Source organism: Sipha flava, unplaced genomic scaffold (assembly GCF_003268045.1).
Source record: "Sipha flava isolate LNK unplaced genomic scaffold, YSA_version1 49_pilon_pilon, whole genome shotgun sequence".
In the NCBI taxonomy this organism is placed as follows: domain Eukaryota; kingdom Metazoa; phylum Arthropoda; class Insecta; order Hemiptera; family Aphididae; genus Sipha; species Sipha flava.
The window spans coordinates 895,100-958,902 of record NW_020273360.1 but is presented as its reverse complement, the minus strand read 5'-3'; the positions used below and the strand labels follow the sequence as shown (position 1 = coordinate 958,902).

The 63,803-nt window shown below is 28.3% G+C and overlaps 2 protein-coding genes across 3 annotated transcripts; both read right to left on the bottom strand.

The window, feature by feature from the left end:
- Positions 1-14,195: 14,195 nt before the first annotated feature.
- On the bottom strand, positions 14,196-29,219 carry LOC112690341 (protein amnionless). Its single transcript, XM_025564341.1, has 8 exons — positions 29,007-29,219; positions 28,654-28,914; positions 24,961-25,160; positions 24,090-24,339; positions 22,179-22,409; positions 21,857-22,001; positions 14,688-14,856; positions 14,196-14,374 (listed from the first exon to the last, which is right to left on the bottom strand). The coding sequence occupies exons 1-8, from the start codon at positions 29,158-29,160 to the stop codon at positions 14,267-14,269; spliced, it is 1,518 nt and encodes a 505-aa protein (XP_025420126.1). The 5' UTR covers positions 29,161-29,219; the 3' UTR covers positions 14,196-14,266.
- Positions 29,220-31,791: 2,572 nt separating this feature from the next.
- On the bottom strand, positions 31,792-44,514 carry LOC112690340 (mucin-2). Of its 2 annotated transcripts, none has more exons than XM_025564339.1 (2): positions 44,290-44,514; positions 31,792-32,973 (listed from the first exon to the last, which is right to left on the bottom strand). In XM_025564339.1, exons 1-2 carry the CDS (start codon positions 44,390-44,392, stop codon positions 32,084-32,086), a joined length of 993 nt encoding a protein of 330 aa, XP_025420124.1. In that variant the 5' UTR covers positions 44,393-44,514; the 3' UTR covers positions 31,792-32,083. The 2 variants fall into 2 exon arrangements, with proteins under 2 accessions (XP_025420124.1, XP_025420125.1); XM_025564340.1 differs by having other exon boundaries at positions 31,792-32,967.
- Between the last annotated feature and the right edge of the window lie 19,289 nt (positions 44,515-63,803).

Genomic DNA, 63,803 nt, shown 5'->3' with positions numbered 1-63,803 from the left:
TAATATATATACTATACCATTATAATATAAGAAAACGGGTACCTGTTGTCGTAGCACGTATAAAAGTACAATCAGTCGGGCAAGGGCGTCCGTAAAGAGAGGCAGGGGGGACAACTCTCTTCCTAGCTTTCCAACTATTTAAAAAAATTATATCCAAATTAAATATTCCAAAATCCTAAAAATCATAATTGGTACCAAGGTGTATTAATATTTATAGCTGGTTACGTTAAAAAATGTAAGAGAATCTTTTATCCGGATTATGTATGTTAAGTTTACACAGAAAAAAAAAATCGAACAAATTCATTTAGCTGAAAAAGTTGTTGATGAAATCGGGAAAAATAAAATAAAATTGCAATTTGTGTTCAATTAGTTAGTAAAAGTGTTTAATTAATATAAAAGTGTTTGATTATTAATAAAAATTAATGCTGCCCCCCTGAATTTTCATCTGCGGGCCCCCTTGCTGTTGGGTACCTAATGAGTTATTGTAATTGCTATTATGTTATTAAATTATGCACATATTATATATTATACATATAATATACATAATATATACAAATATATGGTTGACATTGACACCGGTAGAGCTCGTTTTTATCACATCGATTTCTTAACTCGCACACATTTCACACCGTATGCATAATAATGGGAACCTATATATTATTCGAATGCCGTCAGTGACCGAGATATTTTTGGAAAATATCAGAGAAATAGAAAATGGTCGAACAAAAAATATCCACCGAGATAATAGCCGTTTGTAATACGATAACAAGTAACAATGTAATATTATTATTACAATAACCAATACACGATGCTGTCCTCCACGCTGATTACCATTTCTTCGTTGTCATTATATTATTAGTTAAACTGTTGTTTACGCGTTTACGGCATAACATTTTTATTTTAATTACTTCATTTACCATAAGATGGTAGTGTATTATATCACAATACATTCTTAGTGATGCGGCAGAAATAATGTTCAAACATTTTCATTAAATTCTGTATTAAGATCATAAAACTAACACAGGTGGTACCTACACTTTGAAATATTAAGTAAGATAAATTTCAATTTATTTCGTATCTTAAAATAAAAACCACAAAAATATACATCACACAACAATTCCTATACTAATGCCTTTTGGTAATTAAAGAAGTAAAAACTTTGTCTTCTTGAAAGTAAATACCATAATACAATTAAACATTAATTTGTCAATTGAATATTAACATAATTCCATAAGGCAAACAACGTGAATGAGATTTAACTAAACTTAACCTTATTTATTTAAAAAAAAAAAATCGTCTTTATATTGTCTTTCCTATTACTAGGGCTTTATAAATGGCTTAGAATGAAAACTGTAGCATTTACTTTATGCGAGACACAATGCTGTTCATTGAACTATATTACGTAGGTCCACAATCTAAGACTGATATTGTAATTTAATTTATAATAATCATATCATTCATAACCATCAGTAGTTTATTATTAATTAAAGCTTTATATTTTTTGTTTTGTCAAATTGAAAAACATTTTATAGTAGATGTTTTTCCAATAATATCTACTGGAAGTTTGCAGATTGAAGTTGACTCGCAATTCAAAATCAGGATTTTTTGTTATTACATCATGGTGTCTGTAAATAAATTTGAAGTTACTTACTTCTTGAAGTTTAAATTTTAAATTGTATATAAATTAAAAACAATAATGTTTTCATAAGTTTATTTTTGTAGCTGATAAATTTATATTTGATTAAAACGAATGTGCTCATAAGTCTAAACATTTAAATTATAAATCATTTTTAACCTTCATTGACTTTACATATCTCCAAATTCAAGGTATATTGATGTATAATATGTTTTCATAAGATCGAATAAAAACCGTTTATTTTTAAGAAGCATAAATAATTTTAATGTTACTATATAGCTATGTATAGACAACTCGCCACACCTTAATATGTATGTAAGAAATAATAAAAGAGCAAATAACCTGAACAAATTATGATTTCTAAGACAAAATTAAATTCCCACTTTACCTGTTTTGTTATAGGTCATATAGTATACTAGATATTTACAGGAATTATAATATATATATGTAATATTATTTTTTTGAATGTTTTTTATAATTTTATTTAGTTTATATAAGTTTTTCCACAATAAATATAATTTAAAATATCTCCCCGAAGACTTTAATTATTATAATACATTTAATTATATAAAATATAGCATAAATCATGCATATTGCATATACATTCCATTATTTATATAGCTAGTATGGTGTTAGTAAGATACTACATCTACCTAATTTAATATTTAATAAAACGTAATTTTATTTTTTATATCAACTCTCCATTATATAATGAATTTATCATCCCTGCAGAGTAAATGTATGTATGTGATATTGTGGAAATAGTACTACCATTTTCATAAATAGTATTTTTAGTATATAAGTATAACATTTCAAGGTGAATGATATAATTATAATATAATCAAATGATAATATTACTTTCAACCATTTATTTTTGCGTGAATAATAACAAACATTTCATAACATGTAAATTAGCTATTAATTATTATATATAAACAGGGGCGGATCTAGAACTCAAATTAGGAGAAGTCATTTTTTTCGAGAGAACAAAAAGATAATACACAATTACAAAATAATTAAAGTAAATTATTAATTAAAATTAGAACGTTCTAAATATATGAAATTGTTAATTTTTAAAATTAAGTAACAAAGTTTAATCTTCTTTGTTTTATTTTACCAAATTTAGAAATAATATTATCAATATTTATGGGTATATTCTTGTGAATATTGAGCAAAGCGAGACCAGTGAAGTGTTCTCCCAAGTTCAGGGACACAATTTCAATAAAAAACTGGGGGTGCTGAAGCCCTTCTAACTTTTTCATATCCCTTAAAGGTTATAGACATTGAGCTGCATGTCCCCAGCCCCCCCCCCACCTCGGACTTTTGACTTCAAATTTTTACAGTCGTTTGTGCTTCGTTTGTGCTTGTTTGTGCTTTTATTCCCGTTGTTTGTGCTCAACCCGTTTCCGAGTTATCGAAGTTTCAAGGTGGGGAGGCTGGGGACATGCTCAGCCCCCCCACTACCTTGGACTTTCGAGTTCAAATTTTTACAGTCGTTTATACTTGTTTTTGCTTTTATTCCCGCCGTTTGTGCTTAACCCATTTCCGAGATGTTAAACATTGAAGGAGGGAGGGGCCTAAGGACTTAGCCTCCCCACTAACCAATTATTCTTATTGATCTGTTCGTTTATTCCACGTTTGTGCAGATTTGTGATCAAACTTCAGCAGAAAATTCTGATTTACTTGGGATTTTTTTTATAATGACCCACTTTATTTTTTTTTAATTAATTTGCGTACAAAAATTTAAATATTTGATATTTTTACGTGTATTTTAAAACAATAAGAGCTCTTCTCACCAAAACCCCGAAGTGATATAATAATTATTGATGAATTTTCATTTTGAAGAAACTTCTATGATAATATCATAACACGTTTTTAAAATTGTATGAAACCTTTTTTATTTTGTCATTTTTAAATTTGGATTGACGTTTAAGCGACCATTTTATCCGGCCACGGAATTTTAGATCTGACAGGCTACTGCGAATTCGCACTAAAACTTATGCATACCTACGTGTCTAACCGTAAACACAGTTTGTAAACAATACTTTTGAAAAAGTATTAAGATACTAATAATAGTATTCGAATAAAAAAGTATTAAAAATACTTTTAAAATACTATTATAAAAATGTATTTTATGAATACTTACAAAGTATTTGAATACAAATCCAAGTATTTTTTTTAATTTTATGCTATATTATATGTATATGTATTGTACACCAGTATAGGTAACTATTATGTTACTACTTTCCATGAATCTTAACAATTATTATAACATGTCTGACTATTTAGAGATAAATACATGTTCACATATTTCATTCTGCATTCACATATATTTTAACTAATAATGATTGAATTTCAATGAAAAAAATATAATAAAAATTGGTAATATTACTATTAATATGGAACTATTTTAAATTTATTAGATTTTCAGTTTTCTTAAAAAATTCCAAAACAGAAACTATATAAAATGTAATGTGGGGTATTTAGTGTGGTAACATTGCTATTACCTATCTACTTTTACTATACAAAAACATAATATTAGTTTTCAACAAAATCGATTTTTTTTTTAAAATAATAAATTAAAATTAATAAAATACTTTATGATATTTTAATACAAGTATTTAAATTTTAGTAAAAATACAATTAAGAAATAATCAAAATACTTAAAAAATAAAAAAAAAAATTGTATTCAGAATAGCATATAAATACTTCAAAAAGTATTCGAATACTTTACAAGACTGGTGTCTATTTAGCAAAAAGTTAAAAAGTTATAATTTATAATAGTAAATAACACATGGTTGATGAAATTGCATAAGTACGCAAACCACCTTCGGTTTGCTTTTAGTAGATACAAAATATCAACAAAACGTTAATACAAGTTTATTAATTCTATAACAAAATCTGTTAATGTCGTGAGGATGAATGAATCAATAATAGCAATAGTTCCTTTACTATATTATCTCCACCATCCCGTGGTTAAAAATGGTTTTTGGCAAGTTGCGGACCATGTACAAAATTTAAAACAAATTTTACATTTGGAAAACATTTTTTCATTGAACCTGTTTTCCAAAGTCTTGAGTTGGGAAAAAAAATTAGACTTTGAATTAACTGTCGTTTTGAGTGACATTCCAACAACAATAAATGTGCTACATAACAAATTCACACTCAGAGGTATTATTAATTTCATAATACCAAAATCCAAAAACATTAATGCAATTGGGCATTATGTATCATACAATTGGAGGGAAACTAATATTACATGGGAACGATGTGATGACCAACTGCATTCCACACGATAAGTAAGAGCATCCACAAATGTTAACTGTCAATTCATACTGTACACTAAATAAAAAAGTATTAGGTTACTAATGTTAGTATATTTGTTTGATTTGAATAAGTCAAAAAGCATTTTAAATAATGTATTTTAAATAATTAATTTATGTTTTAATTTAAAATTTTATTCAAAAACTTAAAAACTGTAATGTGTCATTTATTTTTTAATTAAAATGTTCATACGTTTTAATTTTTACGTAAATAACTATTATAATATCTGTTTTTTTTTTTAAATGTTTGTAATTAATGTTAAAATGTTCTTATACCTATATCAAATTTGTTATTATTAGTAAAATATTTTTTGTAATTTTAATTTAAAACTTTTATAAAATGTTACATATATATACTTTCATATTTATTGTAGAATTACTTTATATTTCAAGAAATCAATAAATGATTACATTTTTATTAAATGTATACCTAAGAAAATTTGTCATATGAAAAATATTTTATTATATAAATATATGCTGTGTAAAAAGCTAATGATATAATAATAATTGTTTGAATGTTATTTAATTTAAAAAAGGTGATTGGCATTTATAAATTGGAAAATAGATATCCTTCAATAATGAACGTATTGTTTTGGTTTTCTCAAATATAAACAAAGAGAAAAGGTCTTATTATTTTGTATGTAAATTCATTTTTAAAAAAATTATGTTGGTCATTACTTAAAGTATGAAAAAAAAACCCAAGTAAATCAGAATTTTCTGTCGAAATTTGATCACAAATCTGCACAAACTTGGAATAAACGAACAGGTCGATAATAAATAAAAAATTGGTTATTTACATATACTAAGTTTACTTTATAAAATGTGTTGATAAAACAATATACACAAAAAGTGTGTTTAAATATATTTTGAATTTATTAAGCATGTCCTTAGGCCCCTCCCTCCTTCAATGTTTAACATCTCGGAAATGGGTTATGCACAAACGACGGGAATAAAAGCAAAAACAAGCATAAAGACTGTAAAAATTTGAACTCGGAAGTCCGAGGTAGTGGGGGGGCTGAGCATGTCCCCAGCCTCCCCACCTTGAAACTTCGATAACTCGGAAACGGGTTAGGCACGAACGATGGGAATAAAAGCACAAACAAGCACAAACGAAACTCAAACGACTGTAAAAATTTGAACTCGAAAGTCCGAGGTAGTGGGGGGCTGAGCATGTCCCCAGCCCCCCCTCCACCTTGAAAGTTCAATAGCTCGGAAACGGGTTAAGCACAAACGACGGGAATAAAAGCACAAACAAGCACAAACGAAGCACAAACGACTGTAAAAATTTGAAGTCGAAAGTCCGAGGTGGGGGGGCTGGGGACATGCAGCTTAGACATCGGCAACTCGTACAATTTAATGGTTACTAAAATATTTGGTAAATATTTGAATATTTCTAACTTTAAATTGTTCACTTTGATTCTATATTTATATTATGCGTACAATGAATTACCCGTCTGTAAACAAAAATGTTTCATCACATGATCACATTTAGATTCTGTGTGAAGCGATTCGGTGAGAATATTATGGTAATATAATGATGTTTGTATTTTATTTTTTTAACACTTTTTTGGATAGAAATACTGGTCCAAAAGTTTTTTCTAGGAACTTTTTAGATTTTAAATTGGTATGCGGTTAATAGTTTTTCCAGAAATTGTAAAAATACGCTATACATAAGACTTATACTTTTCAGATTTTAGTTATTTATTCATAATTCCAAAAGTAATGTGGCTAGAAATTTGAAACTCTTACCCTGAGCAAAGATATTTTTTTTCGTATTTGATAAAATTTTCAAAAAGCGCGTTTGATTTAAACAAAGAACTTTAAAAATACCTAATTTTTTGAAAGTCTTTAGGTAATAAAATTTTTGTTTTTGGATATTAAGTGAAAATGTAATATCATTTAATTCATATACGAGTACTTACTTATTTACCGATACTGAAAAAATTTTATAAAATTCGTTTGTCTGAAATTAATTTCATAAGCGTACATTTTTATACTTACGATTTTTACAGATTTTACTGTTTTTACATCATTTTTAAACATTAAATGTTTATTAAAAAATCTATCCAATCATAATGAAACTTTGAATAATAAATATTTGGTTAAAAAATTAATAATTTTCTTCGTCAGACAGTAAAATATTAAACAGGTTGATAAAAAAAGAACCTACCGATAATTAGACTAAAATTGATAAAATATACTTATAATTCGTTGATTTTTATACTGAACCTTTGCTCAGAACCGTTTTGATAAAGAAATGGCTTATAATTTCTTTAAAACTCAGTATATTTACTACTAGGTTTGCCACTCGTCCCAGTATCCCGGCCAATCATTCAATTATACTAGTTAATAGAAGCTGATAGAAAATAACATTTAATATACTTATTTTGTTTTCGTATCAAAATAAAAAAAAGAGTCATTCGGTAGGTGCGATAGGGATTTCAAAATCTGGCATCCCTACCTATTATTATTATCCAGTTCGAGGACCAAAAAGACGAAGGACAAACTTCCACCACCATTATTTAAATAATAAATTTATATATTTATACAATAAAAACTCTGTTTTTCTGTACATAATAATAAATCAGTATTTAAAGGTAAATTAACATGAATAAATTTGGGAGTGCCAATTTCAAAAATGGGGGTACTAAGAACACCAAAAGCCCTTTCAAATTGCGTCTATGCCCATGTTTGAACTAAGAATAGTGAATGATCGCATGTATAGTTTTTTTAACAAGGTGTTAGAATCTAAAATAACGATGAGCGGTGCCTTAGCAAGTATGTATGGTATAATATTATATAGACATAAGGGTAACGGATTGACAATAATCTTATCTAAGATAAGTTTCCGTCGAAGGTCGAACACTCAAACATTTCCGCAGATTTACTATTATATTTATATTTATCCGCCAACAATATTATAGTCTATTAGTAAGTTAATCACTATTATTTTTCTTAGAAATTGGATGGAAATTATGATTTTATGAACAAGTGGTGATGTTGTTAAATGTATATAAATATAATATGTCGTATAAAATTTTTATTGAAAGAAAAAATCTAATTGGAAAAAAATTAAAAACGCAATTTATGCATATTTTAAGTATTAAATAAGCACGAAGGACCTAATCTTGATGTTTTTCTTGGGGGTCATGACCCCATAACCCCTCTGGATCCACACAGGGCGTATCAAGAGGGGTTCAGGGGGTCAGCTGACCCACAGTTAATATTTGTTGACAAAATTGGTCTTTTGGAAATTTTTTTCTCTTTTTAGACCTTGATTTGGACTCTCGGACAGTTGGCCTATTTGAGTTACTTGAAAAATGAATGCCATACATATTCCAAATTTAAAATTTTTCAATTCATAATTTAAATTTTAAATTATATCGTTTTAGTAGAAAGTTAAGTGAATCATATTTTATTTTGTACGTTTCTGTACGTTCTGTACGTTTAATCGTAAATAAGTCATTATCGGTGGTATCATTAATTCTAAAATGTAATATAAATATACTTTTAAACTTTTAAGAGCATATTGTGTTTTTTTTTTAACGAGGTATTAATTTCTAATTCAGTTTCATCCCTAATAAATGGCCTCTTGAAATGGCTTGACCCACAGTTCCCCGGCTCTGGATCCGCCCCTGGATCCGCACCTTTATATAAATATATTTTGAAAAGTTTTCATTGTTTATTGTAAGTAATGGCACAATTATAAAAACGTATGGAAACCAGTGTATAAAATTGGCTCATTCGTAACTTGTAAGTATAAAAATATTTATAATATTTTTCATCATAAGTAATAGATAAAAGTAATAAAATATATTTAAATTAGTGTTCACTAACGATATCGATAATTTAATAAGATATCGATTTCGTCGATATTTTCTAAATATTATGGTTATTAATATTAATTTTTTTATTTATTTAGCTTTCAACACAAAGTTATTACAACTCAACATTTAAATCATATATGTAAGATAATTAAATATACTAATATACTTAAGTATAACGGTATTTAATGATAGTTATTGAAAATATCACGAGATCGGGACTTAGAATAATATAGTTGAATATATTTAGTAACATTAAAAATATAACTGTTGGTAGTGTATCAAAATAGAAAAATCACATTAATAATAAATGTAAAAAAAAAAATATTGATACATCGTTTATAATTTATGGTGAGTTAAAAAAAGATAGAATTATTAAAATTATTAGAACCATTGAAATATGTCATAGAAACATTTGATAAAGAAAAGTACGCAACTGTGTCATTAACTCACAGGTTAATTAAAAACTTTTTAAAGGCGTTGAAAATTAGTGGACAAGATTCATATATTTTTTAGTTACAGTTAAAAACTATATTTGAAATCGAATTAATATTGACAAAAGCATTTGCTTTAGGTCCTAGATTTTGAGCGTTGAAATTTTTATCCGATGAATTAAAAAACTGTTCGGAAACATTTTGAAATTTTATTGTGTTTTATTCTCCTAATATTATAAACTATATAGATATATAACTATATATATTTTCTATTTCGTCATACAATATTGGAAAAATAAAAACGATATCGATAGTTAAAATGATTTCGTAGCTAACACTAATTTACACTGCATTATTAATCGATTAAAAATTTACCTTGGAATTTCGTATTTGTCCTTCTACCCCCTACAAAAAAAAATTAGACCTTAATTGGGAATAACCAATTGGTTGTAAAATATATTTAAACTATAATCATTAGAATATATTGAAGTATTTAACTTTATATAATACTAAAGCAATATACTTTAAACTAGGCGATTAAAAATATTTTAAATAAATATATTTCTTGTACAATAAATTTGAAAAATGTTAAGGATTACCTTTTTATGGCCTTAAATATTATTTCGATTTTTCTGTGAATGAACGGCGATTTTAATCAGCGATAAATAATATCCAACTTGAACCATTGTTAGTTCGGCATAAAGCTGCATGATTTGATGATTTGTTGATTTTCCTTATTTCTCATAATTTATTGGATTTTTTTTTTTTTTTAGAGCTTCTAGTATAAACTATGATAGCTTAAAATTTATCATACATAGTGATGCAATTTGTGAAATAAAATATATGGGTAAATATAACTAATAACAAGACCGGCATAAGGGGTGTGCAGAAGGCTGGAACCCAATTCAGCACGATTGATCCTTTTCGTAACCCGATTGAGCACGGTTGCAATCAAACAATAGGAACCAAAAAAGAACCCAAAAACCACACGATTGAGCACAAAAATGGGTGCGACGTTGACGCTTTGTACCATAGAATATTATTCGGTGCACCGTATTACTGCGCATTCAAGATTTTTTTATAACTATTATGTAATTCAATTTTATATTTGTAACGATTATTTCATAATTTAAAATTTTTACCGCTCAGGTTTCCTAAAAGAAATAACTCTCTAGTAGAAAAACGACAAGACACCTTTTTTTTCGCATTTTTTATATTGTTGGTGTATAGAGCTCGGTACGTCAATATTATTACTATAAAATAAAATACATTTGAATATAATTATAAATAAAATTTTTTTTTTGGATTTTCATCACATGTTATAATTACATTTTTTTTTTTTGCTAAAAAATAACACTCATACAATTGTTATGAAAAAGGTAAAAATTTAAATTTTTTTCCCTAAATACTTATTTCCATTTTTTAATAAGTATTTAAGTAGGTTGTCAGCATTTTTAAATTCAGAGTTCTCACGATAAGCTTTTATAGCGGTATTTTTAACACACGGTAAAGTCAAGGTACACGCGACAGTTTTCGAAATATCGCGGCATAATTTTACTACGTGACACTCGTGTGTTGTGCTCTATTCATCTTAATGTACTTTAACAAAACGCGCAGTACAATTATGGCGTGGTAAAATAACGCTAGTGTGTTGCCAGCCTAATAGTTAGTTTTCAATCTGACAACGTTATATACAATATTTTTTTTTACCGTGCTCAAACGGGTCGTCAAAAAGGTCGGCCGATAACGACCGTGCTCAATCGGTTATCACCGGTGCAGAAGTACTTTCTTCGTACTAATCGTACGGGGCCTCGCATTTTTGGATCGACTCTTGGGCCTCGTGCTTCTATTTTGTAGTATATTCAGCTTCGGGGCCTTGCGTTTATATTTGCACAGGGCCTTGCAAATCATAGCACTGACTAATAACCAGTGAAGGTCGTAAAAAAAAAGTATAACGAGAAAATCATAATGCTGTGTAATTATAAACTAGATTATAATACGTAATAATATAAATTATATACGTTTTTTATAAATGTAATATATATATATAAGATAATAGAAAGTGAGATTTGAACAAAAAAAATATTAATTTTAGTATTTTTGACGATGAGTATATTTATAACAGAGAAAAGGAGTGTAATTAGTGGACTGATTAAGGCATTCAGATTAGAGATTAATTGGGGAAAAATACTTTAAGATATATTCCGTAGATGTATTTTAATTAATTGTAGCTTCCGAATAAGTTTTAGTCTTAGATTAGTTATGGTAGTCAGTGGCCTTGGTTGATGGAATCTTTATACAACATTTCTGTGAAAGACGTGCATTCTCTTTAATTTTATATGGGGTTCAATGAACAAAGGGCACATTTAGTAGGAATATCTCGATCTATAGTACACTCATAGGTATAATAATTTTGACTATGACTGGCATTTATGACATTGCGGAGTGCCTTTTTATATAGATTTTCGATTTTAACTGTAGTGTTAAGTAAAGACGTGACATTTAGGATTTTTGTATTATTATCGTCCGGAGACACCTTCAAAAAAAAAAAAATAACAGGAGAGGACGTTTGTTTTTGTCCTAGACATTTATCAGAAATAAAATAATCTAATTTACCATTAACAATCAAATATAATATGATTTTGAAAAAATCACATTATTTTAAAGAAAGGTAAGGGATTTTATCGATCTTGTGTAAAAATTTAAAAACAACATTATAAGAAATATTTATCTAAATCACCTTAAATGTGGCTATAAAAAAATAAAATAGTTTATTTGAGATACAATAAATTGTAGGTGTACCATAATTGAACAATTGAACTATGTGTTGGAAAGATACAAATATATTAAAATCAAATAGCTAATATTCACTTTGATGCACCATATTAAAATGCTTGACAATGATTTACAAATACATTTTAAAATGCAGATGTTTGATAAAATAATTGTATTACATTACAATAATGTTAAAATTATTTTAATATTATAGATACTATAAAATATTTTTGTAGGTAACGTAGTGATATATTGAACTCTTTTCAAAAAACATAAATTTCTATATTAAAATATTTTAAAGTAAAGCATATTTCTTACAAACAAATAAAGTCACTTTATAAATTAATCGTATTTAATTTTTATTTTCGGTAAATTTATTTTAATTATTTAAAGTTTAAAATATTTAATAATTTAATTTTTTTTATTTTATATCATGCTTTATTGGCCTATATCATGTAGACGTATACATTTTATACATATCTACACCTATCTACTTTGTCTATATAGCGCATATATAATATCACAATGTTCTAAATAGAAACGGATTAATTAGTTAAAATAATTAAGTTTTTGTTTGTGTTTAAAGTTTAGAAATAAATAAATAATTTATCATTCATAATATTTTGCCTTATTCCCCACTAACGATTAACGTAACGCACCAAATGTTTGCCTACTCAAGTTCCTTAAGTGTAAAAATAAAATCAATTTTTTTTTATCAATCAGTGCATGAATATTTCTGTAGTTAAAACTTTAATTAAATATTAACTAAATAAATAAAAATAATCACAATTCTGAAAATGAAATAATAGAATATGTAATAATTTCTTTGAAATGTATAACATATTCACATAAATTATAAAATATATATTATCAAATATGTCATCTAAAATTACATTAATATTACTTCAACTCATTCAGATAAATACTCCACAATACAAGGGCGTATTGGAGGGGGGCATTCGCCCTTCCCTATGGCTCGTATTTTTTTGAATATAATCCATTGTTTTATTTAAAAAAGGTAATGTATAAATAATTAAGAATATAAATTACTAGTCTATCATTATAATAGGAACATGAGCTGTAGGTAATGAACTGTAAATTATTTTTAAGTTTGTATTGAAGAAAAATTAGTTTTGCTCCCTCTATGGTATCAACTCAAATAAGCCCTTCCCCCAATATGCCTGTAAATTTTCAAAATTATGAAATTCAATCAATTCATCAATACTCATTTTAATAAAAATATAAATGAAATATGTAAATAAAATAATAGAAGTATTATAATACATTATAAGACTAAAATGAAAAATTCAATAATTTAATAAAGTTCCTGAACTATTTTTTTGAAGCATACACTAAATAATAGTTGAAGACAGTACACATTTAAAAAATAATTGGCAAACATTGTCACTTTTTCATTATTCATAATGTGAGGGAAATATAAAATATTAGATATCAATCGGAATTCCATGAACTTACAGACTAGAAATTGTAGAGGTGAAATTATTAATTAAAATAATAAATAATATAATTTGCTGTTAAATCAATATTTGTATAAGATTGCAATCGTTCACCATATTTTATTAGGTTGTTGATCTTGCTGGAGCGATGCTACGGTGTGACTTTGAGAAAGTGTTTACAATGACTTACCAATAGTATTTAGATCCCTCAGGTGAAAAATGTATGTTTAAATAATAGGGTACAAACCTTTGTAAGTTTCGCATTACTATGCAAATTGTTCGTATTTTTAAGTATAGTATTTACGTATCGTAGCGGATATTATTATTAGTAGTAGCATGTAGGCATGTGTTTACACATATAAGTACGCACTGTATTCTATATAGTATTTTCGTTGTTATTTATGATTTTTCTATATCCATATAGGTAAGTACACCAAGTCCTCGGGGATAATCATGTTTCGATGATTGTAATGAAAATAATAAATATTGAGCTATATCAGTCCGCAGGCTATTACTACAGGACTCTTTGTAAACGGTAAAACAAATTAAAAACAGGATGTCCTGAAATATGATACGTGCAAATATAATAGTTAAAAAACTCGCGTCGTAGATACCTACGCAATACAATTTTTTAATGAAAATAATTGTTTTTATATTTAAACTAAAATTGTTTTTAAACTGCACACAATAAAATTAATGAAAACACTAACGATAAAAACAAAAATATATTTTATTTAGTTGTTCTCGAATAATTTGAATAAATCATCAATTGAAGAATAAAATAATTATTTTTACAATTAAACCAATTAATAATATTTTAGTCTTTGAATTCGTTTTCACTTCTTTCTTTCAACTCTACATCCATGGGGTCATTTTTCATGGCCATTGTTGATACATTTGAATATGGCGAAATTCCATTGAATGTCTAAAAATTACAACATGACTATACAACTATGACTAAATTATATACATATATATATATTTTTAGTTGTGATTATTATTATTATTTCAGATATAATACATATTTCATATTGTTTTATAATCCTATTTAAAGATGAAAGTGCTATGTTAAGTATATTGTAATATGAATTTCTAAGTAGTTTTTCAAGGACTTGAAAAACTGACGAAAATATTTTAGGTAAATTTCATGTCAGTATTTAATTGATCGTATTTCAACGATATTATTTATGTGATGACTACTGAATTATATACAATTACTTTTTGAATTTTAAACTAACTTGTGATTGAGACAAATTTTCCACAGCGGTATAAGTAGGGTTGTTAAACGAAGATTTACGTTGCAAAGGTTTGTTTTCGGTGATTAGTTCTACATCATTGGTTTCATTTTCAAATTTAACGAATACAGGTCCTACAATAGTAGATTCGGAGCTGAATAGTAACAAAAACCTGTAATAAAAAAATTGATTGTTTATTAGTATATGTATATATATATTTGATTATGAAATGTACACAATATTATATTATACACGGTACTTGTCTCCATTAAAATATAATGTTTGTTTATTAAAATATATAATTAACTAGCTGTCCCGGCACGGCGTTGCCCGCGTATTAGTTTGATTTTTGGCATTTTCGTAGGCCGTGTATTATTGTTATTATGTATGAGAAAATATTATTTTTATTTTTAGTTTATTAGTGGTTTCGGAGATCATAGCGTATAGTAAACTATTGAGTATGTCAAATTAATATTCATATAATGTCACTAATAATAACCCACGAGATTAAGGATAGAACATAGTCTGCAATGAATGAGTAAATTACAAAGTTTTTTATTGATAACATAAACAAATATAATTTTTTTAAATGATGAATGATGTACATTTTAAACTATTTAATGACTTATATTAATTTGAATTATAACAATTTATATAATTATAATAATAATTTTAGTTTAACTAAGAACTAATTGGTGTACAATATTTTTGATTAATCTGTCTTTTGCTAGTTTAAATAGATTTGATGGCTTCCCCACACGTGGGCATTCAACATGTAGTTGCTCATGGGAAAAACATGGATTTTCCAAGTCCAAGCCACAAATGGACATTGTTTGTCTTTGAGACTTATTTATGGTCATTGCGAATGCCAAACGAATAGAAAATTTAAGTCTTTTAATTAGTATAGGAGATTCTGATAGAATCATTGAAATACTTGGCAAATGCACAATTTCTCCTTTAAACTTCCCAGTCAAAATAGTTGCTTCAAGAACATTTCCGGTGATCCTTTTGATTACTAAACGTGTACCGTTGTATAGTCTAGGTGGATACAAATCATGCAAAAGAATAATTGGTGAACCAATCTTCAATCGAAGATTGTGTGGTAGCTGGTATATCCAAAGACTTTAAAAATTCAGTGGGAAAATTTACTGTTTCGTTTTCATCGGCAGTAGTGTCAATTGATTTAAAAGACATCAAATCATATGGTAATATCTGTTGTATCTGAAAGTTAATTTTATCAACATCATCATTTTTTTTATGATAAAATAGCACGTTGACTTAGTCAATTTTGATCCAAGTAATTATTCAGTATATCCGGGAAGACATTCTTAATTAGTTCATTTTTTTTCTGCACTACATTGCAAAAATTGTCTGGCAATTTGATGCATTGTGTATTTGAATGCAGTTTTATTTTACTGTTTCCAATATCCAGCAATTGTTGAAAAAATATTTTTGCCGATGGATCATTTTGTAATTGTACTCGCATGTTAATGGTCAATTGAAGTGTTTCGATATTTCGCCATAAAAACGATTGTTTTAAACATGCGTTAATCTCATAGGCATAAGTAGAGCAAGGAATGACTGACAATGTCTGTTGGAAATCACTAGATAGTAGTAGGACAGTACCACCAAAAAGTTTATCGTTGTCGATTAAATCTTGCATCGTTTTATGTGATTCTTCAAGTGAATGATTATGAACCATGGTACATTTATACCAGATTATGATTGAATTCTTTTGCAACACTGAAGCTATTTCGCTTGTTTTTTTTAATGTTACACATTGTGTTTGGTTTGTAATGAATGTCTAATGGCAGCTTGAATGCTGAATATGCCGTTCGTCCACCATCTAACAAAGTGGCAGCAATGACTGATGAAGCAATTGCCAATGCAATTTTCTGTTGCGACCGTATCTTTGCAAGGATCAACGATATTAAAAATGTCTTTTCGATTCCACCTGGCGCAGCCCAAAAAAAAAAGTCACCTTGTTCAGCATCAACAGTTAGAATAATCCGATTATAAATTATTTTTTGTTCAGCCGTCAGTAATGGTTCTTTATTCTCAATAATTATAGCTAAGTTAACATCGTTATACTGTTTTTCTCGTTGTAAATCATTGTTAACTAAGTCAGTGGCCGAGCGAACAGGTGAATATACTATAATGATTAAGTGGCAAATTAGAAATTAAAATACATAGACCCTCGATCAAAATTAGTGCTTCATTATACATCTGCTGTGTGAAATCTATATTTGAACATTGGTTTGTTTGTTTAACTTGGTGCAGTACGTCTTCAGTCATATAGTTTTTATATTTGTCCCACAGAGTTGATGATTCGGCTGGATTACATGTCGTCAAAATAATTGCAAACTGTCGAATACTATTTGGCGTTAATGTCAACGCTGCATCAGCAAGTGTCAGGTCCCAGTGATTGTTGTCTTTCAGCAATTTCAACTCATGACACGCATCTTGATAAGTATTGAACACTCGACCATTAACTGTTCGCAAAAATTCAAAAGACGTTGGTCCGGGAACATTCACCATCAACAAACATAAAAAGAAGCATTCACGTTGTTTTGGATGTACTGTGTAAAGTCTTCCATGAGCCTTGGCTTTGAATATGCCCGCGATTGAAGAATGTGGTTCTTCTTGTTTATGTGGATTTCATTTTTTACCTGATTTGTTCCATACAAAGTAGCGTGGAACATCAGAATATAATAATGTTTTTGCAAATTGACCGAAAACATCAGATTTTCGACACAATGCGAAAAATTCAGTTAGTGTCGTTTTTGATGGCTCCAGTGCTCTTTGGAAAACATTTTCTTCAGTGAAATAAACACGTTGAACGTTTTCAAGATGTGCTATATGATACTGGACAGAAGGATCTCTTTCGTGTATGGAAAAACTAAAATTATGCCAGATTGCTTCGTTACTGCTGATGTATCTACCCATCTGGTGTCGTGCTATTTCATCATTTTTATTTATTTTTTGAACTTCAAATATGGCTAAATTACTGCATTTATTAATGTATTTGTGAATATACTTAATGGAATACATAGAACTGTAAAACTCGACATTAATATGAGCATTATACGTTTTTGAAAGGAATGGTGAGTATGATACCACCCATTGATTGTCAATTTCAACTTGATTTGTAAAATTTAATATTCGCATTGTGAAAGTGTGGCTACCATTTCTGCGTTTCTTCGGCGACACAATGGATACCTATCGATATTCGTAATAGTATCATTTGTATATTGCTTTGGGAAACGTTTCTTACATTTTCCATTTTCCATGCATGGCGATGTCATGTTAAAAGCACCACATGGTCCATGGATCATGTGACTGATAACAATATCAAATAATTCTTGATCAATTAATGGATCTGGAATTTCTGCTGAAATTATTTGATCAATTTCTTCTGGACAGATTTTTGTTTAAAGCCAAATCAAAATGTGAGCATGAGGCAAGCCACGCTTTTGCCACTCAATCGATTATAGTCATCAACGTGTTTTACCGAAAACCGAATATTTAACAATTAAATCAACCAAGGATTTTAACTTTTGTTTAAATACACGTGCAATGATATAATGACGATGTATTGACTGTTGATCTGGTAAGAGCAAATTTTGTATTTCCTTCCAATTTGGATTACATGTAGAAGTAATGAATAAATCTGGACGACCATAATTTCGTATGTAAGTCATCGCATCTTGTATGTATTCCAGCATATTCCGTGGACGGCCGATATAGCTTGAAGGTAAAATAAATGCATTACCAATATCATTGATGTATAAATTTTCATCGATGTTTCCGATAACAGCATCTCGTAAGTGGTTGTATTCCTCCGATCGTAATTTAGCCTAGTTGAATCGAATAAATCGCAAACGTTCGCTTTCGATCTTAGCGTACATATCCACAACGTATTGATGGTACAGCTGACGATATCGAAGGTTATAGTTGTCTTGATGAAGTCTAATCATCAATCGGTGCGCGTAATAGCGCATTGAACTAACTTTTTTATTAGTTTCATTACCTGTAAAAATAAGAAATTAAATATTTCTTACAAAATTTAAATAATTAAACACTGAATTGATCAGTAACTGGATCATACTGTTTGATGTTGATGTGATATTCATTCTATCCTTGCCAGAATATCAATCGATATTTTAGTGCGTCATACAAATGGTGTAGGTCCGAAATTATACTCACAGTGCTGTTTCGACGTGTGATTTTGATGGCTCTGTTGTCAACTTGATCACCGACCATAATAACAACAACTTCGTCTACAGTAGGCGCATTGAACCTGCTAGTATTCTTTAATGATAATTTGATAGTCATAATTTCTTGATTGCGGTGACACTCTTTTAAAAAATTGAATAAGTTGATTACAACTTTCGAAAAAAAATTCCAACAATTCTACAATTGCTCTCTCTTCTGCTTGTTCGATAAAATTATACTGGCACCGAGCTGTCACGCGTTTTTCATAACTGCCCATAAAATAGATTTGGAGAAACTTCGGGTCATCATTAGGCATCAGTAACAACGACCCAATCATATGATACACCTAGCCTTGTATTTTGAATGTGGTTTCAAAATTACGTCCATCATGTTTGAGATCGCAAATTTCGATTGCCCTGAATGACGACATTTGAAAGCAGGAATTAAATTTCTGTGTCTTGCGCAAAAACAATTTTGAATCATATGATTTTCCAGCAAGAAAAGATTGTAAAGTTTCCGGTGGAGTGGAAAGAGGTAACAGTACCACTTTTTCTGATGCGCAACACATGCCAGTTGCTTCATTGCGGAATTTTATCGCCTGACAATATTGACATACTTTGTTCATTGCACTAATTGCAATAATAGAATGTGCAGAGTAATTAATGTCTGGAGCATATTCGAACGTAAGATGAAAAAATGATACACGGGTTAATATGCGGTTGGTATGCTGTCTTTCTCGCTCTCGGGCTCTAAATGTGTATATATACTGTTCACGCACTGCTTTTGTTCTCAAAGTTTTTTGTCACAAACGTTCATCATGTTGCTCTCGAGATTCTTGAGCATGACTCTGTGCTGCCCCGATTTTTTGAGCTGCGTTTCTTGCAACAATTTCTTCAGCCGATTCATGATGTCTTACAACACGTTTGCGTCTTGCCTCAATGCTATTCGCATTAAACTTTTTTGGCGGCATTTTACTAAAAACAAATAAGAATAATAAAATGTATACTTACACGTTTAAAAAAAAAAAAAAAAACCAACTCCAAAAGCACCAAGGATCCCTTCCTCGTCTCTTCGAGGTAAAATTTCATACGGAACGCTGCTAAGCACACGGGAAATGGAGGCGTAGCCATAACCGCGAACGTCTAACTCCAAAAATGCGGATAATAAATAAAATGTTGTACTTACTTCATTTAAATGGTTCAAGGTCTTCAATAGAAACTTCACTACACTTACACTTCACTGAATAATACTGATGAATACGACGTACCGAACTTCGCATTTTATACCTTTGAAGGTTGAAATTTCTAGAACGAAGCTGCTTTTGAGAACATTTTATACGACATCACTCCCTATTTTCAAACATTGTGGATCTTTCTAGAAAATTCTATAACTTTATTTTTTCACAATTATTGCAATGCAAATATATTGAGGGCCTTAATCGAGATAAAAACTATCCTATCTTTTATTCATATCTACACGCCACCGACGATAAAACACATACAGTAGAAAAAAGGTCAAGTTAAAGGTAACTATGTAGATAGTATCGCGATCGGTCGCGGGAATAACCGAAGTACACCATGCAATTATACATAAGTATATAAACTTATAAAAGAATTAATATATTAAAATATTTGAGATGAAAACTATCCTATCTTCTAAGTTGGACCAAATTACATACGGTGTAAAAAATTTCATCATGATTGGTTCATTAGTTTCGAAGTTCATTCCGGACAAACACAGTGACACGGGATTTTTATATATAAGATTATTACTTATTGTTATTACTATCATTATTATCTATATTAGGAATAAATTAGATATTTTATTTAAGTACTAAAAATGTATACCTAAATAAATATTTAGTTATAATTGATAATACTTTAGCTCAAAAAATGATATTTTTATGAAAATACAGTTTCGAAAAAAAACATTTTGTATTTAGTAGTCCGAAATTATGGACATAACAATTTGAAAAACGGTATTATGAAGATATAAGCATGGTGGACACTCAGTTTAATGTAGTGTATTAAGCTGGGCATAAACGAGTTAAAAGTTAAAATTAAGTTAAAACATTAAGTTAATTTTAATTAAGTTAATTAACTCGTTACTTTTTTTTAGGATTAACGTGTTAATATTAACTTAATTTTATTTAAAAGTATCTAAATTAAGTTAATTTTAGTGCAAGAATAATGTAAATTATTAAATGAGGTTTTTGGTATATTTATAATTTACTATTTTAATATGAATTTCATGTAGACGAAAATAATATGAAAAATAACTTTAATAATCATTATATGGGCTATATTTTACTATTATATTTTTATAACATTGTTATTGTATAAACACTATAAACCTATGAAAATCCTAAGAATATTCTGTAAAAATAGTAAATATTATGAGAGCGAGTGTCGATGGGGGATTAATTACAAAACAACTGTGGTATAATTTCCAGTTTAATTTCATTATTCAACTAGCATGTGGTCTGTTCACATATCGTTAGAATTTATAATATATTGTTATTAGTTTATAACTTTATTGGCTTATTATATTTCTGTGAAAGTTTATTATTTCTTTATTAATTAATTAGTTATTAATAGTTATTAATTAGTTAATACTTTTATGTATCATTTTAAATTTTCCTAGTAATTTTCTTAAGCATAAAAATACTAATATTATGTGTGCAATTTTTAATTTTGCAAATTAGAAAATTTTAACTTTAAACTAAGATAAGTTACTTTTTTTTTTCAAAGTTAACTTTTAACATAATTAGTTAACGAAAAAATATAAGTAACTTTTAATTCAACTTAACTTTATTATTTTAAAATAACTTAACTAAACGAGTTAAAAAAATCGTTACTTGCCCAGCCTTGGTATTAAGTATTTAAAATGCACATTATACAAATCGTCATAAATAAAAATTTGATTACAAGTTTTCTTTAGAAAATTATGATATTTACCAGTTATTGGTGTAGTAAAAAATAATTGTCAGCATGCATACAATGATGACCATGAAGGTAGTGAGAGCAATTTGACCATATGTCATACCATCTACGTTGTATGATAGTCCAGAGTCAAACATTTTTACATCAGTGATACCCTTATCTATAAAACGTGTTATAATAATATAAAATAATTTCAAAATAATGTTTAGTTGAATGTATAATTTTAAGTTAATGTTTAATTTTAATTAATAAGTAAGAGTAACAGGTATATATAATACTTAAAAAAAGTTATTAAGAACAAAGATATAATTAAAAATTATATTAACTAAAAACTTACAAGAACTTAGTATTGATTTCATAGTTATAGCGATTTCATTTATTTCGTCCTCATATTTTGTACCACCTACTAAAACAATTTGATTTCTTCCATTCAATAGTTTACTCATATGAATAATAATTTGATGATTTTCATATTTTGATCTAATTTTTTCCATGTCCTTTTCAAATTCTTCGTTGAACTTTTGACTATTAAAAACTCTTGGGTCGTAATTTAATAAAAAGTAAGCTCCTAAAAAAATAAAAATATGAACCTGAAAGTCTTTAATAAAAAATTATGGAATCAGTTAATGGGAATATTGCCTTTTAATAGTATAATTATGTATTTAGAACATAATAAATAAAAAATTAGTTATATTTTTTTATTTTCATTTAAATATTTGCATCACTTGTATTGAACAAGAACAAATTAAGTAAAAAATAATTTTAAACTCGATCACAAATGTTTATGTGTATTAATCGTGGTCGTTAATATAGTTAGGCTGGTTCTAGGAATTTTTTACACCAGAGAATATAAACAAATGTACCCAAATTTTCAAAACAATAAATATGTACGAGTAGAGTATGATAAATAACTTTTATTTATTTAAAAAATATGCAAGTACAAACATTGCTTATTTAAACCACTTAAAACTTGATTTATTTTGATTTCATCTAGTCAATTGTATTCTTTTTCGATTGATAATAACGATAAATGTGTGAGCTTATTTTGGCCAATTCCGGATCGAAGATATGTTTTAATTAATTTGAAATTACTAAGGCTACGGTCACATTTTGTGATACTACCTGGCAATATAAAGTAAATGCGGATTACAATACTAATATTATGAAAAATATCTGTCATTGAATACTCATGTAATATTTCTAATGTGTTTAGATTTGATTGGATGATATGATCAGTTATGAAAACTAGTTAAAATCAACAACTTTTTCAGTTAATTCTGAAAATTTTAAATCATTATCATGTTTTATTGGTAAACCTATTGCTGCTTTAATCAGTATATTTTTCAACTAATTCAAATCCTGACAGAAAATTAAAATGAGTTTAAAATATGTTATTATCGTTATTATTCGATTACGATGTGCAACGATGTCTCGCGAGAGCGTCATGTTCATAGATCACATCGGCTTTCTATCAAAGTTTAAAAAAAAAATTCCCACGAATTGTGCTCAATATTACAGTATCGATTTATTATATTTAATCTGTTGTCATCTGTATTACAATTAAGGCTAATTCGAAAATATTTACATTTTTTATATTTTTATATGTACATTTTAGTAGTAAAACATTTTTCAAAATAAATTTAATTTTTTGTTTACAAGGCCTGTAATTAAAAAAATTACACCCTTCATAATTTGGAATATTTTATGTCCTTGTTAAATTCCCGGCTTTCCTATAGATCCGGCTTTACATACAGTACATTTTTCTATTACAAGTTTGATTATTATTGTCACGCTTTAAATAACATAATTTTTATATCTGTAATTAAAATTATTTCTTGGTTTTAAATTATATATTTGAGAATTGCAATTCAATTATAAATTCAAATTTGTTTTTAAAATTCTTAAAATGTAATTTTAACTAATTTGAAATAAAATACAGTTAAATTTAAACTAAATTATTGTATTATTATTTAGTATGTAGTGCAGTGGCAGATCCAGGGGGCAAAGGGACATTATTGCATATGCAACTAAAAATTGTAAATAATCTTGTATGATTATGAAACAAATGTCTATTTGACTTAGCTATGTTTTAAATGATTATTAAAAAACATGCAAACTCTAATAAGTTACTAGCCTTAGATTAATATTGAACTAAACTAATGCTGTAAATTTTTTTCCACTTTCTTCCCCCTCAAAAAAAAAATAAGCACTGGATCCGCCACTGATGTAGTGTCATTATAAATCTTACCGCAAATTAAACAGCAATGGCCAATTGGTTTCACTGGACTTATACAACCTAATTTATTATTGCAATTTTTGGAAGCCACTTTGCATACATATTCTAAAAGATGCTGAGTGCCGCACTCACACCCTGTATAATCATCGCAGGACGTAGACGTTAATGTAATGGCTACATCATTGTTGAGAGAAGAGCTCTTTAATTCTTGATCTCCAATATCCGTCAAAAGAAACTCATTGAGTTCATCTTGACTAAAAGTCTAAATCCACAATCATTATGCATTTATTAAAAATAAAAATAATACTATTAAATATTATTGGCTATTATATAAATCTGAAGATTATAATAATACGAGTATATTGATAATGTATTATTTATATTCAATCATTAATATCGTATTTGTACAATTGTATTGAATTATTTCAACAACAAATCATGTGTAATTTTAGAATGACAAATAACAATTATATGACATTAAATAAATATTGTTGTTTGCCGATTGATAAACGTTTCAACTTTCTCCAATTCTATTTAATTCTATTGCAATAAAATTCTAGTTTTGACGTCGTGTTATAGCAATAATTTAACTTAAATAATTAACAATATTTTAAAGGACATTTAAATCTAATAACAAATACAAACCAATTGATTTAAATTGTTAAGCTTAATGCATTATCGTTTGAAGAGTTGATATTAATTTGTTAAATATGTTTATATATACAGGCAGGTGCCCTTATTACAAACTTAATTTTCAGTACAGTATATAATTATTATATAATAGATAGAAGATAGCAATGTAAATTTACATATATATGCAAGCAATGAAACTAAATTTTTTAACTAGTAGGTTATTTAATAGTTATAATATTTGTGCGCTTACTTGATTTCCAAACTTCATAGATCCAATATTTATCGGAACATTTGGTACTATGATTGAAAATGAGTTACCAGGATTAAATGTTACGGTGTCGTGTTCACATGGTATTCGTTCTACGTGTGGCGTTGCTTGAGTAATATTATCATTTGACCAATTATCCGGATCGACCCATTCCATAGGGGTGTTTCGTTTGAATTTCACAGCTATGTATAATATATTAAAAAAAAAAGACTATGTAAATAAATCAGTCGTGATAATAAACAGATTTCATTAATTTATCATTTATTTTAATAGATTATGAAGTAAAAATTAGTTAAATCTCAAAATAGTAAGTAGTTATTATTTTGGAATTGTTTATTATAATATTTTTAAATTTAAAAAGGTTATTCATATAAATTGTAGTTGTAATATTTTTAATATTATTCGGGAGATAATTCATTGAATTCATAGACCAAATGCATAACTATAACTTAATAAATTATGAGGTTGCCACCGTAAATTTTATTATAAATAATGATAAGTTAAAATTTGATGTCTAAAAATAACTCGCATTATAGGGATATTCTTATATCCTAATTTATTTCAATGAATACGATCAATATTAAACTAAACAAAAAACATATTTTAACAAACTTAAATTATTCAAAACTATATTTTAATGTTTTATAATATTTATTTTTATAAAGGTAAACGTTACAAATTCTTAAAAATTCGTTTTCAAGACGTTTCTCATAGTTTTATCGTAAATATTAAATTAATATTATTTTATTAAACATACAAAAAAAAATCTATACATATGTGCTACCATTATAGTACACTAAAATTAGTTATTTAGCTTTTTTTTATAATTCTCACACATTTACTACTAACTTTACTTATTTCATCATACATATTTTCTAAAAATTAATTAGTGTATATACAGTATGACCTCGGCACTTCTTTCCAAATACTTATTTTATGCTAAAAAAAAAAAAAAATACTCTAAAACATTGATGACCATATACTTATATGCGGAACAGTATTATTTATTATTAATAAATTTACCCATAAACAAGTCTTCTTCTAATAAAAGTATAAAGATAATATGCGGTTTCATATATATAAATATATATTTTACTATTCTGCATGAAAATTATTATCTTTAACCTATTGTATGGAGCGAGTAAGGTACAATGGTGCACGCATGTACTATTCTCTTTATAACTGCCATTTTATTGTTTTTTTCTCGAATACTTCATTCATAATTCTTTATACTATATACATTACAACTACAAAAAAAGAACATTGTAGGTTAAAGTTATTTTCCCTTGATAACATTATAATATTTTTTATGAAAATAAGGATTATCTTTGGTTATTATCTCTTGAAAATTAGTATGACCGTTGATTTTATAATGTACAAATACTCCATCTCATTGAAAAAATTAGAGAAATATTTCCTTGGCACTCCCACTTTTGAATTTTGAAACGAAACTAAGAGTTTTTTTTTTGTGCACCATTTGTGATGATTTTTGCTAAAAGTCTCAAGATTCGTGCTTTGAAACTTTTTGAGATACAATAATTTTTCTTCGGAGGTACTGGGTAAATGTTAGCACTAATTATATATTACTAATATTGTATTTATTTGTTTTGATATAGTAATACAATAGAATCTTTACCCCAATTTTCTGTGAATTATTCAAAGCAATTATTATGGTTTATGTATATATTATACTATAATTATACAATCGATTATACTATGTCATATTTTGTATGGACACATTATAGTCAATATTAAAAATAAATTAATTTTTTCATAACAACATATTTTACTTTTTTCAATGTAAATATCTCTACTATCATATGTTAAGCACTAATTCACATAAAAATAAGAAAATAAAAATGTCAATAATGTAATAATAATTAAAAAAAAAATGTAATTGTTCTGTAATACATTTATATAAACTATTATATAACAATATCAAATAAATGGGAAAGTATTATAAAAAAAATATATTAAAACAATATCAGAAATGTTATTTATAACTTAAGCGTTGAAATTCAATAGTGAATAGTAATAAAAAAATCTTCATACGACCAAAATGGGTTTTCAGAATAACTAAACATAAATTATTTTAACTGAAAATATGGCTTGTTGATTATTATAAATTTCGAAAGTTCGTATAACTACTTTCCAGCGCCCCCTAAGAAAAACGTTTTTATTTCGAAAAGTTCAAAAGCACAAATGTTGAGGTATTTAGCACAAATCAGCAAAAATCAGCTAAAATCATGCACAAAAAAGGCTCTTGGTTTCGTTTCAAAATTCAAAAGTGGGGTTCCAGAGAAATGCTTCCAAAAATTAGTAATATGTAACGTAACCACTAGACTGAGACTGTAATTGTTTGCATAGAAAAAAAGAAATAGTGATTTTCTCTATTTTTTAAATTTTGTTTTTATCAACTTAAATTAAAACGTTTACAGCGACGTTTAGTGACTGCGTCCTCGTAGATGCGACAAATTTTTCAATAGAATATCGTACCTGTTTTTCTAAAACCAATGGTATTCAGTGTTGAGCTCAAATAAATATATTTTCATTTAGATAAAGATAAAGATAGTAAATCAAAAATCTTATAAAAGATAAAAGATAATAATTATTCATCAAGATAAAAATTAGATACATTTTTAAAAAGTAATGATTTTTATATTAAATTATCAAAAAAAAAAAAAAATTATTAGGGCTATGACGTATAAAATTGTTATACTTGTTTGATGCGTTTGAAATATGTTTCGATATTAAAGTGTTTAATTTGTTTAGAATAATAAAAAAAAAAAAATTAAAAATTTGATAGTATATATTTATTTCTGAATCTAATTTAAGTGTTGACGCTTTCCATGGTGAAACCAAACGTGCTGAAAACCCCTAACGAATGCTTATTAGTTTTGGATGGGTAATAGGTTTATCCGTAGGGCATTTAGTGCATCACAATATTTTACAATTTATTAATATAAAATGATGGAAAAGAAAATTGCTCCACGTGGATCAAAGGATTTATATTCAAGAAAATCTTAATATTGTATATCAAGAAATAGTAAGTGATGATGATGATTGTTAATTGTTAGCCAATATAAAAAAGTTGTCATTATTATTTATGATTATTATTGGTGAATCAATATAATAATATTTATATATATCTACGTTAAATAATAGCTAAATTTGGTCAATAATTATTAGAACAACAGTTCTCAAACCTCCCTTAGAAGGCGTAAGCACTTATTAGGGAAGGCGCAAATCAAACATTTATATTGTATATTGCACTTTTATATATTTATTTTTCGATCGACAATAATTTACTTATTATATTTAAATAAGAAAAAAGTGTTTTATTAGGAGGTGATTATATTTTTATTTGTTTTGGAGATGCGTGACTCAAAAAAAGTTTGAGAACCGCTGCATTAAGGTGTAAATGTTAGTCGAAATTATGAAAAACGAATGGGTACTTTTTCAATAATATTTAACTACACATTTTCACTATTGAATATTATTGTTGTAACCAGGTGATGGACTGAAAAATCCTCGAGACATATAAGTAGATTAAGTTTATTTTTCCATCTATACAAAATAATAAATAGTTGATATTTTTATTTAAATAAGTCTTAACACTGATGGTACTACGTATATTATATAGTGTTGTGTATTATGAATGGTCAGAAAACTAACTTTGTCCCGTACACCCGCCCGCATCTTTAGACGATGTAGAAACGACTATGTTGGCGTTGGGCTCCAAAATCAATTGACCGTTGATGGGCAACACCAGCTCGCAAACGTCAATGCCGGTGGACGGTAAGACGACTGGCACAACTGTGTCTTCTTGGAACACGGTAATGTCCACGGATGAAGGGACGTGATTTGCGTCCCAATTTTTAGGGTCTTCGAAGTCCACGTTGGGCGTCCACTGTTTCATAATACCGTTAGCGGTACCTGCGAAGTGATAATAATGCAGCTATAAAATAATAAAAAATAAAAAGTAACGTTTTGAATCTTATTCGCGTGCTCGAACTCCGTGTGTTGACCTGAAAATGATAGAAGAACCGCTGCAGCAGCCACGACCATCGCCCACGGCATTTCTTGGGTCGTAATATTTATAAGTGATTCTGCCGTCGTACAATATAGCTGTAGTTTGAAAATTAAAAGTCGGCAACATATAAAATGATCTACTGAACACATAAATCATTTCGGTCGCTGCTTGTGGGTGTAACAGTCGGCTTCGGTGTTTAGGCCTTGTAGTATATGATAGTACTCCCCTTGGATCGTACATGCATGCACCAGTCGTTATAATAATTGACGTTAAACACATGCCAAACGTGGCCGGTTGACTAAACGAGATAATCAATTTAAATATATGTTTCACGTATGGCAATGCAATATAATATATTATAATAGTGTTTAATAAACATGAGAATAATATTTATTTCATTCTCATTTTAATTTGTTCGAATGCTCCGAGGAAAAATCAGTTTTAATTAGTTTTTTGTTTAGTGATTACAATATACGACATATAATTATAGGTAGGTATACAAGAAAATTAAACATGTCATAAATTGTAATCTTAAAGAATAACTATAAGTATATTTATTTAAGGATACTTAGAATCAACCAAACTAAACGCCATATTAATATTACTAAAAATTGTAGTAGCTCATTTTCATGATATATAACTGTGAGAAATATTTATTTCAATAGTTCAATTGGAAGAACTATTTTTATTAAATTAAAAAGAATCATTAAAAGTTCTTAATAAAACATATCTAAAGTAGCTCCTATCTAAAAAATTCGAATTTATTTTATTAGAAAATTATTTCTTAGATATAATACAAGCCGAATAAATACAGAAATTTAATTATGAAACAAAATCACAGAGTAAATAATAAAAATATCAGTCTTACGAGTGTAGGCTATTTGTAAAATTTTATAAACAATTATTTTCATTAGTTTTGTTGGTAACATTAATACATTTAGAATTTCTTTATGGTTTATTTAGACAATAAATAGTAAATTTACTTATGCGTTTTGATTAATTTAATCCATGGAAGTGATATGATTTACGACTGTTTAAAAATTGGATAACTGTAAATTATAGAGTTTACAGTACAATAAATAAAATATAAGTTATTAAAATTCTAATTCAAAATTGAAATATTTTGTTAGTAGATATGTATTATTTTCCAGGAATTAATGTTGTACAACTAATTGTTTTTTTAGATATACTTATAATTGTACTAATATAATATAATGTACTTGTATATTATTTGTACTTGTTTCAAGGTAGGTAATAATGAAATAATAATAATAATAACTGATGGTTTTTATTGATATATGTTTTTTAATTTTTATCTAAGTAAATAAATTATTATGAATAACATATTAAATAAATAATTAATAAATAAATAAATATTTGAAAATAATTACAAGTTCATAATATTAATACAAGTATGGTCTTTTTTTTATAATAAAGCAAACCTTATATAAGAAATGTCTATATTTTCTTATTTAATATAAGAGTTGGATTATCTTTAAGACACACAATGTTCGTAAATATAATATTTTAAAATGTAAACAATGTTAAATTTAAATATTAATTTCAAACATACTTAACACGATCTATAAATTATAATTATATATTGGTGTAGGTTCAAACATATTAAATTTATAATAAAATAGTACACTATGACGTACAATGCAAACGTTAATATCTTATTACATCATTTACATTAAAATAAAGACATCACGGAAGTAAAAATAAATGTCTGTAATTTTAATATCATATCAATATTGATGTTATACAGAAAATAGTATAATATATTTTTGTTTACACGGGAAATGCTAGTTTTTTAATATTTTATTATGTTTTAACCATATATAATATATTTTCAATAACTACTGCTTAACATTAATACAATTAAATAATAAATAATTATTGAAATTAGTAATTATACAGATTATGTACTTATAATAAACTAATTGATAAAACCTCTACGAGCAGAGTATTTTAAATAACAATGTAACTAAAATTAGATAATCGTCTTAGTATTAAAAGTATTTGATAATAAATATAGTTGCAGAACGTTGCTACGAATTGCTTATTGGTAACTATTTTAGGGTATATCAGATATATATATATATACCATAACTATAGTAGTATTAAGTTATCAAAACAATTTATTTTATATTTCTTTTATTGTGCTTTAATAAATATAAATAAATTAACAAATAATCATACTTAACATAAAATAAATGTATCAAACATACCGTTCAAGAGTATAACTACTTTTAAGTATTTTTTTTTTATTAATCTTTGGTAAATATTTATACGCTATACAAAATTATACCCTAAATATCTAAATTACTATTTATTTTGGTAATTAAAAATAAGTTAAATAGTAAAAGACTAACATACAAGGCATTATACGAATAATGTGTTCTATCAAATAATTTTTGAAAAACTAATATGAAAATCATGAACTAAACCGATTAATTATTTGAAATAAGATTTACCAATAAGTTGATCCAATTTAATTTTATCGATTGTTCGATTGATAACATTTATAATGACTACTCATTTGAATTTGTTTATTAAGAAAAGTTGCTTTCATCTAAATCAATGTTCATATTTGTCTGTTTTTAGCGTAAAACTATTGATTTTTATAGCCGTTTTGATTTATCGATTATTATTTATATTTACAAAATATATCAGAGGTAGGTAATAGTGCTGATCAATCATATGGATGCTTATTACTATTGGATAACGGGTGAACGCACAACGTTTCGTTTAATTAACACGATTATTCTTACAAAAAGGACCGAAGTATAAATTTATATTTTATTATTAATTTATTTATTTATTAATTTATATAATTTATACGAACATTTACAGTATTTACTTACAAAAGAAACCTAGTTTTAAGAATAATTTTTCGAATCCGATGTCTACTGTGGATTCACGGATAAAAATCGTGACGACGGAAGAATGATGAGTATAACGTGTAAGACGTATAAAAGACGATATGATGGGGAGAACACTGTACACATACCGGTCTCGTAGGACCTACTACCACACACTGGTGCAGCAGCAGTGGTACAAATGTTACGTTTATTGCGAAGGACCGTTACGTTTCCTCCTGCTGGGCTCGTCGTCCGGCTGGCTACCGATGTGGTTGTGCTCGTGCGTAGCGGCCGGTTGCGCCGCGGACAGATCCGCCGACTTGCTGACCAACCCGTACGTCTTGACCTTGGAGTGACCCTGTATAATGAGATACATCGGCCTGCCGGCGACCACAGCCGATTGCTTGTAGTGAGAGAACAGCGGATCCGTGGTCGGCGGCGCCTGCGTCGTAGTGGTGCTGGTCGTCGTGGTGCTGCTAGTGGTCGCGGGGCGGCCGGTTGTCACCGTGGTCCGGTCCACTTCGTTTTCCAGCAGTACCTTGATGACGGAATGCGACAACACGGGCCGCACGCTGGACATCGGCGGCGGCGCGCGGACCGCGGGCGGCTGTTTGCTCTCGGCCGCTGAGTCACCGGCATCCAGCGACGGCGTCATGTCCATTGGTTCGACGGTGGTGGTGGCCGCAACCGATGTGGGCCTCTGGTACGGTGGCGGCGTGAGCATCGGTAGTGGCGGCTTGGGCATCGGGTAATGATAGTAGCCCGTCGCCATCTGCGGCCTCTTGTGCACGTACTGCACGTACGCGGCGGCGGTCGGTTCTCTTTTCGAAAAGTCCGTCAGGAAGAACCGGCGATTGTAGTTGACGGTCATCGGCGGCGACGGAATGGTTGACGACAGATGGCCGCGGTTGGCGGACGCCGGCGGCGATGGTGGAGGTTTCCAGTAGTGCACTTTGTCCAGCACCGGCGGCAGGTAGTCAAACGTCGGATCGTTCTTTAGCGGATCGCCCCGGCCCAACGGCGTCCACTCGTCGAAATCCATTCGCGGCGAGATCACGTTCCGGCCGTCTTTTACTCCGTTCATACCGGACACTGAAACTAACGCGATTATTATTATTATTACCACTCATTGCCACTACATAGTAATACTTTTTGACGGTTTATAATTGTTAGTAAGGCTGCGGAAAGAAGTCGACTAGTTTTTTTTTTTAATTCACAATTTTTCAATTTTTTTCCGCTTTTTAACCGATTTCAGAGGAGTCTATGCGTAAACAATGCTTCTCCTCTGCTACCATTGTCTATTGATGTATGATACGCACAACATAAAACATACATAGCACAGATACTACACCATACAGAATTAAATATATATAGATTTCGGTCAATAAAACTCGTTCATCTCAGTTTATCTAGAGAAATGTAAGTTAACATTTTAAAGTCACTTCAATTTTTATGAACTTGTAAGAGTTACAAGTTTTATATTACAAGACTATAATTTATAAACATTAGTTTGGTGGAATCCAGGAGTAGTGCGTTCAAAATTTGCGCAATTATGATTTCCATCATTTTTTTTTTTTTTATTAAAAACAATAGTTTGTATAAAATAATTATAATTTTATATTTTTGACTACTGATAAATTTATAACGAAAAAATATTAACTTATCCTGACAATAAAATCAACTGTAGTTGCATGTAGTAGAAATAATTTAACTCTTTGTTAGAGGTTACTTTAAAAAAAAAATTTCATTAAGAAACTTATTTTAAAGTTATTGCACTTTTTAACTTAGTTTTAAGTTTTAAACTTTTCTCGAGTTTTAGTATTTTACTATACTAACATTGTTACGATTAATTTATGCAAGCATAATTCTTCTCCGCTGTAAGCCAAAACTGCTAAAAATTATTGAATAGGAATATACGGTCATATTAGACATCTTACTACGTCTACTATCAATCATCACGCATGGAATATCAGTAGACATATTATTATCATTTTAATAGAAGTATCTGACATCTTAACTACGCGATTATTCTTACAGTGTATCATTTACACCTGTCATTTGGACTACCGCATTGATCAACGCTAGTTTTTCTAATGTTAGGTGCATACTTAACGTATGTTATAAACAACATTACGTTAACAATTTGATAATTATAATTTTAACGAGATTCCGATCTAATCTTTGATGTCTCCTATATCAGAGAACTCAAGAGTATCTAGTCGCAGTGACGCACACAGGAAGGGTCAGGGATGTCGACTGACACCCCTCAGAGAATAGGTGAATGACTAGTTCTGTGTGAACTTGTATGAATATTTGTTTAATTTAATACTAACCAATTTTTCAGCTATTGAAATCAACATACTAATTTACTAGAATTAAAGTGTCATATGAGAATAAGTAGTAGGGCTCAATCCTAAAAATTGTGCTATACAAATATACAATTATAAATTAATACCCAGACAATTAAATAATAATTAATATTAGGTTTATTTTAAAAAATTTTATTTTTAGTATCTTTGTTAGAAAAAAAAACCAAAAACACCTAAAATTAAGAGTTATACTATACCTAAACTCAGATTTTACTGGTGGAGTGGGTGGGTTATTTTATAATATAACATTATATTATATTATAATATAATATATATTTTATAATATGTAATATATATTTTTAACACCATTGTCAAAAATCTACTGTGCGCCACTGTCTAGCCGAATATATCTTGGTAATTCATTAAACAAATTTATCGACGGACATTCTCTACCTTCTAACGAATAGCGAATTACAAAAAACGATACGGTACGTCGTAACATACACCGAACTCTATGTTGACTTCATTTAAATGGCACTGCAGATAGCAATAAAACGGATAAATATATTACATTAAATTGCACTGCTGCACCGTAAACGCGAAAACATAATTCAGATGTTCCGGCGAGACCGTGCGTTTTTATTAATTTCAATCCAATAGGTACCGTTAGGTAATAAAAGTCAGCAGACGAGTTCTCGAATATAATATAATATTTTAGTGCTTTATTTTCTAAGACGATATTTTTATTTTTTTAAGGAAACATGTAATTGTTTTCAACATAAGAAAACGCATTACAGAAGATTAGTTGAAATTTAGTACACCATTTTTTTTTCTATTAACACTATTACCGAGGTTTGTGTTTACGATTTTAATTTTACTTTCCGTACATAACACAGCAGTGTGCGTGTACGTGTACGTGTACGCGCGCGCGCGTGTATGTGTGTGTGAACGTATTCGGTCAAGTTGTAACCTATATTGCCTATAGTAGACACTAGGTAATATCGGAACTAGTTTCCCATCGTTTCCGCCGGCTCGCCACAAATTAGTGATCCGGCCGTGCGTCCATTAGGTGGTCCACACAATCACTACCGCCAAAACCGACTGTGCCTCGGGGGCCGCAACCAACTACCGTCACACGAATAAGTAAAATGGAAAAAAAAAGGAAGAAAAAAAAACGTTCTTTTGACCGATCGTAAACCGATTCGCTTTTAATATTATACTGCATGTGGTTAGTACTGCGTGTGTATTGTCTATAACGAGTACATTTATTTACGATTTGCAAATGTACGTGAGAGCCATTGGGAAGATCGTTTTTCATTTTTTTCTCATACCACCTGCAACGTAACCTCGGGGCGAATTTTAGTTATGAGTAACGTTACAAACTCCTCCCACATAATCGCTTTGGTATAGTAAAATAATTTTGAGTGTTATGCTATATGTTTCTAACAAGTTTTTAATTTTAGACAATTAACGTAGAGCTAATAGCCATAAGCTTTACACGTACTTAGAACACAGCATGTTGTTTAGGTTCATTATTGCCACTATTGCTGTCCTTTATTGCTAATCCTAAATTGAATAAATATTTATAAAAGTTATTCTGAACAATACCTAAGTACTTTTACACTAGCTAACGTTTAGGAATAAACATTATTTAGTTATAGACTTTTAGTAAATACTTCGGTTATTGGTGAGATTAAAAATTATATTTACCTTTAAACTACATAATATTATGTATATATTATAAAGTTATACCGTACACAAAAAAAATAATAAAACTTCAATATTTTAAGAGTTGAATATTGATTTATAAACATTACATTTTAAACTTAAAGAATTATTTTAACAAGTTCAAATGCTATTAAAAACTATAATAGATATTCATTAAGACTAATTACATAATAAAACTAATTCATCATCTCTTCAATCAACCTATGATGCAACTCCCCGGATTTAATCTCCCCGGGGGATAGTGGATAGTCCTAAACAGACTCTGAACAGAACATGGACGCACTGGACTCTGGATGTTATATAGATGGGGATTAAGGCCTACTCCACAATGTGACTGTGGGCATCAAATTCAATACTCGAGACATATTATGTAAGAATGCCCAATCAGAAAATTCCCCCGGGGATTAGCAGAGCTCAACAAAGTTACCACGGACGCAATTAAATGGCTTGAAGAATTAGATATTAATATATAATTAATCTACGTTCAAATCTGGAGTATTATTCTATTGTATTGTATTATTATTATCTAAATGTTTTTCAATTGTTTATTTATGTAGTTACCTTTTCTTTTTTTTTAAATTTTTTTTTAATTTCATAATTTATAATTTTCATAGTTAATTTTGTGCAGTTAATATGTATTAATAACGTCATACGAATAAGTAAATAAATTAAAACTAATGTATAGCATTTTGTAAGATTTTAATTGCCAAGAAATATACACATTTCGCACCAGTTCAAAATATTTATTAATTTAAAATAATAATTTTCTTTTTTACTTATCGAACTTTCAGTTTATAATATAGTATGTCCGATTTTATAGAAATGTCATCGTAATAATTTAACAGTTAATAAGCATACACTTTTCGCAAATCTTCTTCAAAAATAAAATTATGCAAACTAATAACGCAAGTTAGGTTAAGAACATTTATTAAGTAATATCTATTTTATATTAAAATCGATAAATTGGATTATTTAATAAAAGAATTTAGAAAGTTTGGAGCTTAAATATTTTGAACAGTATTTTCGAAACAATAACAAATATGAATTGTTATAGCTTTCTCGATACTTATAAGAATTTAAAATAAATAGAGAAAATTAAAAGACGTCATCAATTATTAATTTTAAAACGAAAAGTAAAATGCACCAAAGTTATAACGTGTATTATACGTAATTATTTTGAAATTAACTTTCGATTTAATGTGTCTAGAATTTAAATGACAATGTTTATAGAAGGTGTTTGGAATACAAATTTAATTTTAATGCACATAAACAATACTTGCTTTTCCTCCTATAATTATTTATGTGCACATTAAAACTATTCATAAAATGGGTGATGGTTCGTTTTATAAATTATTGATATATTTCGGTTAGAAATTTAGAAAATTTAATCATAGTTTTTTTTTTTTTTTTGTATGTATTATGAATTATGAACTATCAGTTTTATAACCATTTTTATAATTACGATTATTTTTAAAACATTCTATCTTATTGTTGTTAATAGGGATAATATGTTCTGTATCACCCATCTGAAAATTAGAGATTGTATAAATTATTTAACCGGTAATATTTAGTTGGTTTTAGCGACCAATCGACTACTCCTAAATATCATGTCCTCAAGTTTGAATGTTATTTACATAATTTAATATATTTTTATACATTTTACTCTATTATAAATTTTATTAATAAAAAAAAAAAAAAATTAAATATTTATTTCGATACGAAATAAAATCAAATATAAATATGAAACTTATTCAAACCGTTTAGAATGTAATTCTGGTTGACTATTTTTAATTTTAATTTTTTTTTAATTATTTTTTTTAAGTTTTCCTGGTAAGATCATTCAACTTATTGAAAATGTTAATTAACATTTTTTACGGTTTACCAATTGATATTTATTTACAATTACTTATAAAAAATTACAAAGATTTAAATCGGTAAATATATAATGGTATAATAGAATAGAATAAATAAAAATGAATTATATGTGTGGAGATAGTGCATTATGAGTACGTCCACACTTGAGCCACCGGAAGGTAGACTTATCGTTGAGTTTGAAGAATATCGCACTTGACTATTTATCATAGTTCATAATTAATTTTCAAAATCGTTTAAAGAGTATTTCTATACAAAAAAAAAAAAAAATTAGAAAGAGGTTAAATTTACACGTACTAGGCAAAACAATAGGTATGTATAAAGGAATAAAAGATGTTCTGTAAGGATTTACTTATTTCGATAAATCCTGCGTTAATAAAGATAATATAATTGGTTATTATTATCTTATATTTGATTTACGTCCACTGAATAGAAATATTATTTATTATTTAAAAAAGTGTGCAAATATGTAAGTGAAAATTTAAAATAAATTTTTTATTCTTGTAAAATTTAAAACTTTTTATACCATATAAGGCCATATTATGAAGTTAAAAATAAAATACAAAATAAATTAAATAGTATTTAATTTAATATAATTTCTGTTGTGATTTAAGACCAGCGTTTGTCTACGATAGCCCTATAAAATTATAAACATTATATGTTAAAAAACAGCTTAATAAAAAGTTTTTTTTTACTTAAATATATGTATAAATTTAAAACATTTCATAAGTGTATACTCGTAACATTTAGTTATGTGAGTTCCTAGAAAAAAAATCATAATAATATATTAACATACAGCCATGTAAGAGATATTTCAATAATTAGTGAATCCCCGGAGGATACTCTCTATATACAATACATTGCATATTTTAGTAATCACAAAGTAACAAAAATGTAGTGTTTATATTTGAACGTGACATAAGTACTAATGTGAGCAAGTACAAATGCGTGATTGTTTACATTAGTGATGACACAACGGGACATGATGTTATGTTACCATGTGCTCCTGGATCTTGGATCCGTTTAGTTTAATTATCGAAAGACGCGTGTACCATATAACGTATACAAGTACGTAAACACGATATACTCGCGTACATAACGGTAGCTGTTTATTATGTATGAGGTGTATACACTCTCGTTTTCCTTTTGTGCGCGGAGTAGTAGAATAATGAAAAATTAAAAAAAAAAAACATAAATTATTGTCACGTGTGTTTTTCAACATGTTACGAGTATATAAATAAATGTATAAATTTAGATTATATTATGTACATCACTGTCGATAGGCTGCGACTATAAACATAATATTATAGTATAAGTATTATTTTCCAGCTTGTGAGATCTGCTTTGGGGTTATTTATTTTTATTTATCTCGCTGACGCCACACCACTACCAGGACTCCAATCACGCAAAACATCGAAAAATAATTACGAAAAAGCATATATACAACAAAAAATAATAACGAAATAAAACCAGTAATAGTAATATACATGTTATATAAGTACGCTGAATTCACGGTCCAGACGCCGGGGAGCTATCAATTACAGAAATCCTCGCTAATATCTGATTTCTAGCGTTTACCTCTAGGCCACGTGAATAACCGCTCGCACAGTGCATATAAATATAATATTTGAATCCTTTGAGACACGCTCTACACTCCCTTTTTTTCTCTGCAGCGGCTAATTATTGGATATATTCTTTTAGCTGACATCTGTTGGTTTTTTTTTCGTTTTCCCTTCTACACTTATTTGTTTCTTTTCGGACGGCATGCACCACCGGCACCGCATGCACACGCTTTCCTATTCACACACACTACGCGTACATACAGCATCATTCGATGCCGGATTTAAGTCTTAGAAGACCAGGGTGCAATTGGAGGTTAGGAAAAAAATGTTTGAAAAATTGATTGACATCCGTGTAGGAATTTACATCAAAGCCAAAATTTCAATGAATTAAACGAGTACGGATCATCGATACGTTCTAAGACGTTTTCTCGAAGAACTTTTATTTTTCTCCAACCGATGTTTAATATTTGATAGTTGAACGTTTTCGATGGGGTACAAACACAATTTTATGCCAATAAGAAAATCTACGGAACGCATCTGCAACGACACCCCCCTCCCCCCGAACCTTCGTCAAGTCCGGCACAACAGGATTATTATTACCGTCGCAGGTGTGCACAACAAATAGTCGCACGTGTTCGCACGTTCTTCACGTTCGAACCATCTGAATTGCGGCGTTGTAAATTTTGTCACGTGTCCAATCGGTGCACACCGACCGTGTCAGTACGCGATATAGCAATAATAATAATACAGCATTTACCGAAGATACCGTTTTTTACTTCTATTTTTGTTCACATTATTATTTTCAACATAGAGGTACACCTCTATTTATTCATTTATTTTTTTTTTCTCCACTCGCTGATTCATTATACGTGTTTGGCAAGTCCATTAAAGACCCGAACGAAATTATTCACCGGGCACGCCGGACGTGTTCGAGTACGTTCGTTCGTTCGCGCTCAGTGAAAGTTGTCAAAGAAGCCGCGTGACCCGACGCCGCGCCGAAGTCGCGCGGTACCGTGCGTACGCCAGTATAGGTATACGAGCCGCGGTCGTAGCAACACGCTCCGGTATCACCATTAAATTGGCCTCGTCATTGGCTATCGTTTTACCGCGCGCAATAACGCAACAATAATGGTCGCGCATTTGGTGGCGATGCAAACGTCTATCGCGAGTTACGTCCGTGCTCAGTGGGACACCTAGCGCATGTGCCGTTGATCGATCCGGTCCGTTGCGTGAGTTCAGGCGGAGCAGACGTGCGGCTTGCAAGCACGTTCCAGCTTCACCGACGCCATCCGGTTGAAACGTTTTCGACCGGACCGGGTTGGTTGGGGCACGGTGGGCCCGGTTCTCAGCGATCACGTGGTTTACAAGCAGTTTTAATGTAAATCGAGCGAAGCCGGAACGGTTTCCGTTCGGGGCAGTTGCGTGGTTTAAGCTAATCGGTCCCGGGTTTTAATGTAGATGTTCAAACCGCCACTGAGGTGCGGTGCAAGTACGAAGCGTGTAACCATTAGGTTCGCAGGACCGGATCGGTATCTTACCCATGGGCGTATTTCAGAGAGGGGTAGAGAAGGGGAGTTCACCCCCCCCCCTGAATCCGTATTTAAGGAATTGAGTATATGTGAGATACACATTTCAAATTTTTTTAATATGGATCATTTTATAACGAAATCATATTACGCGTGGCTGTGAATACTGAATTGGGCTTTTTGTCGAAATTTGTATTAAGGATTTGCCTCATTTAATTATTACTAAAAATTTTACTCGAAAATTTTAAACCTAAATTAAAGAATAAATTTGGACTCACCCCCCTCCCTCTAAAAGTAAGTCTAAATACGCCACTGATCTTACCCCGTGTTCAAAACCAACTGCGTCGTACAACGGACAACTGTTCGTTATGAACCGTCAACAATTGCCGATAAGACGACAACGCATTGTCTATTATAACAATTACAAAAATGTACCACTGCACTCTGAACATTTCGTCGTTTGTTTTTCTGTATTTATTTTATTACTTTTTAATTTTTTTTTCTTTTAAACATTCTTCGTAGAACGAACTCTCGTTACCACAATCGTTTAAAAATTATTTTTAAATTACTCGAAGCTTACGATTTTTCTCTGCGGTACGTTTGAAAAAAAAACAAGGATCAAAATTAAATTTATTTAAGTCTATAATTCGTGACAACACAAGTATCTTGCCCGTAGTATACATAATATGTATAATATCTATGCACACGAAAACATTACTGTTACACACAACAGATTATAATACAACTATTTTTCCTTTAACTCTTATCGATATGGTAATGATATGTTTTTCCTTCATTATACGTATTAATATTATTAACAATAACTGAACATTTAACAATTATTGGATTTATGGCACAACAATATTTATATGCTTATTACGAGTATGTACTAGTAAAATTTAAATTTATACTTCCACATATTAGGTATTAGCTCATAAAATATATACCATTATATACTTGTTGTGTTAAATACTCTCGTAATTTATTATAAGGATACGAGTATATGTATATTATTAATGAACTATAAACAAATCATTACGTACTTAGAAGTTTTAAATATCCTCTAAATATGTAAATTCAAAATTACATTGGTTTTTAAAACAAATATAATCATTTAGATTAATAATTTGAGTTACGGCTATTTATATTCTACTTCCATTATAATTATTTATGTTGCGCTAGAAATTTCGTTTTTCGTTCAAAAATCATGAGTTTGATAGTCCAGTTTTATGCAGTAATCATCAATATTTTTATACACATGTTTACATACATACATACATACATACGAGTATATATATATAACTATTGTAATACCTAATCTACTAAATTATGATTTAGAATACCTAATATTAAGTAAGGTGATTAATGAAAATAAAAAGTATTCATAATATAATAATAAACTATAAAAAAAATAGCTGTTTAATGTGTATCGTAATTAGTTGAAATTATTATACATGTAATTTTCTTTAATTTCTTAAAATATCTGACTCTAAAATATTATTTGCTATCGCTATACTGAAGTACTGCTTTAATAAGTATAATATTTTAATGACCTGAGATTTATCTTGATATCTAGATTAATCTACATGTATATAATATTTTTGTGTGTGTGTATGTACGTACATGTGTGTGCGTATGTACTATTTAATTATACAGTATTTAAAATGATATTTTATGCTTCAATAAAGTGAAATTATGTGTTAGTTATTATAATACTCTGAACGTAATAATAAATAATATGAAATATTTAAACAATAATGATAGTAATGAATAGTCTGTACTCCTATTAACTAAAAACTAAAAAAGATTATATTAACTAAATTATAAATAGCATATACTTGTTTAATCGTCAAATTATGTTTAATGAATGGAATTTTTGTATAGTATTTGTAAAGTTTTAAAATGACTGCTAAAAGTAAAAAAATTAACTATTTTTAATCATTCTTCTTTGAACATATATGTAGTGAAAACGGTTTTTTTTAAGAATAAGTGTTTTGATATGGATGTCAATTTGAAGTATCAATATGTTAAATATTTATTTTGTGTTTTATTGTATTTTAATGTTTGAAAAATAATAACAATTATTATTCAACATATAATTTATTATTCTACTATTTGAATTTATTTTAAAACTTCCAAATTATGTATTAAAACTGAGTTTGGGCTTAAATAGAAATTTTTAATTATGTGTGATTAAAATAACAAACAAAAATTAAAATCTGTGTGATCAACACATTTACATTCGTGAATTTAAATATAGGCCAGTGTAAAAGGTTGAAATCAAGTTTGAAATTTGCAATAAAATGATTAAAGATGGTCAAGTCAGTGAACCTGAAGGTTCATTAAAAATTTAATTTTATCTGTGGTTAGACATTTCTTCAAACCGCAAGGATCAAATTCGTATTCCATTGGGATAAAATCTATTTTTAATGCAATATCTATATTCAACATTATCTACTTATGACCATCTTCTATAATACTTCCACTGTAAATTTATATAAAACAAATTTTTTATCATTAATAATTATATGTATAATAAAAACATGTCTACTATTATATTTACTGCTTAAAATTAAGCAAATTATTAATGAATCAAAACAAATAAGATAGGTACCTAATTATACATAAGTTTAGTGTCTGTAAGTTAGCTTATTTTAATAATTCGATAAATATGAAAAATGTTAAACATTTATTTATTTTATCAATAATAGCTATGATTTATCATCCGAATTTGTATATATTATAGTTGTAATAAATTGGGATATAAGGTACTTAATTAATAAGTTCTATGATAAATTGAAAACAGTTTATTAGTATAGATTAAATGTCTACATTAAATTAAATAAGAACTTAATTTGCTTTCCAAAATCTTAAACTTTTTTTAATAGATTTTTTTAACGACTATTATTTGCTTAATAAAAGTGGATTATAGGATTTTTAATTTAGAAAATATACATATGTCGCGATAAATTTGAACAAAAATTACTACTAGTTGACATTATAACCAAATCATTAAACCGGTTTTATTAAAATGTTAAGCAGCAATATAATGTATGTACTATAATACCTGATATATTCATAATGATTTTACAAAGTTAAATTCTTGATCATATATGCTGACGATTTTTCATATCTTTATACGTCTACATTTTAAGTATATTACTATATACTTTTCAGATGTACTTTTTACAAAGTCGCTTTCCTATAAGATCTTGTATGATTAATTCATATTACTTGACCTTAACAATTGTTGATAATAAATAACAATGCATACATCCAAATAAAAATTGTTCAATTTGCTTCTATGTGCTTTTATGGACTAAGAAAAATGTAAATTGTATCATATTTTTCAAAACATATTGTCTATTTGATACCTAGAATTTTTAAGAGCTAGTAATTTTGTAATTAGGTACTTACCAATATCTTTGTGAGTCCACATTTGGCCATCAGCTACTACATCTGCATTAACGTTGGTTTCTAACATAATCATGTTAACCATGAATATACATAGCATCATCATTTTGCATACGATTTGACGGTATAACGACAATGGTCACAATAACAGAAGAAGAATAAGAAGAAGAAGAAGAAGAAGAAGAAGAAGACAAGGTATTTATTTAAAAACAAAACAATGATTCAACCAATTTTAATAATTGTTTGCTTATATAAAAATTTGATTGTTAAGTACACGGCACGTATTATCGTTTAAAAAAAATTCATAAATCGTGTGACATTCGCTTTGGAAAACCATACACAGGGCGCCATGTCATTATGAGGTTCACCGGCATTTTCGATTTTTTTCTCGCGCGCGTGCACACACACACATACTCTACTGAGCCACTTATTACCGGGCAATGATGAATATCTTCCATGCTCGCGTATGCCACACACTCATACACACGCTTGACGGGGGGGGGATAAAGCTTCGGGTAAACCTGCGGGGGGGACCCGTTTTCCTATGGTCTTCCAAGAAGGAGGGGAAAGTCGCTAGATTTGTGAATGAAATTGAATGTTTGACCGGTTACTGCAGGTAGACTCTCTTTCTCCACCACATTTCCTACAACGTCTGTATGTCTGTCTGTCCATCCACTTGTATCTTTCTCACTCTCACTCTCTCTCTCTCACTCTTTCGCTTTAAATCTTTTTGTATCGGACTGGTTTTGCAATACACATCCTCGTGTGTATTTTTTTTTATAGAAATTGAAATCGTTACTGGTGTATAAGATACTCACACATCCCTCCTCTTTATGATAACACGCATGCCAATTGTGTATACGTGAACGAGTGTGTATATGTGAATCTATTTGTCGGCTTATGACCTCTGCCCGATACTAAAACGGACACTGTTGGAAAGCAGAAACGTTTTTTATTTTACTTTGTAAAAAATAGTTCGTTACTTAGGAATGAGTTATAAATTATAACATGTATATATATGTATGTTTTCCCTTTGATGTCGAAAGACTAAAAACAAGTTAAAAATAATACTTATTTTTTAATTTTGATAATTTTTTAATTAACTTATATATTATCTTAGAATACATTTAGGAAAAGATTTATATACTGCACGGAATGTAAACATAAATATAAAGTAAATATTATCCAAAGTTTAATACGGAAAAGACTAAAAATGAATCCTCTAAATGGGTATTATTTATTATTTTGAATTCAAAATGAACGTATCTATATAGATAAATCCCAATTATATACTAGCTGACCCAGCAAACATTGTTCTGCTAAATAAATTATCAAATAAATTTAACGTAAGTATAAATCGAAAGTAAAATATTAAATTTGAAACTGAAAGTGTGCTCTTTTTGTGTATCGCAATTATATTCTAGAAAATTTTCGGGCTCGATTTCGGATGCAACGGCCAATTACTTCAAATACTATGACAGTGGACACAATTTATTCACCGTTGATGATAGATTTTATAGATTTTAATTAATTAATTATTTTTTATTTTATATATTACATTTTACAATTGCCTTTTCGTTACTGAATGTATGCTAAAAAAATAAAAGATCAGAAAAAATTTACTACTGTTAACATTGCCATGAAAAATTGTTATTTTCATTAGTTTATTTATTTCGAACAAAATTATCAATAGAAAATATGATAGTATATTTTTATTAAATCAATATGTCACCGGTATTTCGATAAAATATACTTGTGAAAATATGTCTAAAAAGGGTGAAACTTCTAGGTCAGGTAAAACACCATGCTCAGATGAGATACAGGTATTGGTGAATTGTATTGCTATATTGGACTTTTAAACTTAAAACTAATGTACTGTTGCTCTCGAAAAAACGATTCTATGTGAAAGAAGTGTTTTATTTCTTAATAAGGTTGATTGAACTTTTAAAGAAAAAATAAACCTATTTCAATTTAGGAAAGTCGGAAATGTTAAGCGTCAATAAATTATATAAACCTAATTAAAATAATTCAAAACTATGAAAGTTCCTTATCCAAATAACTATTATCGTTGAATGGAAATTCGTTAAATTATATGATTTCTTTACTTAAAAATAACTTGGGGTAGAACACGATTGCGTACGTTTGTCTTTTTTGGCAACATATGAGTAACAAAAAGGTGGTTAAGAAAAATAAATAAACACGATTGCGTATTAAATTGTATGCAACGTTGTCAAATTTACTAATTTCATCGGATTATATCTAATAATAAGATAAAATAAATACATATAATAGTTCTATAATAGTTCATAAAAAATAAATAAATAACATGTCGATATTTAAATAAAAGAAAAGTAATTAATAAATAAATAAAATCGATAGTTTATATTTGAATGAAATTATTGTTAATGAATTGTTTGAAAATGCTTGAACTTGGATTCCTTGACATCTATAACCTAATACTTTTACTGAAACTCGGAAAATACTGTATAATATAACGGAAACAACGAAATTTCATTATATCTGATATATTTGATATCATTAACAATTAACATAAATAATAAAAGTAATAAAACACAAAGTATTTAATTTTTCATGCATGCAATCGTGTAGTTAAAAATCAGGTATAATCGTACGGAATCGTGTAGCTTAAAAAGATATTGCCGGTAACGAACATATGCAATCGTGTTTAACCATAACGAACCATTCAAATTAAATTCAAATTATTTAAACAGTTTTACAAAAAATTGGTGGTACTCTAAGAAAAAGTAGTCAGTTGATTATTTAAAACATTTTATGTTAAAACATAAATACTATTACAGTTATACTTTATTGAAATAGTTTTTTTTTAATTTTATAGTAACTGATAAAGAACATAAGAATAAATATTATACTGTAGTCGGCAATCATGCAGTCATCTGGTTTTGCTGTTAAGACGCTTGTAAATTTTCAGTAATTTTAATCGTGCTGATCCAACAAACGGAATATTATTTTATTAATACTGATGGATAAATGTAAATAAACCGATCACGCAATGCAATTGAATGAATGATTAACATTTTTATTAATTTATTATCATTATTGTATTACCATTTAGGATTCTAAATGCACATGTTCAGAAAATGGTATAGTACCATTGCGTATCCAGAGTATTTTCCCGTTTTTTTTACCGTTGTCACATTATAAAAACTGTTAAAATTGTATTTTATCATAACTATACGACTAACGAAGAATTGAGTTTGAAAATATTCGTTTATTTTTTAACTCGATAAAAAACTGCCACACAAAATCGTTATTATAATAAATTCAATATAATCTTCATAATATTGTGACAGGTAATAAATATATATATATATATATAAATATCCAACCAATTCACATGATCCTATTTCCATAGTATCATGAACCATAGAATAATTTAAAAGTAGGTTTATTATAAATACTCGAAATTTAATAATATTAATAATATTAAAACGTCTTAGTCGGTTACATTCGAAGTTAATAATATTTTTTAGTAGCACGTGGTTGAGTCTAAATATAACGTGGATTTTAAATAATTTTTTTACACAGTTGACAAAAAAATCACTGTAATTTTTTATTGTTGGTTGTGTACATGTTGCATGTAATTTTAAATATTATAACCAGTAGGAAAAATGTAGTTGAAAATCGAATATGATAGTCCGCAAATGTTTACTAATAGTGGTCAATCGTTATTTTGTACGAAACTATTACGCAACCAATCAATTTCATTGGTCTGACCAAACATACCAATCAATTGGTTAATTGTAATGACTATTTTTTTTTTCGCATTTCATGACTGCCAGTATGTACTTATTAATAAGCTCGACCAAGGTCGTATCTGGATGAGGGGTCCAGGGTATCTGGACCCCCCGAAATTTCTTCAATATTTTACGAATGTTTAAAATAATTATTCATTTTTAATACCAACATAAATATTTTCAGTCAAAAATGACTTAAGCTCCAATTGACTGCTTTTAATTTTATATCATAATATCATATGAAAATATTATATTAATTTTAATAAAAGAAGATTAAATCTTTTTCTGTCTTATTTTTGACCAAATATTAAAAGTTAAAATCTAAATTCAATAAAATTATAATATACATGTTTTGGAACCCTCCCGAAAAAAATTTCTAGATACGGCCTTGAGCTCGAAAATCACAGGATTTCCATGTAATAATAACAAAAAATAAAAAATAGAAAAAGTATTAGAACGAACGAGATTAAAGTAAAATTATTGGGAGATTAGGAATCCCAGCGTCGCGAACGAAAGTACCGATACTACCAAGCCGAATATTGATCATAAACAAGGGGGGCTATTATTTTTGGTAAACAGAAAGATATAATGAAACAGTAAATGAGTGTGGGAATATTTAGTGTGATAAGTACAGTTGATTAGTCTTCTTGGGATGGTCAGTTTTGAGTAAAAAAGAAGCATATGAAAAAAATCTGTTTTGTGCTCTCCCTAGTTTTAACTGGTATTTCGTTAAATCAGGATGCCAAACTACCACACTCAAGTATTGCGTGCACAAGAGAGAAGTAAAATGTGCGAAGACAACTGACAGAGCTAAACATTCTCAATTACGTTTTATGAAGCCCACAGTTTCCGCTGATTCGGAGACGAAACGTTAATTTGGTGGTTAAAATCTAATGAAGGAGTGAAATATATATTGATATCCTTAATAATAAAAGGGGAGAGCCATTCATTCAATTCCTAAAATAAATTAGTAGCATCGAAGGAACTGAGCGTTTAAGTTTCCCTGCTAATTTTTCAGCAACCTAACCGACATGCAATGCAAGCATGATTGCGTTTACATTCTGTTCGATCAGTTATCGCTTAAGTCTCTATTTTGCGTACTATATAAGTATTTTTTTTTTAAATTGCGCAAAATATTCAATATTCTAATTGACTTTCAATATGCAAACCGATCGAAACACCGAATCCATTATAGAATTTTTAGAATTTTATGATACTGAAAGAGTCATATGTATTTATTTTTATATATTTAAATTCAGAAGATGGAATGTCTAAGCTACAGTTGTTTCAGTATCCTCCTTTGAACAAGTTCAAATATGAACTTAAATGTTGTAATTGAACAAAGTACACTTGCATAAAAAAATCTTAATATTATTAATTTAGAAAGATTGATTTAGAAACAAGATGGGTGTATCGGTACACGTGAATTAAAAAAATTTATAATGTTTTCTGAATTATATGAAATCCTTTCATTTCTCAGTAACGAAGGTGATCAAACTGCAATACTTATTGGCAATTATTGGCAAAGTATTTATTCTAATTGAATGAAGTTTTAACTCTTAAAATGTAACTTCTTGTTTATTTATATCATCAATACCAACGAGGCTAAATTATAATAGTTAATAGAAAAAATATTTGTATTTGTATTCAAATACTTTGTGAGTATTTATAAAATACATTTTTATAGAAGTATTTTCAAAGTATTTTTATTGTTTTTTTTATGCGAATACTAGTATTAATATATTAATACTTTTTGAAAAGTAATTTTTTCAAGGCTGTGAGTACCCACCAATTAATGTACATTAAAATTAATTAATAAAAATATAATTTTTATTTAGTAATACATAAATTGCTAATAACTAATTCTGAGGTAGTTTTATTTAGTTTTCAAGACAGTATTTGATTCAAAATTATATGTAAAATTAATTGAGAAATCAAAATAAATTTTCTTTGGGTAAAATATAATATTATAAGGCTTCATACGTTTTATGATTTAAATAAATCAATGTCTATTAACTTGTACTAAAATGTTTCTACTCATGTTTTTCGTCATCTTTTTGCGGAAAATATTTTATTTTTACTAGATTTGTCTAAAAAGTACTTTGTGAATTTCCTCACTGACCGATGATAATAATATTTCCCATTTTTGAATATTGATAATATTTGAAAATTGTAATATCCCATACCTGTTTCAGAGGTTCCAGGTGACCCAATAATTTGATTGAAGTTCATTATGGATTCTGTCTTAGGAGCTGTCATTTTATATTACTATGAAAACAACACTTGAAACTTTTAATGCAATAGTGATTACGATTAAATTATTATTTTCTTCATCGCCAATTTTTTGTGAATTACTTACATAAATAATAAAATAAATATGTTTTATAGACCTTTATTATTAACGGTACGAATCTTAATGATGTATAATATACATTGTATATTATAATTCTACTCACTAATGACAAATTGACAGTCTGCACCGATCGTAATATGATACTTATGATTATTGTTAATATAGACGCTATGTGTAATATATAATATAAATGCTGAATATGCAACACTTCTGATATTTTATATTTATTCTCGTATTCTTGTCTACGCAACAAGAGACTACTTGTTTTATTCTACGTCCTTTCTCAACATATGAACTACTCGTATAATAACAACCATTTTATTCACAGAATGCTTCACTTCCTTATAATTCTTAACTTCTTTTTTTTTTTATTCACGATATTACTAATTAACTTTCAGCTATTGCCACAGTTTTACTTGCTACATTCAAATTTATAATTTAATGTTTTATATGTTAAAAATTATGTTTCTGATTTTTATTTATTTGTATACTACATTGTTATATCTTGTACTATACACAGCGTAGAACTATAATTATTGAGCAAATAACATATTAAATATCATCAAACTAGGTGATTATCGACAGTAGGCACAAATGCAGAACGAGCGGCGTTCAACACCGACCCTCCGAAATATTATGATCAATTTTAAAAATTAATTAATCGAATTAAAATTTAATAATTATTCAAACTTCATTATTAGATTTGTTTAAAAATCTACCAGAAACTTTATTCCGCGTGGGGCCTGTCATTCTAAATGAATTGATTAAATTAACAAATAATTGTTTTGAAAACGTTTGTATTATAGTACGAGAATATAGGTACATAATATGAATTGGTATTTATATGATCTTCTCTTTCTAAAATCTTACATTTGTTTCAGATATATGGTTGAACAATTTCTTTCCTTTTTTTTTAAAAAAAAAATATTCATAATTTAAATAAAAACATTTATGATGAGTTTATTTTTTTATATACATATTCAACAATTAAATTAATTTGACAATTAATCACACGGAATTCACATTTGTCTTCTAATTTTCTTTTCTTTCTTTGCAAATAGAATTCAATATGCGTACACAAATACATTGATATCATTAAAATTAAATATTGGATCTCCAAAATCTCTATAGTAATTTGATTAATATTGCGAAATATTCGAGTTAATTAATCACAATAACGTTGATTTAGTAGGATTTACATTTAGAGCGTTTTCTCCAAATTCCTGAGCGCCGCCGAGCTTACACACATAAAACAAAGTGAACGTGCACTATGAATATGTAAATATATGAACCTTAATTTTAAATTATGTATCTTTTGTTTATTTCGTTTATTACAGATTTATGAATTGATATTTATTGCGGTTTTTTATTCTTTTCGACCATATACAAGTATATTATTCCATAAGCGTTCGGTAATTCAAATGTTATGTTGTTGTATAATAGTTCATATGTTGAGGTCTAGAGAAGTGTATCCACAAACACTGTGACACGAGATATTTATATATTAGGTATATAAATATATATATGTATATTTTTTTTAATTCGGTTGACAACCATATAACGATGATTGAGATTTATATATGCTGGAATATCTGTCATTAATATATAGTAATTAAATAAAAACGTAGCATCTGATATCAGACTTAAGAGTTATTCGTCTATTTTCTAAAATATTTGTATTATACATATTTACTATGTATAATAGTAATATATGTAGTTTTAATACTTAAGCATAAGTACTTCACCAAGAAAATATACGCTACATACTGTTATTTTGCTAAACATTTCAATTTTTAAACTGTTGGTTGTTCAAATATGTTAGTCTAAATTTTATATAAATCGTTAATATGAAATACAGAAGTACAGATTTTAACAAATTTATATTTTATTTGCAAATAGTTACAGTTAATATTTTAAATATAATACTTAGTTTGTAGATAATATAAAATTACTAAAAATTGCTACATAATTAAAAGTTTACAATTACTCCAAATAATATTAAAATATCATCATTTGTCAATGTAACTATTACAGAAGATGTCAGACTAAAAATAATGATATGTCAATAAGCGACGTCTTGCCACTGTATTTTAATGAGGCATGACCTCAAAAAACTATTCGTATCATTTTTCTATTGCACTCCAATAAATGTAAGATTGAATTTAAAATGTTTATTTTTTTATTATATTGTATAAGTTATACCGTAGGATTTTTTTTTTGACATAGTTGAAACTTTTACTTTTTCAATATTATGAATATGGTATAGTATTTATTTTATAAACTATAACAATGGCACTTATATCAAATAAATATAATATGAGCAATGTGTAACATAAAATTGTCATCGTATTGCAATCTAACAACGGTAAACTTATTACTAATTTTACATGCTTACTTTGCAATGACTTAAAAAAAATAGGCATCTCTAAATCGTTTTCAGCACTCCATTATTGGATGTTCTCAATTGAACGAGAAATATTTTTAATGGTTAACAATCTCAATAGTTAGAAAAGATCTAAAGGAGCTGAAACCGGACTGGAATGGAAACATGGATTTAGCTTACATAAGAGAAATATGGGGGGGGGGGATTTGGTTTTAGAAGCAAAGAGCTTAAATGGCTCGTAAAAGCTAAAAAAAAAAACAATCTCAATTTGTGAGAAATAAAGAAATAAATATATGGTCATCGTTTTCGTTAATAATGTCTGTAAGTGAAATTCAAATAATGGCGATTTCGGAGTGTCTGTTCGTCGTGAGTAAAATTTGCAACACTCGATACTATGAGAACCGATGGCCATGGCCCGAAAAATCTTTTAAGTATAAGTGATTATAAGTGATTTAAATCGAATCTTAACAATTCAAAACTTATTTTAGTTACAAGCCAAATCGCTTAAAACAAAATGAAGTTGGTGAGAGCGAAAAAACTAGAACATCGCGAGGACATTCGCGTTTATTCTTAGGATGCGTCATAAATAACCATGTACAGGTGTTTTTATTTTATTTTCGTCTTGTTTCATTTCAAAACATTGAATAATAGTTCCAGTAAATCACGCAAACCAACCATAATAATCATATCCGAAACCGAAACAAGTATATTTGTTGTTGGGAGAGGGAAATGGCTTTGGGTTTAATTGTACGATCGCATGACCCCGGTGACCGGGTAATCGTAGAGCACTGAAATGTATCCGAAAACACATTACAACGATTACGATGACTACCGACAGGATTCGAGCGAGAAAGCATAACGGCTAAAAATTGATCGGCATTAACGAAACCGAATGTTGTCGTGGAGAGAAAGTGGTGAGCGCGAGCGCAGGCACGGGGTTCGGTGGTGGCACGGCGTCCCTACGGCTCGCGAGCAACCGCAAAACCAACTGCAGCAGCAGCAACAGCAACAGCAGCAAAAGATGATGATCCACATGCTAATTGTAACGCGGTCGAAGAAAATGGGAGGGGAAACGCATTCGGACGTGCGAGTGAGTATCAAAACTTGTTAAACTACATTTTTGAATATATTTCGACGGAAATTTTGGCAATTCCCCCGAGGGTTCTGTACGTATATATGTGTCTGTATGTATGTATATATGTATGTGTGTATGTAGGTAAATGTATGTATCATATAAACATACACGTTCGTATACTACGTAGTGTGTAAGTTTATTGGACTAATAAATATTCCTAGACACTCCTATATGTACATTAAACTGCAATTAGCCGTGGTCACGATGAAAGTCTAACCGAAATCTAATCATTCTTTGAGAAACAAAAAGTACGTATTGAATATTTAAAATGGTATACGTCTTGTTCACATGCGTGTCAATGCGTATGTTTTATTACCGTATTGTTTTCCGCTGTTCGGTTGTATACAACCTAACCTAAACTAAGATGTGTTTCCTTTATCTGTCTCGACACTATATACCTGAACTATCTCCGATCCGCAAGTACATAATAAAACCGGAAAATAAATAACTCTTTTGATAGTACGTACGCGCGCATAAAAATTAGTTTTTGTTTCCTTTTACGTCTCGGCTTTAAACAGATATCTTAAAAGCGTGTATTTTCGTAAACTCGACTATGACTATTAATAGAACACAATGGTTACCACCGCCCGAGCCTTATATTAAATTAAATCAAGTTCAAGTATTCAATAATACTTAAAAAATACAAAAATTTTAAAAAGTTGATGACATTTCATTCAATGATTAATTATAATTTATTAATCCGGAAGGTTATGACGCCACGTTGGTTTTATACGCCTTTTTGGGTTATCTGGAATTTTAATAGAATTGGATAGTTCGGCGATCAGGGGATTTGGATGGTTTTGTATGTTAGCATTAAGGCATCAATAGTATGAATCGGCTTCGTTTTGTATTGTGTCAATTTGGTTATTGTAGAGTGTTTCATTTGAAACATAGTACGAGGTATAACATAATATAATATATACATAATTCTAAATGAGAATATGAGTGGCTACGACATTTTGTGGAGTGAAAATTACGTATAGAGTTCGATATATACGTAATACATAATATATATTATGTACTATTATACTTATATGCTATGAGTAAAATGTATGTTGTATGTATATATGTATACGAAGTGGAATTTTACAAAAGAAAAGCGAAAGTACAGTTAAGAAAGACTTTTAGTATGGTTTAAACAAAATGGTATTATACCGCAGAAAGAGAAAACGTAATTTTAACACATATTTAATATCACATTAACACACGGTATACATGTACCGTTTGACCGTGTCAATAGGGCCGAAACAAATAAATATCCTAATGTGTACCGTTTATATAGTGCTATATCCAAGACTCATTTCACGTTGTGCACGCGTGCAAGGTATAAGTTATCGTCATCGCCACAAAGAAAACACGACGGAAGTCACGAATGATATTAGGCTGGTGAATTTTAAAACCATTACATACTTTAGCACTTATCTGGTTTGCGCTATTGTTTTGCTTCAGTAATTAATTTTATTTGTGCGTATTGCGATTACATTTATCAATTCAATCATTGAATTAATTTGATACTAGGCTTAAAATAAATATAACATTATTATGATTTAAAATTAAAATAAATATGATATGTACCTACTTGTAATTTCTAGACTGTAATTTTCAAACAAACATGGAGGGTACATTTTAAAATGTAATTTAGGTTTTAAATATCGAAGTAAATTGCAGTAAGACTCTTGGAATGAATTTTATTTTATTGAGATGTAATTCGATAGCTAAATGTCATACTAAACGATTAAGAACTATTAAAAATATTAAATTGAATAAATGGATTATTCAGCACACTAATAGTGTTTACCTTCTATTCACATTATACATGTAATATGTAAAAATATATATTTATACATAATATAAGAATGCAGTACTGATTTTTTTTAAACATGTTTTATGAGTAGAGCTCGGATGTTTATAACTCGGCATATTTTTTTCGCGCAACCAGAATTATACCCTAATATGATATAAATTCGATTAATGAAATCACGATTGCAAACAATTTTTGCTTATTTTTGCATATTTGACATTTTTGAGCATATAAATTCATACATCAATTGTTTCTTGATTAAATAGCATATATTTTTTAAATTATAAGTATAATATTAAAAATTGTCCTTATAATAAATTATTATATTATACCGTGTGTTCAATTTTAAAGGTAACAGAAAATATTTCAAACGCATGACCTTGAATTCGATTCGGGTTTTTTTTACAGGATACAGAACATATAAATACATATGTTTTTGATAAATTCTAATTTTTAACTTTTTTTTTTTATCTGCACATGTACAGATAAAATAAAAATTTCTTAAATAGGAATCACCATTTTTGACAATGGATTTGGATTGCTCTATTTTTTTTTGAGAAACTTTGTTCTTTACAGTTTTTTGATATGTTCAAAATTGACATTTTTAATACAATCGAAAGTTTTAAATTAGGTAATTCGTATTTATCACATATTTCAACGCATTTTCCAACAAGATGGGGCTCCCGCCCATAATGTAATTTTTGTTCGAGAATACCTTAACCAAACTTTTGGCAACAAATGGATGAGTACATATGGTCCAGTACAATGGCTCGCTAGATCACCTGATATAACACCGTTGGCTTATTTTTTATGGAGATATTTAAAAACAGTAGTTTATGAAAATCCACCTATTAATCTTGATGATTTGAAGAATAAAATAATAATTGCGTGTAATGAACTCACCGAAGATGAAATAATAGCAGCTACACAAAGATAACTACTTAGTCGAATGGAAGCATGTGTCGAAAATAATAACAATAATTTTGAATAGTTTATGGAAAAATAAATTATTATTATTTACTTATGATATTTGTTTATAAATTCAATGTTATAATAAATATACCTTGTAGATTTAATAAAAATAAATTGTTATAATAATATCTGTAAATGCTTCATTAAGATACGTAAAGCGTTGAAATATGCGATAGATATGAATTACCTAATTTAAAACTTTCGACCGTCTTAAAAATGCCAATTTTGAACATATCAAAAAACTGTAAAGATCAAAGTTGCTCAAAAAAAAATAGAGCAAATCAAATCCAGTGTCAAAAATGGTGGTTCCTATTTAAGAAATTTTTATTTTACTGCGCATGCGCAGATAAAAAATTCAAAAGCGTATATATATTTTTTGAATTTATACTAACTATTCTTTTTTTGCATATATTTGTTGAAAAAATAGGTATATTTAATATATTTTATGGCATATAATTACATATTTTGACATTTTATAATGCATATATGCATATTTTTTATGACATTTTGGTCATTAACATCCGATTTCAACTTATGAGTGATATAAATGCTCTAAAATCTGTCCATAACTCTATTAAAACTTCTACTAATAGATTTTAAGTTAAACATATAATTTATTCTTTTTCAACTCGTAAAATTTACAAAGGAATTTAAAAACTTGAAGAAAAAAAATTGAAAAATAATTCATATCCCAAAGTTTCAACTAAAACATGATTATTTTTGATACTTTGGTTTCTTTTTTTATCATTTTTGCATTCAGAGATTTCTGTCATTAATATTTTTACTATTCTACCGGTAAGATAATCGAAGCTATTAACACTTGGTTTTTAATCCTCTGCAGTCTTCAAATAAAATGTTATTAATTTATTATTAATTTCTTAATCAGATTTTGTATTTCTATTTTTTATGCCTGACATATTTATTTTTCTCATGATACGAACAACAGATGTTAATTAAAATTGAAAAATAAATCACTTGATACTCAAATTATTTTAAAGTACGGTTTATAAATTTCATTTTTTTTTTTCATTATACCTACCTATATAAAATAGGGAATTGATTTTTTTTTATGTCTTATAACAAGATTTACCATTTAATTAATAGTCTTGAAAAAAAAATTAATATTTCTTATAATTATATAGTTATCATCGTAATATATTACGTTGAGCTAAATAACATAAGTATAAAATGTATATATTATATTCAAAACTGAAAGTTTATTATTTATGATCAGAAACATTACTTATAATAAGATTCAAATGATTCTAATCTACCTACCTACACGTGGAAACAGTTTTGTTAAAACTGGATACCGGCTTGCGTATGTCAGCGATGAATGAATAATCAATTGAAATGAATTTATAGCCTAAGGGCCAATAACACGTGACTGACAGTCTGTCAATGAGATGTTACTTGGAAGTGTGTATAGAAAGCATAACATTGTCCGGTATGAGGTAACCTATATAACTGTGCGTGTATGTACCGGTCAAATGTGGGTAGTATGTTTATTGTGTGTATGATACTGTGATAGTTTAATGCCTTCCTAACCGGTTATCAGCGCCAAGCGGTCTGGTAATCAGATACATATACTTACCGTCCATTAATAACCATGATAAAAACAAAACCTGTGCAAGTTAATTAAATGTAAAATATGACTGACTCCTAGTTGTCGCCACTGCGTCTAGAGAAGAGTTTTGAAAATGTAAATTAATTATTTAACAATATAAAATGGAAATACCAACGTCAAAAAATTGATATCGATAAAGTTATTAACAACTAGAGATCATTTTAATTCAGTGTTTCTCAAACGTTTTTTCTGCCGGACCCCTTAGAGATAATAAAAATTATCGCAGACCCCTTACTACCAATAAAAATTATAAAACAATAATAAATAATAATACTTTGTATATTTTAAATTCACGTTCGCGGACCCCTTCTGGTACACGTGCGGACCCCTAAGGGTTCGCAGATCACAGTTTGGGAAACATTGTTTTAATTGAATCCGTCATACTACAAAAAAAATTAAATAGTAAAAAAAATATTAAATGGTTATATAATATATATATATATATATATATATATATATTTATATTTATTTATTTTTATAAAAATGTATTTACACATATATTAATAAATAAAATGTTAACAACACCATTTTATGAATAATACATATCATTTGTAGTATAAATTTGCTCTTAATTCTTAATAACTATGCTAATATTACAACTATTATAAGAATGTAAATTTTGTAATAACTGATTGACAAAGTATATGTGTTTTGAAAAGAAATGATTTTTCAATGAAATCTAATATACATGCAACATGCATACGACGAAAGAACGTTTTTGCTTAATGAATGCCGTACATATTATATAAAAGTGAAAAGACGAATTACTACTAAGGTATAAGTAGTTATCGTAATAACTGAAAAAATATTATGTATTTCTTTAATGAATTGTTTTTTAAATATAATATACGAAATTCACGCTTATTTTAAATTAATTGTAATAATATAAATGCATTTGCATTTTATATTCGTTAAACATAGACAAAGTATTCAATGTGAAATTTACGAAACTCACTTAATGTTTTTAATTTGAAAAAAATTAATATAAAACTTTCACAGGTTTATTCGCCTAACACTAGTAAATATTTTAATATGTATTATATTACTAGTACTACTACTCGTCGTTTAAATTATTATTACATAGATAATATTGATTCATATATTAAAAAATAAATCATTATTTCAATCATGAACACAATTACTTATAAAACATTTAGATTTTTGTTTAATTACAGTAACATTCTCTTAATTCTTAGGTTCATCCAATGAAGTTATTTTCCTTAAAAATCATAACACATATTTGAATAATGGTGTATAGATAACTATTTAGTCAAATGTGTCCAGGTGAAAAATTCACAAGAAAACTTTCATAAAACTATACAAACTATATAAAATGTACATATTATATGAATAAATAATAAACAATAATAAACTATAAAATAAAACTTTAAAATAGTCCTGTTTTGATACATATATTATATAGGTACTATATGTTTTATGCATTATGCATGATTAAATAGAAAATAAATAACCATTGTGAAACTAATATAAATTCATCGTTTTACTGAAAATCTACAATACACGAACAAAAAATATTTTTAACTATACCTTTATTTACATATTATTTGTAGTATATAAGTGTATAATAATTTTCAAACATCTAATACATCCCTTTAAGCAACGATACGGGATAAAATACAATACATAGGTACAAACTGAGAGAAATGCTATCTACTGCCACGTTATTACACATTTTTTGTAAGAGACAAGTTACAAATAATTACTGATAATTGTATCATATCAATTAAAATTTAAAAATAAAATTTCATTTATTTTATGAAAATAGAAGTGATATTGTTTAAGTATTCTGAAATAAAGTTCGTTTTTTAATCTTTAGTCTAGCACATTATATAACTGTATATTCATTAATAGTTGTGTATTAAACCTGTACTCTTACATACATTTAAATATTTCAATATTAAAATTTTTAACTACTAGATTATAGTTGGAATTTTAGTAAAATTAAAAGAACAATTAAATATGATAAATTGTAAATATTTAAATAATAATGAATTTCACAATATATGCGCATTAACAGATTAAAAAAAAAAAAAAAACATGCATTTTTAAATATTATTGTTACTGTTCAACAATCGATAATAATCGACTAAAAACTTAATACATATGAATAGTCATAATGTAACCACTTAGTTATTAGGGTATACTCTTTAATATATGATATTATTTAAATGAAGTAAAAATTATTTTGTCTATTTAAATATTTCATATATCACTAATAAAGAATTTAGCTTATATTATTAAAACATTAAAATCTACATAAAAAACAGATAAACAATATCTTTGAGAAAACATGTTTTACTTAAAATTTATTTTTAAAGATTCGTCAATTGAACTGGATATTTCAAACTAGTTGTTCCTATCAATTGAGTTCAATTATAATGAGCATATTTTTTATACACAAACTATCCGATTGTTCACCTTATAAACAAACACAACTAAACAAAAATGTTAAACTTTCCATTGTAGAATAAAAATAGTGAAACTAGAAATAACGTATTTAAAATATATATCACATTTTACTGCAGGTATTAAACACTATTTATTTCATATGTGATATTTAGTGAGACGAATTATAGTTTATTTGTATTCCCTTAACTCATCTACATTGTATGAATTGTTTCTTAAGTAAATAGCATTCATAATATAAATTTGTTGCCTAAAAAACTAATTCGTTTTTTCCACGATACACATTTATATCTGTAACTTAAAATATCGTATCTTACTTTTTGTAATTTATAGAAGTTTTATTTCATCAAAAGTTTGTAAAAATCAAAGTTCAAAAATAGTATTAGAAATTTTGATATTATCGGCGTATTCGACAATATTATTTATTCAATAAACCAGAGAAGTTGAAAAGAAATACCTACGGACATTTTTTATGATCGTCGTCAGTGTAATCTTCGTGGTCTTCATACTCGCAGGCAAATGAGATGTTAACAACTATGTATATTAACAGCTAAACGTATCCGGAAAATTAAGGCCAAACTTTTGCGTTCGTCTCAATATCGCATTAATGGTGCTAATACATTATTATTTATGTGTCAACGTGAATGATTGATCAACAATACGTCGGGGTTATCCCTTACGGATAGAAGACCGCTTGTCGAAATCTAACACCGCGTTCGCAAACCTAGAATAATTAAGAATGACCGTTATACAGGAGGCACCGTCTTTTCGGGCGGTGTGCAGACCGACAATAATATCTTATGAAGTCTTAATGACTATAATAATAATTGTTGTACAAACAATATTTCTGTGCAATCGTTTTCGTCTAAAACGATAGAGCGATAATGACACGCGCCGTAACCGCAAAACGCTTACGAACGAGTTAGAACCGCTTTTGATTTTCATAAACGTATGTATGTATATATAAATGTAAGTGATTTTTATTGATTACAGAGCCCAGAGAAGACTTGTTAAATGTGAGGTAAGCGCGTATTGTATAAAATTTAATTTCAATAATATTATTAATCCAATGACAGAAAATATATTTGTTGTTATGGAACTTTCCAAAGTGATTTTCCCTTGGTAGTAATGTTGTACACCTGTTTTATTATAAATGTTATAATACTTATCGTGAAATACGCGTGGCATTCATCCGCGCAGGTACGTGATTTGCTTGTCTTACGTGCCACGCTCCCGTGGATAGAACAATGCAAAAGTTTCACTTAAAACCATATTCAGAATTACAAAGTGGCCGGTGCTCAAACTGCAGATGCGTTAGCATGCGCGTTTGCGTTTACGCATACGACTTTGCATATGCGTTTACTCAATAATTTTTGGCATTGCCCAGAGAAATCGCATTATCGTCGTTTGACATTTCCACTCTAATGAATCGTGTCATGAATTCTGCCGTCGTAGCTACACTACGACCGCCGTGTACTTTTATGTACAAGAAATAAATTGACCACCCTTCGCGCGCCCGTTTACCATTGTGTATTGAATTAATGCCAGTATACGTGCTTTCCGATCCTTTTAACCGCAATGTCGCTCAATCACTTTCTATACACACACACATTATTACAATATGTAGTATAATGCAGCGACGAATTTAATAATAATAATAATAATAATTATTATTATTATTATTATTATATATACTCAGTGGCGTAGCTAAGATTTTTCAATGGGGGGGGGGGTTACGGTTTAGGTCTATACAATAGGTAGGTAGACATAAAACATATTATTTTAAATTTTCTTGTACTTTACTTAAAGCATCTAAAGTTAAACAATATTTATTTACATTAAAATTTACATCAACCGTAGTTTTTTTGTTTTGGTCGCTAATTTATTTAGGGCATCATCAGGGTTTATTATTAAATCACTGTATATATATATATATATATATGTATAATTTCCAAACTATTCAATCTATTTTCACATGTGGTGTTTTGTAAATATGTTTTCAATCTTTTTATTGTTGAAAAAGATCGTTCACTGTTAGTAGTTGTAACTGAAAGAGTTGCTAAAATCTGTAAAAGTTTGAAAGTAGAAAGAAAAATTTATATGTTACATTTTTGAAAAGCGTCGATAACATTTTTTGGTAAATCTTTAGTTCTTGTAAATTGTTGTTGCCAAATTTTAATTTCACTCACAGCTGCTAACACACTGCAATCTAAATCGCCTTAATACATTTCAACTAGCTGTTTAATTTTGTCTTCATATTGTATACTATTGGATGATGGTAAAATAACGTTAAAATTTTCAGTTATAGATCTATGAGATAAAAATCGATCATTTAATTGATTTAAAAAATTATCTATAAATGGAATGAATAAAGATATTTTGTAATAATCCTCAAGCAAATTAACCTGGATATTGCATCTGTTTTAACAGTTTCAAACGGATATGGGTTAATGAAGAACATATACGTCCTATTGATTCGGATAAAACATAATTTTTTTTGGAGTATTTAAAAAAAATACAAACTTATGATGCGAGAAAAAACTATTTTCGTACAGGATAAATTGATAACATGAAATATCGATAGTCAGATATTATTAAACAATAATCAATATGATGTTAGGTACACATTATTATATTGTTACGTATCATTTTTCAAATATGAACGCACCATATGTGTATGCATCGTTATCAGCCACGGAGGAACAACACAAAATGAATAATTTATCATTCTATAATTGGTCACCATCGGTTTTCTACAACGGTCAACTATCAACGACGCCGTGCATACAAGGAATTGAATAATAAAAAAAAATATTAAATACAAACTAATGGGGAGTTACAACACCCAAACCCCCCTGGCTACGCCACTGTATATATTAGTATAATATTCTTATTTTATGTGAGTATAGGTAATATAATTCACCGAGTGACCGGTGTGCTCGCTGCCGCTGTCTATGAATTATACTACCTGTTACGTAGAGGTGGAAATTTCGACTCAATTTAATGATTCAATTCACTTGACTCAGTTAATTTCAACAACTTG

What these genes read in the sequence shown, in the direction of transcription:
- LOC112690340 (XM_025564339.1), bottom strand. Translation starts at nt 44,392, where the DNA reads ATGATGATGCTATGTATATTCATGGTTAACATGATTATGTTAGAAACC. An exon ending in GTGGACTCACAAAGATATTG is followed by an intron (nt 32,974 to 44,289) that starts GTAAGTACCTAA and finishes TAATCGCGTTAG; the next exon opens with TTTCAGTGTCCGGTATGAAC.
- LOC112690341 (XM_025564341.1), bottom strand. Translation starts at nt 29,160, where the DNA reads ATGTGTTCAGTAGATCATTTTATATGTTGCCGACTTTTAATTTTCAAA. An exon ending in GGGCGGGTGTACGGGACAAA is followed by an intron (nt 25,161 to 28,653) that starts GTTAGTTTTCTG and finishes TATTATACATAG; the next exon opens with CTGTGAAATTCAAACGAAAC. An exon ending in CCATTGCTGTTTAATTTGCG is followed by an intron (nt 22,410 to 24,089) that starts GTAAGATTTATA and finishes TTATTTTTTTAG; the next exon opens with GAGCTTACTTTTTATTAAAT.